Below are 72,089 nucleotides of genomic sequence, written 5' to 3' on the forward strand. Positions count from 1 at the left end.
CTGCTGTGAGTATTTTCTCCATGTGTGCTTTAATTGAATTGTTTTTTGAATTTGTGTATGATGATTTGATTGTAAAAAATCAACAGGTTGGAAAAACTGATGGAGAAAAATGGAAAGTAATGTATGGTATTGTAAGTCAAAACATCTTTAAAGTGAGTTTTATAAATAAAGCCTTGAGATATGTATATTTTCATTAGAATTTTATAAATGATTTATGTATAGTTTTATGGGATGGATTCTTTACAACCTTACATCAAGTTAATTTATTGTAGATTTCAATGTTTTCTCTGTACTTAACACAGTAAGCTCATTTATTGATTCATTTCAATCTTTGTTACTTGATTCATTTATGGATAGAGTTCAGATTTTTTTGGAGGATATTGTACGATTAAGTTAAGGATGCTAACTTATGTAAAACGTAAATGTTGATAAGGTGATTGATGAGTATCAAAAATGTTTTGGTGATTCATGGAGGACTATACGTGCAGATAGTACTCAACCATGGCCTTATCTTAATGTCACTTTAACTAAGTTTTAGGTGATTATTAATTTTTAGTTTTATTTTAATGATACGGGTATGGGTAGTAAAGGTACTCGGTACCCATAAATTTGAGGGGAGACACTTTAGGAGAGATTTATGGGCCATAAATTAACTCATAACTCTCCCACTACACATAGTCTTAGGGCTTCAATTATGTGTTTTCATCAAATCGTGAAATAATTAAGTGGGATTGGTTATCTATATTGTGTTTGTGTTCACACTTTCGACTTAATTCAAAGTTTTCGTTAGGTACCCATAAACAAAAGGTGTTGCTAAATGTTGCACACAATTGAAATGCAAAGTATAAGAACCAAGTACCTGAGTTCATCTAGTAATAAGCTTTAAATAATGGTATAAAATAATAAATTTTAAGGTCTAAAATGTATGATTGTAACTAAAAAATCCATAATTTTCTAGATGGAACACTTTTGTAAAAAAAGCCAAATATACGTGCTTTTTGTTGAATGCAAACATTTTTACAGAGATAAGTAAAAACCTTAAAAGTAACAAATATTATATTCTTGACATCCAACAAACTAATAAGCAATGAGAACATAGGTGTCTAGTAAATTATTGGCTAAAGCTTCAATTAAACTGGTCTTATAATTGATGTGTGTTTGATGGCTATTGTGTAGTGTATGATGTTGTGTTAATGATCATTTGACTATAGTCAAGTGCATTCTTTTCGTCCTATCGGAAACATGGTGTATGTGTATTTCTTTGGCTAGGTGGGTTAACTGTAGAGTCTTATGAATCTTGAGCTCACAATGCCACATAGCAACAATCAGTTCTAGAGGATGTCAAGCACAAAAGGAATGGGAACACCGCTGATGGGATTGTTGTGGAAGTGGAACATCATCTGTAAAAGCGTATTAGGTTTCTTGAGAGTTAAGACTACACAAAAGATGGAAAAGAATGGAGGAAGTATGTGAATATGAAGAAAAAAGGGAATGTCCAATAATATTGCAAATTTCTTAAAATTAAACAAAGGGAAAGAGTAAGGGGCTTGATGGCTATTGCTCACAAGATCGGTGTGGGAGCTAATCCAATCACGAGGGTGATGAGTCTGGAATCTAACATAAAACATATTGCCATAATGAGTGGCATCTTTTTTGTATAACCTCTGATGTGTTTGGTTACTCGGCTTAGGTTGTAAAAACCTTTTCGGTTGTGTATGAAAGTTCGTTCATGGCATAGAATGGGAAAACTATTAGTTTCTTTTGTACACAAACTATTAATTTCTATTTGGATTTTAGAATGTTTCCACGGATTTTAAAGGAATAATGTGTAATATGGATTTTCTATGATGTTTGGTATTATCTTTCTTATAAATATCTATCATTCAGAGTTCTAACTAAACAAATACATTTCATTCAACACAAAATAGTTTAGAGGGGTAAGATAGTCATTTCGCATAGTTATTCTGAGGTCAAACCAAACAGACTTAATTGGCTCAACACTTACTGGTTCAGAGCCTCTTAACTATTCAAACCTCTTACTGGTTCAGCGCTTAACGGTTTATCACTTGGGAAACAGCCCCTAAGACAAGAAAACATAAACTTGATATCTACCTTGTGATCTTGAGATGAACAAACACACGAAAATTTAAACTAAAAACTCCAATGGAAGATTATTATTAGAGAGTAAAGAATAAGAATGAGCAAAGAAAATAAGATGAAATGATGGGGTATTTATAGTTGTGATTAGAAGTGGGTTAAATAGGTAAGTTGGAGAGAAAGTTGTGTTTGAAAAATGCTATAAAAATGTTTTTCTTTTAATAAAAGATGACAGATAAAATACTTAAGATAAAAATAAATTTAAGATGCCCATAATTATCTATGTAACATGTTAAAATATTAATCTAGACATACTCGGTTCAACGTGTCAAATTAACGATTACCCATATAAACAATCAAATAAACACAGAGTCAAGTATATGCACATTTGAAAATAATGTTAATAACTTGAAATGATTTATTTATGATTCAATAATAATAGACAAATTGGATTATAATAATCCTAACTAATTATTAGTGACCGATAATAATCCCAAAGTAGTTTATCGCCTGTGACGAACCAAAAACTTCATTGTGGCATGGCCGGCTACATGTGATCGAGGGGATAACACGTATTGCTTGGTTTGTCGATTGTGACAACAACAAAACTCGTTGTTGCTTGATTCAGTCGTGTAAGTACTCAATTAGGGGTTTTTGATCGAGGACTGTGATGGCGGGTTTTTGATTTCGACCGTGTAGGGGAAGGAAAATGCCTGAATTTTTTGACGGAGATTTGATAGGTAACATCTTCAACATGAGAATCAAGAGATAAATAATCGGATTTGATCATTCACTCGGAGTTGACAGAGATTCAAAATACATTGACTAATTTGGAAGTTGTAAAGTAAAAATAACATAGATGCATGTGGATGGCCATTGCTCATAATAACTTGCAGAAAGAGAATTGAGGTGCTTACCGTCAACAATTAGAAAAGAAAAGAGCCACCGCTTAGTAACCACCATTCATCATCCCACGCATGGCTTCTGGCGTACAATCCGGAGAGCACAACGTAGTGGACAGAAAACCATAAACCTAAAACCAGCCCCTGGTTTTCTATATTTCTTTTCTAATAACAACAACCAACCAAAAGCTGCAAATACAGTTTTCAAACTTATCTTTAAAACTTCTCCCACAAATCCAATAACCTTTATTCCTTCTTCTGTTCAATCTCCGGTTGTTGTTTACATATACATTCTCGGATTGTGTTTACTGGAATTTGGCTGTTTGAAAGCGATGTGTTAGTGTGTAAGTCATATAATAATCTTATTATTAAACTGTACAACATAAGCAAGTTGGAGGGTTTGGTTTAAGGTTAATCTTAAAGTACTCCAGATGTTTTATGTTGGTTTTTGAACTGTCATTTTAAATCAAGATCTGTGATAGCATGAATTATGAATACGAACAACGAAAAGGTTAATGATCAACGAGGGGTGTGGGAGATTGATGTTAAAGGTCTAAGAATAAATATATGGATATATCTATATCTATCTATAATATATATAAACGAAAACCCAAAAATCTTATGTGCTTCCCTTTTTTTTGGAGTCACCAAATTTGCTTGATTTTTAAATGGAGGTTTCTCATGCATTTGACCCAAATTCACGGGTATGGGTCTTATCAAACCCAAATATTTCTTAAACGGGTTATAACATCTCATTAAATTAAAAACTAATCTCACCAAATATTTGATTTAAAAATTCTATAAAGTAGGGATATACCCAAAATTAATATATGATTTATTTAAAAAAAAGTTATATATTATTTATAATTAAAAAAACAATTTTATAGTAAAAAAATAAATGAGTCTTGGGTCTCATCAAACCCATATCGCTTTTAGACCAGGTTATAACATCTCATTTATTTATAAAACAATTTATCATCAAACCATAAGTATATTATTAACTTTCATACAATAAAAAAATAAAAATTCAAAAAATAAATAAAAATTATAAACAAATAAGATAAAACAACCCCCGTAATACGGGGGGATAAAAACTAGTATATTTATATAGGGCCATAATTATCATTTATATAATAATTAGATCAAAATATTAAATTATACCTTATAATTATATTAGCTAGGTAATTGTTGATGAACCAAATTACTCTTTCTTGCGAATCAAGGGTTTCCCCTTGGGTGTATATAAATATATGGAGAGGCTAATTAACATCATACAACATAACCATAAACCTCACATAATAATTCGTGACCCTCTCTCTCCATATATTATTTGGTTTCTCAAGAACCCTAATCCCCATCGCTAATATACATCCTAAAGGGGAACCCGACCAAGCTGACTATCATGTTGTCTGGATCGTTTTCATCAACCATGGCTTCTCTCTCTGCCGTGACATGTATGTTTTAGTTGTAGGTTTATCAAAATATTCATGTTTTCTATTACATAATAAAAAACTGATTAACATGTGGTATCAGAGCGATGTTGATTAATCAGTTCTTCATGTCTTCCATTAACTCAAGATCTAAACTGGAAGACATGGACTAAAATATGATAAACCCTAACAATTTTTGATTTTTTATTAATTCGTTTTATTTTTATTATCATTATTAAAATCCGAATATAAGAAACCCTAAAAAATTTTCGGTTTTAAAACTCGTATCTGATATAAACTGACGGTTTTCAAAATCTGATAAATTAATGATCTTCATGTTCATGGCAGTTTTAAAAAAATCCAATATAGTATGGTTCAAGATCTGGATTGTTTGTTTTTACTAAAATTTTTATTAAGATTTAGACCAAGATATTTTGAATTTTGTAAACTTAATAAAGAAATTACTTTGAAAATAATCAAATCTTGGATAAACAAACAATCCCTAAGAATTCAGATGAAACATTATTAACTGATCATCAATTTATGGGTGCATGTGTTTACGGTTAAAACAGTTTTCGAAAAACACTGAGTTTTTGAAAACACTAAAACCCGAAAACACATCAAACCAGAAAACTAAATTTCCCGAGACTAAAATTTTTTCGTGAACAGTCCTTAAGTTTCTTATGACACATAAATGAAATCAAATTAAGTCTAACGTATGTATGACAAATTACCACATCACGTACATCATTGAAACTTCTCATGTAGTTTTCCAAGAGATATCGAATATTAGTGGGAGCCTTAAGTGTCTCAATCATAACTTACAAGATTTTCAAGAGGTGGGGTAGTGAAAACTTGATATTATCTTAATTACACATCTTGTACAAGACAATGCTCCATCACAACACTATTCCATCAAAACTTATCTTTGTAGAATTTACTACTACTCTTACAAAAGTTTCGGTGTTTCTTAAATGTGGGCATACTCCGATTTCTTACTGAAATAATCCTCACAAGAGAAACTACGACGACTTACATCATTCGCTCGTTTTTCTATTAGAATATGTTGGTCTTTAAATATTGACCCTAAGAATGCAAATTTTCCTAAATTTTCCTAAGGTCAGTAGGAGCAGTAAAAGTCCTTATAATGACTTGTAAGAAGTACAAGAGGCGGGGGGAAGAGAGCCATTAAATTTTACTCTATATTTAAACTCCAATTTCACCTCTTGTACACCATACTGCACCAACTCTTACATACTTAGAATCTTAAAAATGATAGCAACCTAACCAAGATCTAATCCATAAAACCGAGACTTTTAAATTACCCAATAATCAACTCAGGAGGCCATCTAGGTTTTAAAACTTACTAACACTGATGATTATGTAACCTCCCTAACTAAAGTTGAAATGGATGTTGGAAAGTATGATCCTACCCCTTATAGTTAAACCATTAGCATCAATCATAATTGACTCCATAAGTCAGGCTAACGTTTTGAGATTTGGTTGAATCACCTAAGAGTGTTCATAACTAAACTAAATCCCAATACGAAACGTTAAGAAAATAAGAAGCACGATTGATTGTTAAAGGTTATATTCAAGGATAAACCAATTATCAAAGAATCTTCTTACCTATATTACAAAAGATTTCTTTAAGGATCATTATTGTTCTAGTAGCTCATAATAGTTAAGAGCTACATTAGATGAACATTAAAACAACTTTCCCTAACAATCGGCTTACATATTTATATGTTCATAAAACAACCTAAAAGTTATAAACTAAAGGTCAAAGAACATTTAGTCTATAAGTCAATAAAATATAACTATGTAATTTTCGGGATATATTCTTATGTTAGAAGATAAATCTATCTCATGGAGGAGTCATAATTAACTGATAACAAAAATCTAAATTTTAATAACATAATATGTTGGTTAAATCACAATGCAACTGTCAATAAATTTTGTTGAAAATTTTTTATTGGACTCACAAGTCATTAACTCCATATAATTTATATATTAAAGACTTATTGTGATAAAGTCAGCTACCCTGTTTTCTCAAACAGTAACAGTTCGAGAGGTGCTGCATTAAATTTTGATTTGAAATACATTAATCATTTATGAACGAATTGAGGGAACTACATTTTCATATCGAATACATTCATGATATGCTTAAGGATCCTATAACCAAAGGTCTGTCACCCATAAGTCTTATGAAAGTGCTTATAATAAAGACATAATTATTAATGACCATGTAACTGTATATCGTTAAATGAATGACTAATTATTAACTTTCCTCATCAATTCTGAGTTTGTATGTCTCTTAATATGTTCTGCATGCGTAATGACATATAGACAAATTAGTATACAAATCAAATGTTTGAAGGGCTTACTTATAAAATTTTGATCATAACTACTTAGGTTTTAAATAAGGATTGCAATATGATTAATGGGGGTCTTAAGCTGATGTTCAATTCAATGACTGTATTCTCTGCTCAAGTTTATGCTTAAAACTAAAATGAGTGTTAAAATCTGCAGACTAATCTAATGCTCATAATAAATGATTACTCGGCCAAGTGGGAGAATGTAAGAATAAATATATGGATATATATTTATATATTTATATATGGCCATAATTATCATTTATATAATAATTAGATCAAAATATTAAATTATACCTTATAATTATATTAGCTAGGTAATTGTTAATGGACCAAATTACCCTTTCTTGCTAATCAAGGGTTTCCCCTTAGGTGTATATAAATATATGAAGAGGCTAATTAACATCATACAACATAACCATAAACCTCACATAATAATTCGTGACCCTCTCTCTCCATATATTATTCGCTTTCTAAAGAACCCTTATCCCCATCACTAATATACATCCTAAAGGGGAACCCGACCAAGCTGACTATCATGTCGTCTGGATCGTTCTCATCAGCCATGGCCTCTCTATCTACTGTGACATGTATGTTTTAGTTGTAGGTTTATCATAATATTCATGTTTTCTATTACATACTGTAAGTCCTGAATCTGGATCACTACAATTATGATATCAACAAACAAGTATTGGTGCGGAATACCAACACTTGGTGACTCAAGAACACTAATAAACACAAGAACGTAACACGGGGATTGCTTCAAAAAACACGTATTATTGGTATTCGTCGGGTGCTTAAGCACTATTACAACCTCGTCTCGTAAATACGTAGACGGCAAACATACAAGTGAACGAACAACCAAACCCTATACAATACATGCACTATATATAGGGAACCAAACACCTAAGCCCAAACTGACCAAAAGCCCACCGAGATCTTAAGAGATCTCGGCTTACATATTAAACCCGTAGCCCAAGCCCACATGATATAGACTAAGTACAAACCATACAAAACTAGGCCCAACAATCTCCCCCTTGGTTTGTAGCTTTATCTTCAGTCATGCTCTATGTAGTCAACATCCGCATCCTTTAACGGACCTGCCTAAAACTTGCACCTGATAATGGATGCAACCATGCTTGTGTATTCTTTGGCGGCCGTTTCAAAGATCGGTTTAACAATAATCTGTAATGTGCTTAGAGTGTGAATGTCATTCTCTCCAAACTTGAGTAGATCCCTTGGATCAACAAATCTATACTGCCCTTTGCTCTTTTGTAGTTTGACAACAGCGGTAGCAGTTGCACTGTCATAGATCAAGAATCTCATATTGTTAAGTGTACCATCTGAAATTGCGTCGGGTACAGGAATATGAGTAGCCTTCTTTGTGGCAGGCCACATAACGTTTACTATTGTTTTTCCTGTCTTTGGATCTATGACCCCCTTGGCTTTCTTCAGGAATGATTCGACAGTTGGCATAGTTGGAAAACCTCGATCAACCTGATTTCTCGTGAAGTTCCAGAAATTCGTAGCCCGTTTATCATTCGACGGGTTGTGGAACGGGGAGTTTATCAAGTCACTGAGATCAACTCTAGTCCAAGAACCAAAGTCTTTCATCTTTTTGTAATACTCTGTGGTTCCCGACTTCCTTTTTACCCACCACATATTTTTCTCAGCGTCAAAACCCCACGATACAACTCCCATCCTATCACCATATTTATCCGAGAAACCCTTTGGGAAAGTTACGACGAACCTGTCTGGATGGTCTGATGATTCCACATTCTGATTTGAGTTCTTCATCACCATTAGCTTTTTCTGAACTCTGTCTGACTTTTCTTTGAAAATTGGTGGTGCAGACATATACTGTTTCAAGGTCTCAGACTCATAAATGTTGTCAGCTGGACGAATATGGGAGCTCTTACCTTGATCAACATTGGGGGTTTGAGTGGCTACATCATCATTTCCTTTAAATTCATCTCCAAACTTTTGAAATAGTTTTTGTTAGAGGTCAAGATACAAGGCCGTTAATCCTCCCATGCCAAACTGTAACTCTTTAATCTTGGAATCCTTTTCAGAGTTTCTCGCTTCCAGTTCTTGAATGCGGACATCCTTGACTACCGAATCTTGCTCGAGTTCAAAGACTCGACGTTTTAACGAGTGAATGTCAACCGGAGCATCTTCAAGAACAACTCCCTTACCCTTGTTCTGAAAGTAAGTTTCTTGCATGGCAAGAATTTGGGCAATCTTGTCTGACGTACCTGAGCTTGACTGACCCTGAACAGCTGGGCCAGATGAACCTGAGGGAATATCTGTAGTATCGGTGTGTGAAATATCTGTCTCGAAGTCAAAATCACTAGCAAAGTCATCAAACATCTGATCTTGAAATGACGGCCTTGCAGTAGATGCATCTTGTTCAGCTTGTGTTTCTGGAGCATGTGACTCAGGTTGATGAGTTTGTTGTTGTAGGCTGGTGGTTGTTGTTTATGTTGGTGTTGTGGTTGTTGCTTCAGTTTCACTGTCCAACTCGCTAGATCTCGGATCAATCCTTTTACGTTTACGAGGGATGAGATCAGCGGTTGGTTCTTCACTCAAATCTTCTTCAATGTTTTCACCAACTGTCTGAGGAGGTTTCAACGTAGTTGATTGTAATAAAGCTTTGGTAGCTTCAAGAACACTTAACTTCTCAGCACTTGTGTTCTGTCTCATCTTCTTCACCATCAGAAATCTCAAAAGCTGCAGCACGTGGTTGAACTGGTGCCACATTCTTATCAGTAACCTGAGCTATAACTGGCTCAGCTTCTGTTTCATCAAATCGTCCAAATTTCACCAGAGCATTTAGGCCCTGATATACAATCTTGGATCCTTTTATGAACTGTTTCATTAACCCAAAGGTATTGGGTCCCATCGACTTCATATCCAAGGTGTCAATGGTTTTGACGAGATCGGTGTGGTGAAAATCGAAGATCATCTGCAAGAGTCTTGGATACATGAGGAACATCTCTTTCTTCTTCCCTTTAGTATTGCTCATCATTTCATTGAAAACAAACTTGGAATAGTTGTAATTTCAATCCATGATCAGAGCAACTATAGCAGACATCTGAGTATGGCTAATCTCGTTTGATCCTCTCTTTCTCCCAGACACACAGGTAAATAACGTGTGTATTAAGAATCTCCAGTATGGGTGAAATAATTTCTTGATCGCTGGAGGATAAGTACCCTCGTAGCCCATCCTGGTGAGGATCTCAGGAACATCTGCATAAAAATATTGAGTTGGGTAATCTGGTTGATCACCAAACAGCAGCACTTCTCTGATAATAGCTTCCATGATGGTCACTGGCTTCTCTTGTACTTTGGAGTCTATTGACATGGCTCCACCTAGTCCATGTTGATTGATCTTTGCATTCTTCCAGAAATCGGTGATCATCGTCTTGCATATAACATGATTTTCTCGTAGTGCGTGAGAAATCCTTCAGGTGTTGAGGCCGACAATCATAGATTTGAATTCTTTGTGATCCATGGGTGGATCAAATAAATGTCCAGCAATATTGTGAGTATCCACAAATTTTAACGAAGCCTGATCAGCCATTTCTGCACCAAACGTATCAAGTTAGTGGATATATAAACTCATTTGTTAATGTTCAAAAGCAGTCCAAGATTTATAAGTGGATTTGGGCCATAAAGTTGAAAGAAGGCCCAAAAATTCATTTGATGGTCTAAGAGAACATAACAACAGTACTAGTTAGACCCAAGAATCTGTTTTAAGCCCAGATGGGAGGATCTTGGTCAACGAAGTGCGTTCTCAGTCAACAGTCAACGAAGGTCAACCAAGAACAGGAGTTCTCGGTTAATATTTAATCGAGAACAATGGTTCTCGGTCATTTCTAGGTGATCTCGGTCAACGAAAGTCAATTGAGAACACCTTGACAGCCGTTGACAGAAAACCCTTTGGTTTCCTTCTTGGAAAGAGTGTTATCTTCTTCAAGTGGCCGAGATCTCCATTAAACCTGCAAAAATCCATTTAACTTGTAACCGAGAACCTCCATTAACCCTAAGAAATCAACCGACAAACTAATCACTGATCCTAATGACCCCAAATTCCGATTAATCTATCAATCCATAGATTAGTCCATAGCATTCGACAGTTCATGTGTCAAACCCTAGAAGAACACAAGCCTCATAGAGGTTAGACCAAGTCCTTTTTGCTCATTTACCCGTGAGATAAACATTGAGTACCAACAAGTTAATAGGGTTAATCAAACTTATGCAGGAAAGCTTTCGGTTGCCAGAGAGAGTTGAGAGAGATGAAGGAGTAGAGTAGTAAAAGTGAAAAAGTAGAAGATAAAAGGTTTTGGGGTTTTACTTATACCCCACCCAACATGGGCCGAGAACCCACAATGGGCTCAAAAACATTCAGTAAACCCTGATTCAAGATGACCAAAAAAATGGGCAGCCCAACACCCTTCTAAAAACCCATATTAAAAGCAAACTCAGTTAATTCAAACGTTCCGAGGAGAGTAGATTCGAGATAAAAAAAATATAATAAATAAAAATTAGACAAATAAAAAATAAAAAACAACATTAACATTAACATACAAAGGAACTCCTTTAAGTTTTATAAGATTGGGACCAAATTTTAGCTTCTGTAAAAACGCCGTCCCCTTGTTTGAAAAGATCCAAACATGGAATCATATCGTTTAAGAGGCTGTCACTAGGATTGATATTCAGCGTTATTATGACATAAAGAGACAGGTTGATAGCAGGTATAACATACTTAGCATGATTTTCATTGTATCAGTGATATGATTAGGGTTCAATTCGGCATAAAGCTTAGATGGACAAGACTCATGGACCTGTGATGCCTCCTATCTCTTCTCAAAGCGTATTTGGCTTTCCCCAGATCACCCCAATTTGACTCCAACCCCCTAGTTCTTGATCAAAAGATTTTTGTAGATAAACAAACATAGTTTAAGCTTTAAAGTTGAACGTTGGACTTACAAGCCATCCGGACTTACAGGCCTTTCATTCGAGACATGACAGGACTTACTTTTATGCCCCCATCCTTGTAGTTCTAGTTTGACCCTCTAAGCTTTCAAATATAGATTTTGATAGGATAAAGTGAACTCTTTTGAATATATATATATATATATATATATATATATATATATTTACAAACAAATAATATAATATAATATTTTGGTGATCAAGACACTAACGGGCTCGTGTATGACTGGGTAATTGCTTTTCTGCCTATCATTCGGAGAGATGTATCTGGAGACATGCACATTTCTTCAAAATGACTCTCCACATTAAGTTTAGCATATTTAGTTTATATCACCTCAACTTTTACGCATCATGGAAAGCTACCATACAAATCAATGACTGTTCTAGAGCCTTTTAAGCTTAATAACTTTACCCGTTAGGCACACAAAAACAATTTATCTATCACTTTCCAAAGGTTGGATCAATCTTCATTTGAAAATATTTTGAAGCTTCTAAAAAGCTGTAAACTGAATATTAATATCATTTCCCACGGAGTTGCATAAAATACACGTGTTAAGAGTTCAGTCATCCCCGGTTACTTTAAGAGTTCAGTCCTTCCAGCTCAGGGTTACCGACATAATTTTAAGTGAAAGAATACACAAAACACATCATAATCACCCTGGTTGCTTTCAGTCGTTAGGTAAATGGCTATCCTGTGAAACTACAAGTAGAACACCGGACCAACCATATACAAGTATATGTCCTTCAAACTTGAGAAACTGACATAATTTTAAGTGAGAATGAATCTTGAAAAGCAATTTTTAATTTTTAATAATAAAGACAACGCACACACACTATTTTTGACATTTTGATTTTTCTTAAATAATAAAAACAATGCACACACACTATTTTTTTTTCTTTTTAAATTTTCTCCCCCTAAATTTGTGCAAAAATAAACAAATATGTACAAATTTTTACCCAAAAAGACTAAATCCTCGAAACGAAGCATTTTAAGAAAACCCACAAGCACATTAAATTTTGCTGTTCTGACCAGTTTTGTAAATAAGACTGCCACATTGTTGTCAGTGTGGACTTGTTCAAGATGTATCAATTTTCGATCGAAACAGTCACGAATAAAATGAATTTTAATATCGATGTGCTTGGTTTTAGAGTGTTGAACTGGATTTTTCACAATTGCAATGGCCGCATCATTATCACAAAAAATAGGAGTGTCAAGAAATTCCAAACCGTAATCCAGCAATTGGTTTTGCATCCAGATAATCTGAGAGCAGCAAGCAGATGCGGCAACATACTCTGCTTCGACGGTCGAGGTAGACACTGTCTGTTGTTTCTTACACTGCCATGAAAAGAGACGGTCTCCTAAGAACTTGCAACCAGCTGACGTGGATTTCCTGTCAATGTCATCTCCACCATAATTGCTATTAGCAAAAGCATAAAGATCAAATTCTGATTGTTTGGGATACCAAAGACCTAACTTTGGTTGTCCCTTCAGATATCTAAAAATACGTTAACAACAATTAAATGAGAGAGTTTAGGATTAGCCTGGAAACGAGCGCATTGGTAGACTGCAAACATGATGTCAGGACGACTGGCTGTGAGATACATTAGAGACCCGATCATCGATCGATCGTACGTTTGATCTACAGGACTCCCTTCAGGATCAGATGACAATAGTGGTCTTTATGCCACGGGAGTGTTGGCACTCTTAGAATCTTAAAGTTCAAACTTTGCCAGCATATCTTCAGCATACTTCCCTTGATGCAGTAAAATTCTTGTCGATCTTTGGCGAACCTGTAGCCCCAAAAACATTGTCATTTCACCCAACAAACTCATCTCAAATCTCTTCTTCATTACACCTTCAAATTCTGTGCACAACTCAGCGCTGGTGGATCCAAAAATGATATCATCGACATAGATCTGGACGAGAATCAAATCTTTTCCGACAGATTTCCGGAACAAGGTTTGGTCGATGGTTCCACGCTTGTAGGCATGATCAAGAAGATGCGCGGCCAATGTAGCATACCATGCTCGAGGAGCCTGATGTAACCCGTATAATGCCTTGTCTAGCTTGTAGACGTGATTTGGTTTCTTAGAATCAACAAAACCCGGTGGTTGATCAACATAAATCTCTTCCTTGACTTCACCATACATAAATGCGGTCTTAACATCCATCTGATACACTGTGAACCCCAGTATGATGCATAGGCCAGAAAAATTCTAATGGCCTCAAGTCTAGCCACTGGGGCATAGACTTCAGTGTAATCTAATCCCTCAACCTGACGAAAACCACGAACTACCAACCGTGCCTTATTTCGAACAATAACCCCTGTGTCATCTTGCTTGTTTCGGAAAACCCATCTTGTATCAAGAGCTTTCTTTCCATCTGGTAACTTAACCAATCTCCAAACTTTCAACTTATCAAACTGATTCAATTTTTCGTGCATAGCATCAACCCAACTAGGTTCTTGAAGAGCCATTTCTACTATCTTTGGTTCAATTTGAGAAATGAAGCAAGAAAACATACAGCTGTTTATGTGTCCTGTCTGACTTCTGGTGGACACTTCCGCTTTAATGGGACCTATGACATTCTCAATCGGATGATTCTTCTGGATTCTTAATGGAATTAAATGATCGGAAACATCATTGTTAGGTTGCAGATTTGACAAGTTCTCACTAAAATCAGCAAGGGGATTCTTCCAGCCAGATGTCGCCGTACTGTGAGAGTACCATCGGGAAACAGTGTGCTCCCGAAGATCTGACGGATGGAACTCTCCCCCTCAATAGTAGCAGCATCTTCAGACGTGTTTGACGAACAATCGGTTTCTGAAGATTCCTTGGGCTGAGTGTCAGTTGCAGGTGAATCATTACTTAACTTAGTGACATCATCATCATTCAGTAATGGAGAAATGTGAGACACTGCTTGTGAATTATCTTTTGCAGCTTCCACTGTGGGACCACCTAAAGGTTCTGTATTGATGACTTGAAACACGTTGAATGGTTTGAAGAGTTCGTTGTAGTCAAATAACCAATCGGGACCAACACGAGCGTCAGTCTCATTTTCTTCTAACCAACGAACTTCACAGGACTCTAGAATCTGTTTGGTTGATTTATTGTATACCATGTAAGCTGTATTACCCGCGTAACCAACAAAATAACACTCATCAGCTGTGGCCCCGAACTTTGGAGTAGACTCAAGATTTAGCAGTGTGCAGGGACAACCAAACGCTCTGAAGTGTGCAACAGTAGGTTTGTGACCATAAACAATCTCATATGGAGTCTTCATCTTGGACTTGTTAATTATCACCCAATTCTGAACATAGCAGGTCGTACTGATGGCTTCTGCCTAGAAGAAAAGTGGCAATATGGAGTCACACAACATAGTTCTTGCCGCCTCTATAAGACTTCTGTTTCTTCTTTCAGCTACACCATTTTGCTGTGGTGTTCTTACGGCGCTGTACTGACATAGGACCCTCTTTTCTGAACAGAAATGATTCAATGATGCATTCTTGAATTCCGTTGCATTGTCACAACGAATTCCCTTCAGCTTCATGTTCAGTTGGTTCTCCATGAGTATTACGAACTTCTTGATTAGATCTACAGTTTCACTATTATTTGACAAGAAAAATACTCATGTAAAACGTGAGTAATCATCAGTAATAACAAGACAATAAGAGCTACGAGAAAGACTCAAAACATGAACTGGTCCAAAAAGGTCAATATGGAGTAATTGAAAAACTGACGATATGGTATTAATCAACTTTGGCTTGTGAGATTTTCGTTGATGTTTACCCAATGCACAAGCCACACATTTTTCAATAGTCACAAAATCCTTGATTGGTAAACCATGTACCAAATTATTTTTAGCAAGGCGATTCATATTTTTAGTATTAGAATGACCAAGCCGACGATGCCATAGCATGGCGTTATGCTCTCACACTTTTGAAAACAAACAAGATATTTCACCAGGAATATTTTTGTTCATGTCGATCACATAAGCATTATCTTTTCGTTGTGATCGAACAAGAATCCAGTCTTCTAGTATAATGATACCATGTTTCAAAATCAGACACTCTTTCTTAGTAAAATGAGTTGAAAAATCTTTGTCACAGATTTGTGACATGCTCAATAAACTATGCTTCAATTCTGGAACAAAATTGACATTTTCAAATTTTAGAACACCGTTACTTACAGTACCCTTTTGAGTGATCTTTCCCTTTTCTCCTCTCGCAAAAGAGACATACCCACCATTAAATGTCTGAATGTCGTGTAGTTGGGTAATGTCTCCTGTTATGTGCCTGGAACAACCACTATCAACATACCAAGGTCTGATTATATTCCTCCATAGCTGTCCCTGCACAAGGCGCGAGATTAGTTAGTTTTCGGTACCCAATCCATACTTACACTGGGTGACCCTGATTCATCTACAGTCGTTGCGGATTTCCATGACATGTCCTTTTGATCATCAAAAATAGATTTTGTAGAAACTTTCGCCGGAGATTTAGGCAACCATCTATGTCTGTATGATTTGGAATTATAGGTACGAATGGTTGTCGTAACCTCTGGTGTTTTAGATGTGGAAGGAGACGAATCAGCCTTTTTCTCCTGTTTTGGTCTAGACTTTGTGCTCATATTTGAATTTGAACTTGAAACACCTTTTCTGACCTTTCTTTTAGACATGTTAGGTTTGGTCTAATGAGGACGAAACCTGCCAGATTTGTTTTGATTCCAATCATCGTCAAAGGAACTAGCCTGATAATGCCTGATACCTTGCCTATACGCGTTATGAGGCATGTTGGGCGTATTCCTCTGATAAAATCCATAATAAGGAATATATGGATGATGTGGACAATTTCTGGCAATATGACCAGGAGTGCTACAATTAAAGCAAGTTTGACGTTTTATGAAAAAATTATTTTGGGCAACTCCTTGTCTGGACTGGTTGTGTGGACCAGTCTGCTTAAATCTGCGAGAACCTCTGCTATCATCTTTGAACTTATCACCTTGTTTGTCATTAGAGCTTCCCTCTTTGACAAATTTAGGTGATACGTATTTTTTGGATGTTTTTGAGTTTTTAATTTTATTAGAAACCACATTATTAGAATTCAAAGCTTCAACCGAATCAACCACACAAAAATCCTTGCTCTTTAAAGCAGAGCCCACACAAACAGTCGAAATAACAGAATTCAAAACAAGAAGTTTTAAAGAAACATCAGTAACAATATAATTATTAAATTCAAAACAAGGGTCGTCATCCTCATCAGTCCACTCCTTCACAATTACTTTTTCTGCACATGAAGTAGATACATTAGAATCGTTCATATTTGAAGTGGACGGACCAGCATTCACAGAACTGGTTCCATCACCTTTGTCTTGTTTACCATACTTCATGTCCTTTATCTCTTCTTCATGTTCTTTGGTGACACGGGTAGGGACATAATTCTAGTTGTAAGGTGGGGGAACTTGACTGTATCCTATTCCCTCACCTTCATTTTCCTTCCACCACAATTGGTTTACAATCATTGAGTTAATTACTTTACTGGAACCATCGATTTTTTTTAAAATCAAGTTCAGCCTTTTCAAACTTACTAGTTAGATTCAAGATTTCTAACTTGGAGGCTTCCAGTTTAGCAGTTAACTCAGCAATTTATTGTTTGGCATCTAGGTGGTGGCAAATTTTTATACTAAAATCAGACTTAAGCTTAGAAATGCCATTCTTCTGTGCTTTTATTTTGTCTAGAAAGCCCTTTTCATTTTTCTTAAGTTTGAAATTTTCTGATTTTATTCTCTCCATATCTCTAGTTATGTTATCGTTATGAAGCTTATACAATTCTATTTTTTCAACACAATTTAAAGAACATGGTTGAAAACTTACCTCAGATGAATTTGGAGAAGTGAACGCCATATACGCAAATTGAAGCTCCTTGACCTTCTCTCAGTAGCATTTTTTTCTACAGTGTCTTCAACATTGGCAAAGTTTGCAGTTTCCAATGTTGAGTGCAGCCATCTGACCTTCCCATGAGAACTGTTGAGCAACCATACCTATTTCACCATTACATGAACTACCTCCAGCCTCACCTCTAGCATTCCCAACTGAAACCAATGCACTTTCTGTATTTCCATCCTTCGCTGGGTTAGTACATTCACGAGCAAAATGACCCGGCTCGTGATAGTTGTAGCATCTAAGAGTGTCTTTGTTAAAACCCACCTTTTGATTATTAGGCATGTTCCAATTATTTCTACCCGTCCTCTCAGTGAACTTCTTCGCACGAAATACTGCCATGGCGATTTGCCACGAGATGTCCATTTCTTCAACATCATCAGGATGGATCTGATCTAGTTCAGCAGCAACCACATGTTGAACCAAGTCTACAGCCAAAAATGCATTATAACAATTCATGAATCCCGCCATTAGAGCTATAATCTCTCGAGTCTTTTTTGGTATGGTAGGGATATGACTGAAGTTCTGACTGGGAGTGTGAATAGTTTTTCCAGTATCATTTGAAGACTGTCCAGACTTGGTGAAGAATACTGGTGCTGGTTGGGGTGGGATGGATGATGATAGTTGACCTCGGGTGGATGAGAACATCTAGAAGTTACCCTGAGGTGGTTGTTGAGTAGCCTTGAACAGTGAGAAACTGTCTTGAGAAATAAGAGCACTGTTGGAGGCAACGTTGTATCCAGCCACACTATAAGAACTTGCATGATTTATTGCACGTTGCTTATCATCCATATCACATGCTTTAATAGTGGCTATCATTTCACTCATACCCATTCTGTTGAGATCCTTAGTCTTTTTGATAACCGCAACATTCATGTCCCAACTCTTCGGCAATGAGTTCACCAGCTTGTTGTTTATTTATGAAGTTTGTAGATAAATACCTGCTGATCTCATTTCAGTCACAAGTGATATGAATCTTTGAAGTTGGGATTCCAACGTTTCTCCCAAAACATGATTAAACATATTGAACTTTTGTCGCAGCAGATCTTGGCGACTTCTCTTCATATCTTCATTCCCCTCATATACTTCGATCAGTGCCTCCTATAACTCTTTAGCAGACTGAAGTTCTCTAAATTGAAAAGCAATCTCGTGTGAGAGTGCCATGGTTAGAGTGGATAGAGCTTTCTCATCTTCCTAAACTTTAGCAAAATCATCATCGTCATACTGTGCAACTGGTTTCACAAGGATTTCATCAGAGTTATCCTTTTGATAGGTGATTCTTTGAGGTCCCCAAACAATAATTTTCCAAATTCTGGAATCTTTCATCTTGGCGTAATGTTCAAAATGAAATTTCCACTCACTGAACCCCTCATGAGACAAGAGACGAGGTATACGAGTGGCAGTCCCCATAATGGAGTCAAGTTTTTGATGGAGTGAAGTGTTGCTGTTTGATTCATTACTAACTGTTAATTGATCCATATTAATAGTTAACAAAAGTCCAAAAGTCTAGTTGTCCAAGTAATAAGCCCAACAGTAAGTCCAAGTTCAGATCAGACGAGCCCAACAGTTTACTGGGCTGGTAACAAGTTTGACCGAGAACTCAATGTCAGACCGAGTTTGACCGAAAACGACTGATTTGACCAAACTTTGACCGAGAACTCAAAGTCTGACCAGGTTTGACCGAAAACGACTAGTTTGACCAAACTTTGACCGAGAACTCAATGTTTGACCAAGTCTGACCGAAAACCACCAATGTTAACCGAACTTTGATCGAGAACTGCTTGGCCGAGAACACGTCTTGGCCGAGAACCCCGAGAATTCTTGATTAATGGCCGAGAACCACTGATTTAAGCCGAGATCTTAATTGATTATATTGAGATTTGTAACCAACTGAATCCTGTAAATCAAGGGATTCAAATTTTGTTTCTAAAATGTTCAAATCTTTACCAAAAGTGCTTCAATCTTCTTCTCCGACCAGTGATTCGCCGGAAATCACAAACACCACCAAACCTTGATATCTTGAATCCGTTGATATCACAATAACGAGCCTGAATAGGTCTAAGGCTCTGATACCAATTGTACGTCCCGAATCTGGATCACTAGAATTATGATATCAACAAACAAGTATTGGTGCGGAATACCAACACTTGGTGACTCAAGAACACTAATAAACACAAGAACGTAACACGGGGATTGCTTCAAAACACACGTATTATTGATATACGTAGGGTGCTAAAGCACTATTACAACGTCGTCTCGTAAATACGTAGACGACAAACATACAAGTGAACGAACAACCAAACCCTATACAATACATGCACTATATATAGGGAACCAAACACCTAAGCCCAAACTGACCAAAAGTCCACCGAGATCTTAAGAGATCTCGGCTTACATATTAAACCCGTAGCTCAAGCCCACATAATATAGACTAAGTACAAACCATACAAAACTAGGCCCAACACATACATGAAAGACTGATCAACATACAGCAGCAGAATCTGCTCCACGAAATGAATGATCCGTCAATGTTTTACAACGACCAGTTTCCACAGATTCCTGATTTTCCTTGCATGTCCTCTTCGTCTTCGAATCCTGCACCGGTTTCATCAGCCACCATTGCGTCCTCGGTTTGTTTGGTTTCCTCGTATACGTTGTCATGGGCGGTGTTGAATGTGAAGGAGGAGGAAGGTGACGGTAATGATAATGGCGGTGATCAGAAAATAAGTGGTGGAGGGTGGCAGTGATATCGTTAGGGGCGATGGGTGGTAGTGCTCCGACGTTGGAGACTGTGGGTCGTAGTGGGACAATTGATTGCATGGATGTTATGGAGAATTTTGGTTACATGGATCTGATTGATGGGAATGAAATTTGGGATCCGTCTTCGATTTTCGAGCAAAACCCGCTGGATTTGCAGCACCTTGGCGTTGGTGGGCAGTTGGATAAGCTCGGGGTGATGTTCTTTGAGTGGTTGAAATCAAACAAAGAATCTATATCGGCGGAAGATATGAGGAACATTAAGATCTAGATATCCACAGTTCAATGTGTTTCAAAAAGATTAGGATCTTCAAAAGAAGGAAAAAAGCAACTCCTCAAGTTAATTATTGAATGGGTGCAACAACATCAACTTCAAAGAAAGAATAATCCTACCCGCAATTACCCTTTATAGAAGTCGCTAAGAGCCCAACTGCCAGCGACTGCAACTCCAACACCTTTTAACTCTAACTTTTGGGTTCCTCCTGGAGAAAGTGTATTCCCTCCACCGTATCCTCGGTACACGATGGATCAAGTGGTTAATGGAATATCTATGCTGGCGCCACCATCGATCTTTTCTTATGTGGGTGGTGATTACAATTCTTGTTTGAATTATCATATCAACCGCCCATCTAATAATACGGGTTCTGGTGCCTACAAAGTTCTTGAATCCGCACCCTCATGTAGCACGTCACAGATTACCATGGATGCTTATCCATACAACGATCGATTTCCTGATGTCGTTAAGTATCATGTTTCACAATTAATGCCTCTAGCTTCTTGTTACCCCGACCAATACCCTTATAATCCGACGGTTTATGCGGCTGATGTTGATGGGGGCGGTGGTGGTGATGACTAGTGGGTAATGAGATTAGGTTCGTCGGCTACTAAAGAAGCTCAGAAGAAATGAATGGCGAGACAGAGGCGCACTTACTTCCACCATGATCACCACTCTAGACAAAATCAAAATAGTCATCAGAATCATGAGGCAAACTCCGATCAACAATCACATCCAACGCTCGTTGATGATAATTACTTCGGGAAATCACATGGAGGGAATTGGTTGTACTGGCCCTTGCTGCCGTCTGATCCCACCACCATCCCGCCACCGCCTATGGAAGCACCTCACCGGTCATCCTCCAAACAGCTTCAGTCCAAACAGACTTCCTCGGACAAGCATCCGGTATGTAATATTGAAGTAATTTAGTTATTTAAATTGTTGATTTTATGGTGAAAATTGATTATTGATTTGTTTAATTTGATATTTAGGAGCTAAAGACCGGGAAGAATTTGAAGTTTTTGATCCAGAAAGTATTGAAGTAAAGTGATGTGGGAAGTCTTGGGAGGATTGTGCTTCCTAAGGCATGACTTATGAGTTATGATATCATTATTAATTAATTTACTAAACAAAATTTTATTAGCTTTTGGGTAATTTAACTTTGATTGAATTCAATTTACCAGAAAGAAGCCGAGAGTCACCTCCCGGAGCTTGACTCAAGGGATGGAATTCAATTGCTATGGAGGATATAGGGACTTCTCAAGTATGGAACATGCGTTATAGGTATGTATATTGTTATTAATTGTAGCTTTTATTTGTGTTTTATCAATCTTGATCGCAAATTATTTCCCTATGCATCAAATGGAAAAGAAAATGCTCCTCAATTTTAGTAGACAAAAAATGAAATATTGAAAACATTGAGCTTGATCAATAGTTTCTTTGTGTATCTTTTTGAATTGTGGAGTCTATTTTTGTTCAAGCTATTTTGAATATGGAAAATCTTGAACCAATTAATGTGGAACATAGACAAGACACTTATGTATACTATTTTTGGATTTTCTTCTAAATCATCTTTATTATTAATTCGGTGATTTCGTAAAGGCGAACGGGCTCCAAGAGGGCTATTCATAGTGATATACTCCGATGTCAAATGCGGAAAATATGTAAGAATCTCTCTTATCTTATGTTTCTTCCTGAAATGTTAAACAACATGCTTGATATTCAAACTGAAGTCCTTTTAGTTATTCTAGAAAATAGTAAGAGTAGACAAACTTTTTGTCAAAAATTATATTCTATGCATTTTCTCAATTGCTTGTAATCATGAATCTTTATACAGTTAATTAGGGGAGTGAAGGTACGACAACCCGTCCCGCCATAGGGAAATTAGAGAGCAAAAAACCCATTAAACGAAGCTATCGAAGCATCTCTCAGTCTGCTAGAAGCTCTCCTTCGCCCGTGAAGATAGCCGCGATTTAAATACTGTCTAACATTGTAATTATCACATGGACCATAAAGTAGCTACAACCTTTGCATTAAATATGATCCGCTAACCCCTAGATCAGCTCATGAAGATGATGAGTGATGATGTTTTGCGTATCTAGATTGAAGGTTTGTGATCTTGATGTGTTGGTCTAATGTTTGTTTGCTAGAGGTCGCTTTCTGCGATATCTAGTTAAGCGTCGCTGTGTTACTTCATGATAACTACAGGTTTTTTATGTGGATGCGCGTGTATAGTTGATCATAAGATGCGTGGTTTGTAATGTTAATGGGTGGAGCAACTTGGTTGGTTTACGAAGCACATGGAAGTTTACTGAGCCTTAATGTTTTATTTTAACAATGTTATGACGTGGATATAAATTTTCTGACACACAATGTGCTGTTCAAATAAATTAAAATAGAATTGCGCTTTTATTTTAAAGTGATGTTCGATACGAAGAAGCATCTTTCCTTTAATTTGGGTTATTAGTTATAAAAGCTAATCATAAGCTGTCTGATAAGGCCTGTGAGTAGGCTACACTCCAAGAATATTAAAAGAATGAGAAGATATCACTTGGGACAATTTTCTGTATATTCCAAAATGCAAAACAAGAACAAGTATTTAAACATGCATGGGACTACATGTCACAAGTATTTAAACATGCATGGGACTACATGTCCACCATGCCATGAAAGCATGTTCACCATGTTACCTCACTTATTTTATTCCGTGATCTACCACTACTTCTAAATGCACATGTGACTTAAAGAACAATTCAAACTTGCAAAACAATTAAAAACATGCACTAAATAAATTATGGAATTAGTCCAGGAACCTTGCGGATTTCTTGGCATCTCTTTGGGGCCTTGTGATTGGGCCTGTGGCTACTTGACTTGGACCGGGAGTGTTTTGGGCCGTAACAATTGCCTTCCCCTTCAGTTTTAGCTCGTCCTCGAGATCAGCATGGAATTCCGGATAACACTCACAAAAAATCTTCATATAACTCCCAAGTCGCCTCTACTATGTCTCAACCTTTCCATGCGACTAACACTTCAACTTTCCCCAGCTTGTAACGATGATCCAATACTTGACTTGGCTTTAACATAGGTTCCCCTATCCCGGTGAAATCTGGTAAAGGAACTGGACTTGGGTTGCCCTTCGCTTCACGCAGCAACGAGACGTGAAAAACATTGTGTATCTCAGTCCCTACAGGTAGTTGTAGTTGATATGCCACTGACCTGATACGCTCGATTATCTTGAATGGCCCAAAAAACCTTTTTGAAAACTTCCTCGTATTGCGACACGCCACCGATCCTTGGCGATAATCTTGTAACTTGAGAAAAAACCATATCACCAACCTTGAATTCTTTCTCCATTCGATGCTCATTTGCGAAACTAGCCATGCGTTGTTGTGCCCTCTTTAAGTTTTGCTTGACAACTGATCCAAGGCGCTGCAGCTCGTTAAGTGTTTCGTCAATTGAAGGAATGTTCGAAGCTCCTGGCTTGTACCGCATCACGTCCGGAATGGGTTGCCCATAGAGTGCTTGAAAATGACTCATATTAATAGAGGAGTGGTGGGATGTGTTATACCTGTATTCCGCCAAGTACAAATATTTGCTCCAACTTTTAGGTTCGTCACCTGCAAAAGAACGTAAAAAGTTTTGCAAACATCGATTAACAACTTCAGTTTGGCCATCGATCGAGGGTGATAAGCCATGGAGTAATTGAGCTTTGTTCCAATTTGTTTGAAAAGTTCCTTCCAGAACTTGCTAAGAAATATCGGGTTGCGATCGGTAACAATGCTGTTAGGTAAACCATGTAGGCGATAGATGTTTTGTAGAAACAAAGTTGCCAATATCACTGCTCCATAATGTGGTGGTAAAGGAATAAAATGAGCAAATTTAGAAAATCGGTCGACTATTACCCAAATTGCGGTTTTCCCGTGAGACGCGGGCAGTTGGGTAATAAATTCCATCGACACATCTTGCCACACACTTGAAGGAATGGGTAACGGCTGCAAAAGACCATAAGGGTTGTGGGTTGGGTATTTCACTTGTTGGCAAACTTGACATTGTCGTATAAACGAAATGACATCGGTTTTCAGTTTCGGCCAAGAGAAAGCTGCCGCGAGGCGTTTCATCGTGACCCGAATTCCCGAATGTCCTCCCTCTTGTGATGCATGAAAATCATGAAGTAAAAGTGATCGAAGTTGTTGGTGAGAGGGAATAAATATCTTGTTGTTGTGAAAAAGCAATCCCTCCTTAACAAAAAATTTGAACCCGATGACTTTGTCACGCACTTTTCTACCAGCCCCTTGCCCTCATTTGACTCATAAAACTTCTTTAATTCACTGACCCACATAGGACTTGAAAGAGAGATAGCCATCACCTGAATAGAATGTATGCGACTTAGAGCATCGACTACTCGATTCTCTTTTCCAGGTTTATAGTGTATTTCAAAATCGTACCCAATCAACTTGGTGGCCCATTTATACTGCTCAGGTGTTTGAACAACCTGCGACAATAGATGTTTGAGACTTTTTTGGTCGGTAAATATGTTGAATTTTCTCCCGAGCAGGTATTGCCTCCACTTCTTAATGGCTTCTGTAATGGCATACAATTCTCGAACATATGCCGACGCAACCTGCATTCTTGGGCACATTGTTTTGCTAAAAAAAGCGATAGGACGGTCCGCTTGAGATAACATGGCACCAATAGCGACAGTAGAAGCATCTGTTGTAACATCAAATGGTTGTGAAAAGTTGGGAAGGGTAAGTGTTACCAACGAAACCATAGCAGATTTCAAATCCGTGAAAGCCGCATCACTTTTTGTCGTCCAATTAAATGCCGATTGTTTTAGAAGATCCGTTAACGGTGATGCAATCTGGGCATGATTACGAACGAACCGACGGTAGTAACCCGTTAAACCCAAAAAACCCCGTAAGTTTGTGATGTTTGTTGGAGTTGGCTAAGATTGAATGGTGTTGAGTTTTTCGGGATCGGCTTCAACACATTTTGCTGATATTATGTGACCTAAATAGTCAATGGAGGACACTGCAAAGGTACACTTGGAAGCCTTTGTGAAAAATTTGTGTTGAGATAGTGTGTCAAACACCTGTTGTAAGTGGTAATAGTGTTCCTCATTGGACTGACTATAAATTAGAATGTCATCAAAAACACAAGTACATACCACCGTAAGACGTCTCGAAAAAGATCGTTCATTGTAGCTTGAAAGGTCGATGGTGCGTTCGTTAACCCGAACGACATAACAAGAAATTCATAATGCCCATCAACGGTTCAAAAAGAGGTCTTGTGTGTATCCTCTGTCGCTACTCGGATTTGATGATAACCCGCTGTGAGATCAATTTTTGAAAAGACGACTGCGCCATGAAGTTCATCAAGTAACTAATATACTGTTGGAATCAGAAAACGGTCTTTTATGGTGATGGCGTTTAGTGCACCATAGTCAACACAAAAACGCCAAGAACCGTCCTTTTTTGAACCAAGAGTACCGGTGACGAAAAAGGACTTTGGCTCGGTTTGATTATGCCATCACGAAGCATCTCAGCGATTAGATTAGACATGATTTGTTTTTGATAATGTGGGTATCGGTATGGGCGAAAATTTATTGGTTTAGATAATGGTGTGGTGGGAATATGGTGGTCTTGGGAACGATTTGGTGGTAATTGGGTAGGTTGTTGAAAGAGATGATCATATGTTTGTAGTAATTGTTGTATGGTGGGGTCATGGTGGGGTTCAATCATTGGTGGAGGGTTTTGAGTGGGTATAGTAACATGGAAGTATAAAGCGTGTAAAGATGCAACACTATTCTTGGAAATTAGGTTTTGAAGTGAGGTGGTTGATACTTGGGCTGCACGAGTCTCTCCACGTAAAGTGATGGCTCTTGGGCCCACATTAAACGTGAGTTGTGGAACCGAAAAATCAGCCAAAACAGGGCCAAAGTACGAAGCCATGCTAACCCTATAATAATATCAGCGCCTTCCACTGGTAATACAAACACAGGGATCTTAAACGAGGCTTCTTGAATCGTTAGATTAACGGCTAGGCAAACATCATTACACTTCAAATTATCGCTATTGCCAACCATCACCGTGAATTTCGGGACATCTTGTTTGGGCAGTTTCAAAAAGGAGACTATGCGGGGTTTCACGATATTATGTGTGCTGCCAGAATCTATCAACACCTGGACTGGCTGGTTGTTGATATATCCGGTGATTCGTAATGCTTGGGGAGACGACATGTGACACCCGGTAATTTTTCACACTCTAATGTATATATTTGATTTAAATTACGTATTATTTATATAATTTATATGAGGTATAAACCATAGTATACTTGAAAAGTGAACGAGAACAGTCGTTATGCCTATAGGATCGTATAAAGAGCCGATGAGAACGGTTATATGATAAAGACAGCCCAGTAATAGTCAGAGGTGACAAACATATCAAGCTAAATATATACCTATGATCCAATATAATGGGTAATGGTAAGACTTTGCCCAATAATGTCCTAATTCCCTAATTAGGACCGAAACGTCAAAAACGTTTAAATAATGGAATATAGTCGCCGAACCGGCCAAATTAATGACACATTATACAGTGAGACGATCAAGATATGAAACTATGAAGTGTTTAAAGGTATACTAGTCGGAATAATATGAAGATAATAATTTAAACAATCCATGAAAGATTACAATATGGAGCACTATTTAACCGAATATAACTCCGGGCTAAATTTAAATATACATCATACCGGGAACCGAAATAAATACCGGGTTCCATACCATCTATAATACTTTATAGGTGACCAAATAAATTAAGAGAAGCTCATAATACCCAAGTCCAATATAATTCCCATAACTCGTTCATTCGATAAACTACTCGTCCTAACGACTATCCATTTAAGACCCGGACCAAGATTGAACTTAGCACTACATTTGGACAACCAATATATTTATTAAATGACCATAATACCCTCCCTTTGCAGCCCAAAGCCGAACCCCAACTTTTCCCATTCAGTTATAACACAAGACAAAACACCATTACATACATCCATGTATTAACATATTCATCATCATCCATAGCATCATCCATCTAACTATCATCATCACCAACATTATCATGACCTTGGAAATTTGCAAGCCACCAAAAAGTCTCCAAAAAGCCTTCCAAGAGCCGGCCTCCCATTCCCCTCCCAAATAAACAACAATTTACACCATGCCTTGACTACTATTGCACTTGAATGAGTGATTTGCCACCCTTAATTCATGGGATTGTGATTCCCCAATTTAAGGGATTATGTTTCCATCCTCCACTCTATATATACTCTAGCTTTCTTGATCAAAAATCACCACCCAAACTCAAGAAACTTAACTCCAAAAACAACCCCTTCCTCTCTCGGCCGAAGGCAGCAGCAGTGCACCACCACAGCCGCCTCTTTGCAACCTGTTTTCTCTATAATTCTACTATTAACATCTTGAACCCTATATATCGTTGGAAAGCTAGAAGAAATCCTTAAACCGTGGTAGAAAGCCTTGAACGGATCTCTGCCCGGAAAACTCGGTAAGAAGCTTTGAACCTTCGAAGGTCACTACTGGAAACTGCATTTTCCAGCAGTACCCCCCTCTCTTCTTTTGTTCATATCTCACAAACTACTTGGTATTTTTGGGTGATTCTTGTTTAGGAATCCAAGGAAACTCGCAAGGATCACGAACCACCTTTTGAACATCCATTTCCGGCTTCATTTCAGCATTAGGTAAGCCGAAAACTCGAGTTGTAACAGTTTATGGTGGCTGGAAAAACACAGATTCTGTCCAGCCACGGTTTCATCATTTTACTTGACCCTAGTTCACCTATTTCATGTTATTTAAACATAATGTAGACCCTCAACATCGTGATTAACGTCAAGGAACTTGGATCTCGCCTTAAACCCGCTCAAGAACGCCTCAAAAACCGACATTCCCAAGGTACTAATGCCATGTAATGTTTAGTAGAAAAACATGGACTAAGCCTAAGATACATATACATAATGAGGTGATGAATCATGAACATAAACTTGAAGTGTGTTAAAATGACATATAATGAGGAGTAAATCATGTTGGGTAAAAATTACAAGTGTTAAAAGGGTGTTTAAGGAAGGTTAAGGTTAATAGAACACTTAGTTAAGATCTTGAGTAATAAAACCCACTTATAAATAAACAAGATAATATAAATGTAAAGACGGAATCTTGGTTATGTTAAACTTTAAAAAGGGTATATAACTAACGTATTAAAAACCGTATCGGGTGTAGTATGAGAATAAATATTTTTACTATCATAAAAGTAAAAATAATAATAGTAATAATAATAGTAATAATAATAATAATAAAAGTAACAAAAATAATAAGAGAAACGACTACGGGAAATCGGATACTAAAATATATATAAAAGTGCAATCCTTTGCACGGAGGATACATGGATATAATGGCTTTAAAACAAAGAGATATATATATAAATACACTCGTATAATCCTATGAATACACGGGGAATACGTGTAAGATATATATAAGTAAATGTAAATATACAATATTGTATGGGTCAAGGATAATGGTAAAAGCATGTAATATAATTATAAGATTTAAAAAGAATATTAATAATACTTATAATATATACATAACAAAATAAGTATACAAGTCATACACATATATTCCTATATATGTGCAACAAATATAAAAATACGGGTTTTTGTGATGGACATTGCGAGTAACTGGAAGGGTGGAGGTGCCGGTAGTCGGGACGTCCTGTCTAGGCTGGTAAACGAATATATCATAGATGGGCCCGTTACCTACCTGGGGACTAACGATGAGAGCACCAAAACCTATTAGGCTAAAGCATGTCACGAACGTCATGATTACCGACGAATAATTTGTATCGAGCATTCCCTAATGCTCGGAGGATATATATATAAAGAGGATATAACGGATATACATAACAAGTATAAGACGTTGTCTAACGTCCGTATCGCTAATGTATAAAAAGTATACATATATACCGTCACCTCATAAGTATGTATCGGGCTAAGTATTAATAGTTATATATTATGTACTGAAGTGCATACGTATACGATATAATACAGGAAACTCGCCAAGTATAACGGAACATTATTCCTCATTTAAGGTGAGTCTCACAGCCCCTATTTTCACTATTTTCACTATGTTTTAAACTGTTTTCGGGGCGAGGGACACGTGTTTAAATATGTTTTATCATGGTGTATATTTTGATTTACAATGTGCGTGTACATGAGATATTTGGCGCGCTCATGGTACATAAAGTCCCCGGTATATATTGTAACCATAAACTATAGGCAACTATAGCCGAGGAACTCTACGGGTAGTACTACTGGTCTGACCAACCCACTCGTAAGTGGTCGCGCCACTTTATAAGACGGGTGCTTAGTTTTCCGATTTATTTATTCCCTCGTGGACTCGTGGGATGTTATGTGGGGCTTTATGGTGTATATATATAGTCAAGGAATGGTTACGAACTCATGTATTCACGTTACACTGCAAGTCATGGATACTGCATTCATGACGTTATGAGAATTATATTATAAAGCATTTTATCGAGTCACAAAACTTGTGAACTCACTCAGTTTATACTGATTAAATTATTTTACATGTCTTTCAGGTATTTAGCTACGTGGAGAGGTCACGGTGTCTCACTACGGTTTTATGTTTAACTATGGAAATTTCATGTATGAGGATTTTATATTTTGGAGTTTTCACGGTTATATCTCCCTTCGGCAGGACATAACTGTGAAATCTCAATATGTTATATGTAAACTTTTTTTATGGATATTTTTGTAAAACTTATATTATGAATGAAATCCTCATGTATTTTATCATATAGTTGTTGCTTAACCGCGCTCTCGAAAAACCTTTCATGAGTCGCACACCGGTTGTTTCCGCCTATGGACCGGGTGTGACACGACAAACCAAAAAAGGCTTCCGATGATAGTGAGAAAAACTGGTTAGGGTTTTACAGATTGATGAGTTCTGGGGTAAGAGATAATGCCACAATATCGGGCAGCGGTTCGGTATGATCCTCCGGTTCATTATCCGCAATAAAAAGAAATTGCGGTGGATTATATTTATGGCCCATAAAATACCGCACAGGACATCTGAAATATAAACCTTTAGAACGTCTATTCTGTAAGGCTTCGGGCGAAAGGTTAGTGAAGGAAAGATGCGGTTTGGGGTTGGGTAGAAGCTGTGAGTTGCCAGTTTTAGAGGGAGGCGCTGGGGTGGTATTGGAGGGGGCGATTAAGGTGTTAGAGGTTATGGAAGCTGGTGTGAAAGGTGATGAGGTGTAGGTTCGAGGTTGGAATGACTTGGGTTTATTGAGGTTTAGTTTATCTTCAACACGTTTAGATAAACCATACACTTGGTAAAGAGTAGTCGGCTTAATGATGGTTAGTTCGGCTTGAATGTCGGTTTTGAGACCGGACAAGTAACAATTCAGCAGCGCTCCACTCGAAAGCCCAACAATACAGTTACAAAGCTTCTCAAATTCTGATTGATAAGCCGTAACCGTGGTTGTCTGTTTAAGCTTAAAAAGCGTCGCTTGATGGTTCACATAATCCGAGGGACCAAAACGAAGCTCAAGAGCACGGGAAAAATCCTGCCAAGTACCTAACAACGAATTGTTATGAAGGTACTTGTACCAACTTAAAGCTTCTCCGGTGAAATAGAAAACGGACAACGAGAGTCGACGATTTTCGGGAATGTTGTAGTAAGTAAAGAAATTTTTGGCTTGAAAAATCCAGTCTAACGGATTGGATCCGTCAAACATTGGGAGGTTGATTTTTGGTGGTCGAGGATTGGGTGGATAAGGTGGGTCGTCTTGGGTGTTCGGTTTAAGGTTAATTTTAGGATGGTTAGGGTCGTTTGTGAGGGAGGCAAGGAGACGGTTGGTGGTATCGTTTTGCTGCTGGATTGAAGTTTGAATAGCTTCAAACTGAGCTAACAAGCGAGATTCGGCTTGTGCGGAGGTGTTGGTGTAGTGGGTAAATAATTGTATGAATTGATCACACAAGTTTTGGATAGGATCGTCGGAATGGGTTTGGTCTTTGCGAGGAGGCATGGTAAGTGGATGAAGCACCAATGATAAGGCCTATGAGTAGGCTACACTCCAAGAATATTTAAAGAATGAGAAGAGATCATTTGGGACAATTTTCTAGTATATTCCAAAATGCAAAACAAGAACAAGTATTTAAACATGCATGGGAATACATGTCCACCATGCCATGAAAGCATGTTCACCATGTCACCTCCCTTATTTCATGCCATGATCTACCACTACTTCTAAATGAACATGTGACTTAAAGAATAATTCAAACTTGAAAAACAATTAAAAACATGTAGTAAATAAATTATGGAATTAGTACAGGAGCCTTGCGGTTTCTTGGCATCTCTTTTGGGCCTTGTGATTGAGCCTGTGGCTACTTGACTTGAACCGGGGGTGTTTTGGGCCGTAGCACTGTTTGTCGAACTGTTACGGTTCAAGGATGTTTTCCGACAATAAGATCTTGTGAAGTTAAATTGCAATCGAATAAGTGAAGTCTTTTAACCTAAAAAAATCGTAGTTAAAACAAAACAAAAAATTTGAACAACATAAATAGCATATATTAAGTAGGGTTGTTCAAACTGCTTGTTGCTAGCTCGAAAATTGTTTGAAATGAGTTGTTCGGCTCGGTCTGGTTTGAAAACAAACCAAGAACAAGCAAAGCCGCGCTCGGTTCGGCTTGTTTTTCTTGAATTATTTTTTATTTTTCTTTATATATATATATATAAAGTATTTTTTAAAGTTGTTGAAATTTACCTTTTTGTATTGACTTTAAAGTTTAATTTTAAACTATAGTTACTCATTTTATATATGTTTTATTGTTAACTTTGAGTTGACAATTCAGAGTTTGAAGTCTATACATTATGAAGTTAAAAATCTTGAATTATTGATATATCTTTACTTTTATAAATTTAAAATTAAACACTTTGTATGAAACTAGCCAAAACCAATCCAAATTAAGCCGCTCAGTTTCAAATCAAACCAACTTCAAAAATAAAAATATTTCCAATTTCTTAAAATTCAATTCGCTCAGTTCGGCTCGCTATCAAATATCAAATGTAACATCCTACTTTTAATAATAATAAATAAAGAAATTTTGTTTGTTTAATGGTGTTAATATTTAACTAAATTAAAATATTATAAAAAAGTATGGACTTGGCTAATGGAAGATGGAATAAGAGATGGTTATGGGTCTTAGGTCCATGGGCTTAAAAGAGTATAAATACTCCTTAAAACTCGATAAAACCCTAAAACCATCATTCTTATCTCCTAGCCTCCCTACACACTCTAAAAAACACACAAACACCCTCTAAAGTTCGACCATGACCAAGACCAAGATCCAAGGCCAAACCGAGCTTGGATTCTTGTAGAGCTTGATTGTACAAGCAAGATACAACCCTAAAGATTCATATCAAAGTTAACCTTAACCTAACAAGCGCCAAAAAGGTACGTTTCACGTATAAAGGTTATGTTTTTATGAACGGTTTGCCCTAAAACTTAACCCTAGAGAAAATCGGGTTTAGATGTATCATAAAAATGTAAACTTGATGATTAATATGGGCTTAATGAACTCGTTGATATGTACGGTCCATTTAGAAACCCTAGATCTAGCTTAAATGCTTTTAAAACCAATAAAGGTTGGGACTTTATTGATAAACAATCTAGATCTTAGTCAAAATGGTAATGGCAATGTTCAAGGAGCGATATGGTGCCATAATAAGGAGATGAATGTTAAATATATATAATGATAAGGATAATAAAGGACTGCACAGTAGCCCAATGTAAGTATTCGAATGGGTACCATTCGAATACAAGAGCACAAGTGGGAACATACTGATCTTTGCTCTTTCTATCCGAATACAAGGTGGACCAGTTGAGTACATCCGAATACAAGTGTATTCTCTACAATTCAAATACAAAGCAAGAAAGACATAAAGTTTTTACAAGTATATTCTATTCGAATATATGTTGTATTCTAACATGAATGCCTATTCGAACATAAGAGGTATTCTAAATAAGTCCTATTCGAATACATGTCCCTTAGAGTACAAATGTATCCTAACACATGCCTATTCGAATACAAGAGTATTCTAATGAAATCCCAATTCGAATACTTGCCTTAGAATACAATGCCACTTGGATAATAGGCCATTCTAATATAATTGGTACACTAGAATACAAGGTATTCGAATACAAGTCCCTTAGAATACAAATGTATCCTAACTCATGCCTATTTGAATACAAGGCATTCGAACACAAGAGTATACAAATGAGGGGGACAATTCTATTCCAATATAAAGGTATTCAAATACAAGGTATTCAAATATAGAGCCATGCATATGGATACAATGCCTTACAAGGCCTTAGAATAGACCAAACTTAACCATTTTTGTTAAAACTTAAATATTAAGTTTAGGGTTGTTTAATTAACGCATATACTTGATACACAGTTAGCAGAGCTCAGTTAAAGAAAGGAATAACCGTTAACGGCGAACGCAACCGGATTCAGGTGAGTTTCTAGCCCCATTCCTTGTTATGTTTTCGAGGCTGTGTGCATACTCGATGTGAATGTTAATACACTTACCTTAAATGGTAAGTGCATGCTATGATGATTGATGTAATAGTATGTATGAATGAATGCTTGTTGGTGCGTGAACGATCTTCGGAAATTGCACGTATCGTCAGGGAAAGTAATGTGTAGCATGTTTAGTATGAAATATGCATGTATGAAGGTAAGTAATGAAGGAGTATGTATGAAAGTATGTTATATAAGAAAAAGTATGTATGATTAAAGGATGGATTGAACGTATGGTTAAAGGGTTGCAGACCCTAATAATATCTGCGATGGTTAAAGGGTTGTAGACCCCAATAATATATGCGAAGGTTAAAGGGTTGCAGACCCCAATAAAATCTGCGAAGGTTAAAGGGTTGCAGCCCCTAATAATAACTGCGAAGCTTATAGGGCGAAATGCTCTTTGAAACGAATAGTTAGTTACGTATGAAATGCATAGACTAGAAGAATGAAAGTATGAAAGAAAGTATGTATGTACTAATGAAAGAAAGGTAACATGCTAAGTATGTAATATGTGTCTTAGGATACGTATATATGTAAGTATGTGAATGTATTGTATGTTGCCTGATTAACTAGAACTCACTCAACGTAGCTGACTTTTAGTATGCACGCAGGTGAATAGACTGAGACAACTAGCTTGAGGGGAACACATGGCATGATCTGAACAGGCTGGCATACGAATATTTGTCACGATGTTTTGATACTATCTTTATGTTATGTTTTTAAAAGACAAGTTATGAACGTTTGTAATGAATGGTTGACTATTATTGTTATTCAGCGAAAGTTTTAATTAACTATGATATTGAGAACTGTGTTTATGAGTAAATCCAACGTCCAAAGTGAGGCTCGAGCATGGGGCTTTACAAGTTGATATCAAAGCAAAAGTTCGAGAGAATTAAGCATCCTACATGCTTAGACTCGAACAGAGGATACGACTTAAGTAAGAAAAGAAAGAAGATGCCAGTTCAAGATAGCCATGTGTCGCTCAAGCAAGCTGAATAAAGGTAAAGTATATGATTAATATGTGATGATGTTAGCTTAATTGCTAAAGTAAGAATATGTGTATGTTAGGGATATGATTAATTGATTGTTTGATTGATTAACTATTTGAAAGTAGAACCTAGCACAGGTGAATTCACAAAGGGAAGTGAATAGGAAACAGAAAGTAATGTGATCAGTTAATCATAGCTGGCCGATGTTATTACTTGTTAGCCTTACTATCCTTGTACTAAATAGTTCATTGAGTGATGACGTTTGTGTTTCCTTACAGAATGGATGGAGCAAGGAAAAATGCTGGACAAGGAGGCCGTACTGGATGTCGTGGTAGGCCACGTATTATCCGAGACCCCTCTGAAGAACTGATTGTTAACTCAAGAGAATAAAGAAGTGAAACTCTGCGCGGGCCAAGCCAAAATGAAGGGTATCAACTTTACCCTGCTGTTCAAGCTGCCATTGCTCAAGCTGTAGCTGCGACAGTAAGAGAATTACAACCCGAATGGTCTGCTGGAAGCCATGCAAGAAAGCTGAGAGGTCAGGAGAGAACGGTAAGAAGGATGATGAAAGAGAGAAAGGCGATTCGAGTGAAGTTCGATCTGTAAAGGTTGATGAGAGGAAGATGGGTCGTGGTGGGTGTAACTACAAGTCATTTAAAGGTTGCGACCCACCGAAGCTGACCAGTTTGGGGGACGCACTCGCTACTCTTCAATGGATTACCGCTATGGACAAGGTTATAAGAATTAGCGAGTGTCATCTTGATCAAGATGAGGGTTATGCTGCCTAATCGTTCGGCGACGAGACCATGTACTGGTGGTAGTCTGTAGAGGAGAGGAAGAGTCGAATGAGATCAAAGCGTTGAGATGTGATGACCTGAAGGAGATGGTCATGAAACGTTTTTGTGCTGATTCTGAAGTTGAAAGAGCTGAGATGAAGTTTTTGAATCTGAAGGCGGGTAAGATGACGCACCGCGAGTACACTACTGAATTCAATCGCATGTCGAGGTTGGTGCCTGACATGGTGAACACTGAGGCCAAGCGAATCAAGTGCTACATTAGTAGGCTTCCACATAACGTCCGCACCTTAGTCTGGGCAAGTAAACCGGCTACTTTTGACTTTGCTGTCGAACTCGCAGAGATGGTTTATGATGACCTGGCAGTGGACGATGTGGTAGTGGAAGAGAAGAAAGATAAGAAATGGGTCGCTCCTATCAAATGACCCGGTACTCAGTTGTGTAACCTTAAGGATAAGAGGCAGAAGGTGTGGGAGAAGAGATCGTGTAAGACATGTGGTAAGATGCACGGTAGTGAGTGCATGTGGGGTGTTGGGACTGATATTTGTCGCAAATATGTGTAAAGGCGCATGGAGGAGAGTGCAGAGTTGGATCAAACGCCTGTTATAAGTGCGGGAAGGTGGGACACTATGCACATAAGGGCAGTGAGAAACCGACATGTTTCCGGTGTGGTAAGACGGGCCACATGGCCAGGGAATGTACTAAAGCTAGAGGAAGCGGAAAGAAAGATGCTAAACAATCAATACTGAAGACCAGAGCCTACATACTAACTCAAGAACAGGCCAAGCAGATCCCAGATGTCGTGACGGGTATGTTTTTAGTAAATGGTATTACCGCTTCAGTATTGTTCGATTCAGGTGCAAATAAAAGTTTTGTGGCTACAACATTTAGTAAGTTAGCGAAAATGAAATGTTGTCATGTGCCTGAAACCTTTATAGTGGAAACTGCTAGTGAGACCTCTGTTAGGATAATGAGAATGGTTAAGGACTATCGTGTGCCTGAAACCTTTATAGTGGAAACTGCTAGTGAGACCTCGGTTAGGATATTGAGAATGGTTAAGGACTGTAAGATAGAATTAGAGGGACGTGAATTCCCTGCTACCTTGTATGTTATGACCTTAGGAGGATTCGATGTGGTTTTGGGAATGGATTGGTTATCTGAGTTTGAAGCTCAAATAGTGTGTAAAAGTAGGTTAATAAGGTTAAAGTCCTTAGATGGTGGTACGGTGACGGTTTATGGTGGTAAGACAAGTTCTGGGCTTAATGTCATTTCGATGAAAAAAGCCGAGGGTTTGTTAAGGCGAAGGTGCGGTGTCTACCTGGTGTATGCTATCAAAGCTACGGGCGAGACGAAAGAAATGAAAGATGATCCTGTTGTGCATGACTACCCAGAAGTGTTCCCTGAGGACCTTCCGGGGTTGCCACCGGAGCTGGAGATAGAATTTCAGATAGACTTAGTACCAGGAGCACAGCCCATCGCGAAGGCACCTTACCGTCTGGCGCCATCTGAGATGAAATAATTGATGTCCCAACTGCAAGAACTCCTTGATAAATATTTTTTATGAACAAGTGTTTCCCCATGGGACGCACCGGTGTTGTTTGTTAAGAAGAAGGACGGAAGCATGAGGATGTGCAGAGACTATCGTGAGTTGAATAAACTTACGGTGAATAATAGATATCCGTTGCCACGGATTGATGATTTGTTTGACCAACTGCAAGGTTCAAGTTGGTTCTCACGAATAGATCTTAGATTAGGCTATCATCAGCTGAAGGTGAAAGAGGCAGACTTCCCTAAAACAGCAATTCGGACGAAGTACGGACACTTCGAGTTCCTCGTAATGTAATTCGGTCTAACGAATGGTCCCGCGGCATTTATGGACCTGATAAATAGGGTATGTCAGCCGATGTTAGATAAGTCAGTTATCATTTTCATTGACATTATATTGATTTATTCTAAGAGCGAGTCTGATCATGCTAAACATCTAGGATAAGTATTAGAGAAGCTAAAAGAGGAGAAGCTGTATGCTAAGTTCTCGAAGTGCGCATTTTGGTTGCGTGAAGTGCAGTTTCTAGATCGCGTAATCAATCCTGAATGGATTACTGTGGACCCAACTAAGATTGAAGCGATAACAAATTGGAAGACTCCGCAGAACCCGACTGATATACGCAGTTTCTTAGGGTTGGCCGGCTATTATAGGAGATTCATCGAAGGCTTCTCCAAGATAGCTGCACCGTTTACCGGTATGACCCAAAAGTCTGTATTGTTCAGTTGGGGTAAGTTTCAAGAAGAAGCTTTCGAGGAATTAAAGAAAAGACTCACGCAAGCTTCAATCATTGCTTTACCCGATGGTGACGAGGATTTGGTTGTTTGTATTGATGCCTCGCATCGAGGGTTAGGTTGCCTGTTAATGAAACGAGGAAAGGTGATAGCTTATGCGTCCAGACAGTTGAAGGTTCACGAGAGTACTTATCTGACGCATGATTTAGAGCTAGCAGCAGTAGTGCATACTCTTAAGATAAGGAGACATTATCTGTATGGTACTAAGTGTACCATTTATACGGATCATAAGAGTTTGAAGTACTTCTTCGAGCATAAAGAGTTGAATATGTGACAGAGAAGCTGGTTAGAGTTGATAAAGGACTACGACTGTGACATCAAATACTACCCTGGTAAAGCTAAGTGGTCGCCGACGCACTGAGCCATAAGAATGAAGAAGTTATTGCAACAGTGAAGTCATATAAGTTAATCATTAACTCAGATTTGTTTGAAGGGATCATCAAAGTACAGTCTGAGGTACTTGCAGATGAAGGGCTAATGAAGAAAGAGAGAATTTTCGGACAGCAAGACGAGCTGATAGATAACACTCATGGTGTGAAGACTAGGTTTGACCGCATGTGGATTCCATGCCATGGAAATCTTAGAGGTAGAATCCTAGATGAAGCTCATAAGTCAAGATACTCGATTCATCCGGGATCCACCAAGATGTATCAAGACCTGAAGAGAGATTATTGGTGGCCGAGTATGAAGAATGATGTTGTAGATTATTTTAGTAGGTGCTTAACTTGTTTGCAAGTCAAAGCTGAGCACCAGAATTCTTATGGGAAGATACAACCACTAGAGATACTTGAATGGAAATGGGAACATATCACCATGGACTTCATAACCAAGCTACCCCGTACAACTAAACATCATGATACCATTTGGGTGATTGTGGACCGTTTAACAAAAAGTGCTCACTTTCTGCCTATACGAGAGGCCATCTTGTCAGAAACGTTAGCAAATGTGTTCATAAAAGAGGTTGTGGCTAAACATGGGGTGCCGTTATCGATTGTGTCAGATAGAGATACTCGCTTTACTTCAAGATTTTGGAAGAAGTTCCATGAAGCTATGGGAACACGATTGAACATCAGTACGGCGTATCATCTTCAAACGGACGGGCAGTTTGAAAGGACTATTCAAACCCTTGAGGATATGCTACGTGCTTGTGTTTTAGACTTTTGAGGAAGTTGGGACGATCATCCGCATCTGGCAGAGTTCTCCTATAACAACAGCTACCATTCAAGTATTGGTATGCCACCGTTTGAGATGTTGTATGGAAGACGATGTAGAACTCTTGTATGTTGGGGGGAGATTGGTCAGAAAGAGATTGGAAGTCTAGAAGTTGTGAAAGAAACCTCTTCAAAATTTGATCAGATCAAGGCAAGGATGAAAGCTGCTCAAGACCGTCAGAAGTCGTATGCTGATAAGCAGCGACGACCAATTGAGTTTAACATTGGTGATAATGTGATGCTCAAGGTCTCGCCTTGGAAAGGAATTATTCATTTTAGAAAGAGAGGAAAGCTGAGTCCGAGGTACATTGGACCTTATAAGATTGTGGATCGTGTGGGCGAAGTGGCCTACAAGTTAGATTTTCCCAAAGAGTTAGAAGGAATTCATTCAACCTTTCACGTTTCTCACCTAAGGAAATGTCTAGCTGATGACACATATCTTGTGCCATTAGTAGACATCGAGGTTGATGAACAGCTGAACTTCATTGAGCAACCTATAGAGATAGTTGACCGCAAGGAAAAGAACTTCGTCAAAAAGTTATCCCGTTGGTGAAAGTGATATGGAAGCATAGTAAGGGATCAAACGCCACTTGGGAAGTTGAAGAAGAGATGCACAAGTTCTATGCAGATTTGTTTAAGAAATAGTAAGGTTTCGGGGACGAAACCTCTTTAAGGAGGGAAGACTTGTAACATCCTACTTTGGATAATAATCAATAAAGAAATTTTGTTTGTTTAACGGTGTTAATACTTAACTAAATTAAAATATTATAAAAGAGTACGGACTTGCCTAATGGAAGACAGAATAAGGGATGGTTATGGAGCTTAGGTCCATGGGCTTAAGGGAGTATAAATACTCCTTAAATCTCCCTAAAACCCTAAAACCCTCATTCTTATCTCCTAGCCTCCCTTCACACTCTAAAACACACACAAACACCCTCTAGAGTTCGGCCATGACCAAGACCAAGATCCAAGGCCAAATCGAGCTTGGATTCTTGTAGAGCTTGATTGTAAAGCAAGATACAACCCTAAAGATTCATATCAAAGCTAACCGTAAGTTAACAAGCGCCAAAAGGTACGTTTCACGTATAAATGTTTTGTTTTTATGAACGGTTTGCCCTAAAACTTAACCCTATAGCAAATCGGGTTTAGATGTATCATAAAAATGTAAACTTGATGATTAATATGGGCTTAATGAACTCGTTGATATGTACGGTTCATTTAGAAACCCTAGATCTAGCTTAAATGCATCTAAAACCAATAAAGGTTGGAACTTTATTGATAAACGATCTAGATCCTAGTCAAAATGGTAATGGAAATGTTCAAGGAGCGATATGGTGCCATAATAGGGAGATAAATGTTTAAATATATAATGATAAGGATAATAAAGGACTGTAAAGTAGCCCAATGAAAGTATTCAAATGGGTTAGCATTCGAATACAAGAGCACACGTGGGAACATACTGATCTTTGCTCTTTCTATCCGAATACAAGGTGGACAAGTTGAGTACATCAGAATAAAAGTTTATTCTAAACAATTCAAATACAAAGAAAGAAAGACAAAAAGTTTATACAAGCATATTCTATTCGAATATATGTTGTATTCTAACATGAATGCCTATTCGAACATAAGAGGTATTCTAAATAAGTCCTAGTCAAATACATGTCCCTTAGAGTACAAATGTATCCTAACACATGACTACTCGAATACAAGAGTATTCTAATGAAATCCCAATTCAAATACTTGCCTTAGAATACAATGCCACATGGATAATAGGCAATTCGAATATAATTGGTACACTAGAATACAAGGTATTTGAATACAAGTCCCTTAGAATACAAATCAATCCTAACTCATGCCTATTCGAATACAAGGCATTAGAACACAAGAGTATACAAGGCATTAGAACCCTAATAATATCTGCGATGGTTAAAGGGTTGCAGACCCCAATAATATATGCGAAGGTTAAAGGGTTGCAGACCCCAATAATATATGCGAAGGTTAAAGGGTTGCAGACCCTAATAATATCTGCGAATGTTATAGGGCGAAATGCTCTTTAAAACGAATAGTTAGTTATGTATGAAATACACAGACTAAAAGAATGAAAGTATGAAAGAAAGAAAGTATGTATGTACTAATGAAAGAAAGGTAACATGCTAAGTATGTAATATGTGTCTTCAGATACGCATATATGTAAGTATGTGAATATATTGTATGTTGTCTGATTAACTAGAACTCACTCAGTGTAGCTGACTTTTAGTATGCACGCAGGTAAATAGACTGAGACAGCTGGCTTAAGGGGAACACATAGCATGATCTGAAGAGGCTGGCATCTAAAAATTTGTCACGATGTTTTGATACTGTCTTTATGCTATGTTTTTAAAAGACAAGTTATGAACGTTTGCAATGAATGGTTGGCTATTAATATTATTCCGCGAAAGTTTATTTAACTCTGATATTGAGAACCGTCTTCATGAGTAAATTCATCGTCCAAAGTGAGGCACCGAGAACGGGGCTTTACATCAAAACAAACCAAAAAATAAGCAAGTTTGCGTTTGGTTCGTATCAATTTGTAAACAACCCTCTTTTTAAGAGAGAAAGATAAAAAACAAACCTTCAGCTAGACACTAAAGAGGCTCAAACAAATAAAGTTGTAACTGATTGTTTATTGTTCTCAAAATTATATATAACATAATAGAACTTATAGAACTACTCCACGCATTATCATTTAGTTTTATTATATTAAATACAACTAGCTTTAAACTAGATACTTAAAAAAATACAACAAAGCTGTAAAAACTAAATGATTAATGTTTTAAAAAAACCCATATTCTATCAAATTATAAATGGTTTTATAAGCTCAATTTATATTTTCTAATGGAATATTCTTACAAATATATGGTGTATTCTCATTCAATTTCTTTATAATCACAAAAAAGATACACTTAATGATTTTCTAAGTTATAATTATATGTTTTTGATATAATAGTGAATTATAACAAAAGATCATAAATTATTCTATTAATGACATAAAAAAGAATATTATATATAAAATTAGCATGAATAAAACACGATTTTTTATTACAGTTTTGAAAGAGATAAATGAAATTGAATTAATCCGTGAAATAAAATTGTTATTCATTCATAATTTGTTAATGTTTTTATCATCTTAACCTTATAAATAACATTCATTAAATTTTAACACATTTATCTCCTACACTAAATGTGATATTCGTCAATTTTCAAACCCGGAACCCTACCCATTATAAAGTTCTCATATAATTCGGATCCGCATTTATTAATAAAAATATTAATTTAATGTCATTTTGATTCATTTTTTATTATAATTTAATAATAATAATAATAATAACATTATTATTATTATTATTATTATTATTGTTATTATTATTATCTACATAATCATACGATATTTGACTAAGTTTTCATCATTAATTTATTTACTTCTAATGTATGTATATTAATTATTTTCATATTAACTTTAATTCTTATATGTTTGTAAATTAACTAATAGTTTTCCACTCAAATTAATGAAACAACATTCACATCGTGTCAATTTGTGAACTCAGATAAAGAATATAGAGCTTATCAAATGAAATGTCTACTACTAATATGTATAAGTTTATATATTCACTTTTATTTATTTATTTATTTTTCAAAATATTTCATTCAAGTATTATATTATCTTCGTTTTCATTAATTGAGTCAAAACCATTTAATTCTTTATTATTATTGCTTAAGTCTAGCATTTTAACTAGTTCTTGAAATTAATCGTTTTTGCATTGTTATTAACGATTTTGACTAAATAAACCACACCTCCAACTATTATTTTCCCTTGCCCAATTCATTTCTCACTCAAAGTGGATCTCACAATTGTGTTCTTTTCCAAATTTGTGTTAAAGTCCATGTTTGACAAAGAAACGTAAACCGTTCAAGTTCTTCTTTCTCTTATGTTATTTCATCCTCGAGTAACTTATAATTTTCTGCACAACACATCATGTGATCATCACCATGTTTTCACCTTATTTTGACAACCATGGTTATGTTTCACGACTGCTTGTCGACGCTTCTAATTTTCGGTTATAAAAATTTATGTTAAAAACCGACTTTTGCAAAACTAATGTAAGGCCCCGGTCCCAGTGCCCTACTTTAACGTTGGATTTACTCATAAACATGGTTCTAAATATCACAGTGAATTAAAACTTTTCATGGTATAATAAAAGTCAACCATTACTTACAAACCATAAAATACTTGTCTTAAAACATAACCAGTTGTCTCAACATAAATCATAAAAATAAAATCATGTTGTACTTTTTTTAGATGTCAGCCGCTCAGTCCATACCATGTGCCATCATCAAGCCAACTCCTTTAACCTATTTAACCGTGTGCACGCTAAAAGTTAGCTGGGCTGAGTGAGTACTAGTTAAATAGACAACATACATTGGAATCTTCTCAACCTCCTCAAGAAATACGCTAAGTATGGAATACGAGCAAACTAACCACTTCGAGTAAGCCTAACACTTATTCAAGCAAGGTATCTTACATCGAGCAAGGTTATCTTCTAGAATTTTCTAAGTGTTTAGTTCGAGCAAACTACACTTCATCAAGCAAGGTTGTCCTTCTGTCGAACTAGGTTTGTTTCACAGAAAACCCTTGACTTAGCCAAGCTTAAACCAAGTAATTTGGTGGGTCGAGCAAGGTTTCAATAAATATGATCTTAAGCAAACTTGTAGAAAGTTGAAGGATTTATACTAAGGACTTCTACGAGCAAGGTTCAGTCTCGAGCAAGCTACAGTACCCCCAAGCACACTTAGTTTATTTATTAACAAGTCTTTGACAAAAGGTTGAAGAGATTAAGAGTAACAAGTTTGCTCGTAGGATATTCTCGAGAAAAGTTTGATTATATCATGAAGATTGAAGTCTGCTTGAAGAATATTTTCTAAAGAAAATATTCATAAGTAAAAGCTTTCTCGAAGAACTGTTACAGCACACTAGTGGATTACAAGGTCTGCTCGATAAAGACAAAGTTTACTCGAACACCTATATGCACATTTATGACAACGGTGATTTACGACCGAATAGACTTTCTTAGCCGACATAATATCTTTGTACTAAAAGTAGCTGCACCTGACATTCTACCTAGAAACCCTAAAAGTGATTTCTTTGTATTATTGTTTAATATCAATGGAAATCTTTTGAGTTTCTTTCGTGTTTGTCATATTTATGCTATTTTAGAAACATCTTGATTAATCTTGATTCCACCTTTAGAAATCATTGGGTCTTTACATTAGCCTATTCGTAACTGTCTTTTTAACGTTAAGTTGTTGGTTACGAGGTTGGTAGTAAGATAAATTAATTTTGACAAGTGGTATTAGATCTTTGTTTGCTCAAGACTGACGGGTTGCTGTGAAGATTGATTGTGAAGATTTTACTGAATATCGTTTGATTTTGAAGAAGATGATGATGTCAGCTGAGTACTGTTCCATTGAGTTGTGACGTCAGTTGTTATGTACTTTGTCTTTCAGATCTAGCATCATTTAAGGTTTAAAAGTATTCTAATCTCATATTCACATTGATTATTGTTGGTTTTGAGTCCAGATCTTAGTTTAATCCATCTGTTTTCAACATATTCAATGTTTTTATCCTTAGATCTGAATAATTTTTCATTGTTTGTTTACAGTTTTATGTAACTTTCATTTCAAAAGCTTACTAAAAATACCAAAAATATTTTTTAACAAATGGATGACCAAGAAGTGTCTACTAACAAGATTCCAAATTTGTTAGGTCAATAAAATTATATCAAGTGTAAAGTTTTGTTTGAGACTGTTGTTTGCTATAATGACACTGAAATGTGGATCTTAATAAAAAATGGTCCCTGTGTTCCCACTGAAGGTGCAAACAACAACCAAGCTGTTGAAAGACAAATGAAGAAGAGGGATGAAAAGGCCCTTTCTATGGTGAAACTTGAACTTTCATGGGAAATATTGACAAGTGTGAATCATCACACAACTGTAAAATCCATGTATGATGTGGTAGAAATGTTTGAAGAAAACACTGAGTTAAAAAATATCAAGATAGGCTGAAGAAGCAACTTGACAGATTCAAGTTTAAAGAGGGAGAAAGGTTGAAATCAGTTTTGCAAAGATTTGTGGCAATTGTCAATGAAATTAGAACATCTGATCTTGCTATTACTAATTTTGATCTAAATAAGAAACTGCTTTCCCCTTATCTGGTGAATGGTATACAGCAAACAAGTGTATCAAAGAAAAGGCAAATTTTCCCGATTTCAAGCTTGATGATGCTATATGTTTTCTACAAGCAGCTGAACATAAAATGATTGAAAATCACATGATTAAAGAAGAGAATCCAAGTTTACAAGTTGAAAATGCTCTGATAGCTCCAATGGGAAATTTGTCAACCAAGAATCAACAACAGATTCCTATCATTGAAGAGCCTAATGACTTTAATGCTGAAAATCCAATGGTTTATGTGGCAAGTCAATCTAGGAGCCAATCTGGACATCAACGATTTAATGTCCAAATGATAGATGATGGTGATGCATATTCTATAGCAAGTGGACATGCTCCATATGTTTCTGGAAATCAAAGTCAAGGAAATGAATATCAAGCATTGTTTTCAATGTTTAGTGAATCCTATAATACATTTGTGGCCAAGAAATTGATTCATACCAGTGTTGTACAAGAAGGTTTGGAACATATTGATGCAGATGATCTTGAAGATATGGATTTAAAGCAGCAAGCTGCCATGTTAGCTTTGAGAAGTAAACGTTTGTACAACAGCACTAGAAAGTCTACAATCTCTAGTCCAAATGACAGAATTGGATTTGACAAATCCAAGGCAATTTGCTACACTTGTCAACAACCTGGTCACTTTGCTAGAGAATGCAATCAACCACGACAATTCTAAAACAACAACAACAATCATCAAAGAAATAAGTTCCAATATCATAATCAGGGTCAAGGTCAACAACAGAGACAGTTTTCCAACAACAACTTTCAACCACAAGAAAACCAATAGCAAAGCATTCCCCCAACAACAACCTATTCAAAGAAACCGACAAATCCCTCCTCAATGTCCTGTAAATCAGAATAGAAACAATGCAAATCAACCAAGAAATCAAGGAAATGTTGCTGTAGCTCAACAACCACAAGATGGTTTGTTTAACTGGAGTAATCATGCCGATGAAATTGAGAAGGCCAATGTTGCATTTATGACAAAGATAAATGATCAAGCTGAATCCTCAAAATCACAGGTACATTCCAACTACTCAACCTCTGATTTACTTGATTAGAATGATTCATTAAAAAGGGAGGTCGGTCAATTACAAGCTTAGTGTTTCAAGAAAGAAAGCATAATCAATGCTTATGAAATGAGTGAAATAACTTATGAAAACCATATCAAAGGTCTAGAACAAGACTGTCTGGATAGTTATGAAACTCAATCAAGATATACCACAGAAATAGAAGGTTTGAAAAGAATGTACTTGGAGGAAAAAATCAAGAAATACTCAACTTCAAGTTGAAGTTGAATTTCTGAAGAACCTTGTTTCAAATGGTAACATTTGTGGAAAATTGATGAAGATTAAGGAAGAAGATAAGTATAAAGTTGTTCCACCACCTTTTAACGACAATTATTCATTGAAAATGGACAAGGAGAAAAGAGAATCATATTTCGAACTATTCAAGAAGGTATTTAAGGAAAAGGAAGAATTTATTGCAAACTACAAGTTGGTTGGTGTTAACGAAGAAGGAGAATTTGTGTTGAAGAGTGTGGAAACAAAAGAAAGTACGACAGAAGAATCTAGTAAAGATAATATGTGTGTATCAAGTAAGTTATTTGAAGATAACTCAAGTATTTAAAGTGATACATGTTCAAGTTGTGGAAGCATCAAAGGTTTCGAAAAGGGAATAATGAATTCAAAGGAAAAGATTCCAAGATTACCCAAAATTTCACCAAGAATGAAGAAAGTTCATGAACAGATGAGAAGAGACCACAAACCATTTGACATATGTGGGGATCTCAAGGGAAGAAGCACAACATTGCTACACAAGTTTTTACAAGTTCTTAGATGAAAGAAATCATCTCAATGAAAAGAAAAGAAGAAGAAGTAAGAAGAGAAACTGAGTATCCACCCATACCCAATATTTTCAAATCATGAAATATTTGACATTGGTGATGTTGATTACTTTCAAGAAAGTATGTGAGCCCAATAAAATAAAAAGAATTGAATGAAAGAAGAGAAAATTTGGAAAGATTTAAGTTTGTCGAAGGTTCAAACGAAAAGAGCATTGAAGAGATAAATGTTTTTCTACCAATTTCCATAGATTTTGGAAAACCAATCATTCATCAAAAGACCATTGGTGTAGATCCTCTTAGATCAAGTGAAAGATTCAAGAAAGGAAATTCTATAAATGAATACAAGGGGAAGGTTTGGTGCAAAATATATGATGTTTATGGTAATTACGCAAACTCATGTCAAGAAAGAATCATACCGGAACCTTTATTTGTTCCAGACACCATACTTTCTGGTCAAGACTTTGGTTTTTATAAGAAAAGGTACGAAGAGTACTTACAAAAAGGAATTCAAGTCAGAGATGAAACTAGTGAATAAGTGAAAAGGCTTAATGATGTGTTTGAGAAAAAAACAAAGTTGTCCATAAAAAGATTTGAAAAGAATTGTAACAACCCCATAAATAGCGCTAGATGTTTTTTATTATGAGGACTTATCGTTAGATACCAAGAATGATGTTTGTAGAATAGTTGAAGTAGATCGTATGTTAGCGGGTTGGCGCAAAGTTGTGAAACTAATAACTAACGGGATCGACCCAATGATTATGTATAACCGGATAGAAATAGAGATGAGCAACAATAATACCATGTTTTATAAATTATACCGAGATTTGTTCAACCCAAACGAACCCGAATCATAACTCCAAATATTATATGAATCTTTTTATAGATACATAAATGTACTGGGTATCTGTTAGTGCACGGTTTTGATCGTCTCAAGTCTTTATAATCGTTTGTAATTTGTTATTAGTATAATGTAAGGGCATTTTAGTAATTACCAAGCCATTTGTTAGAGCATTTTTGTCTATCTCTAGGTCTTGGATTAGTTAAACGAGCTGATTTTGTTAGATTTAGTATATTGTTTAAGAGGCGTATAAGTGTTATGGGCGTATAAGCTTATACGGAGCGTATAAGCTTATACGCTTGACAAAACTTATATGGTCCATACCTTTTATAGTATAAATAGGCTTTAGAATTTCATATCTTTAGAATGTTAACAGTTTTGGTAACAGTTCTGATTTGTACTCAAGTTGTTATATCAATATATCAGAGCTTTTAAGTGAATGTGTTGTTAATCATTTACTGTATTATGCCGCGATATTGTTTGGTATAGCAAATAACTATTTAATCGGTCCGAATCATAACATTTTTCATGTAAATGATGTCATGCATGATTTGGATCATGCGCTTTCAGCATTCGTTATGTTACGAATGCTCATTCATTAAGCATGTTTAACGAATGAGAGTTTAAGTTATTATACGTGTCCATTCGTTAAGGATGTTAAACGAGTGGACCATAATCATTATTGTTATGTACCCATTCGTCATGGAATATTAACGAATGGGGTATAGCGAATGAGTCATTCGCTATACCATTATGTTACTTATTGTAATGAAGATGAATGAGGGCCATTCGTTACGGTATGTGTAACGATGGCATTCGTCTTCTATATATAGGATGTTCATGCCTTCATAATTTAATAAGTGTGTTTAATGTATTGCTTCCAAGCCGTTACTCTGCCAATTTGTTCACTCACATACTTCGTTCTGTAATCTATTACATACATACACATATCATATAAATAGATCTGATTGGTTAATTACTATGAATTGATCAACATCGATTGAAGCTCGATATTGTGTTTCTACAAGTGGTATGAGAGTTCCAGAGGTTAGATTGTGTGTTAAGGTAATTCGTAAGGATTGTTTGAATAATTTTACTGATTGAGTGTTAACTTTTGATCCGAGGTTGATTTTATTAAGTTTAGATGAATTTGTATGTTGAGATGTTAATTAGAGGCTAAATTGATTGGAATTGGTTTTGTGTTGTTCGTGGTTAATGAATTGAGTTATTGTTATAGTTGGATATGGATTTGGATTGAGTTTGTGTGATTTGGAAACAAACGTTTCTGTTTTAATGTTAACTTGATTTCAGACTGATTTCTAGTGGGAATTGAGGGTTCGGACTTGTTTGGGTTTGTTCGCGGGATTCAGACGAATAAATTGAGCATTGGTTTGTTTAATTTGGTTAGGATTTGAGTGTATAATCCATCGGTTTGTGATTGTTTGAATATGAGTTTGGATCTAAAAATTTCATATATGGAAATCAAGACTTGAAGATTTGAAGATTCATACGTTCATTCGTTATGATGATTTCATTCATTATTTATGTGTCTAATAGTCATTCTTTATCTCAGTGTAACTGATTCGTGCCACGTGTCATAGTTGTACAACAGAATAACAACTTCATTCGTTACTGTAGCTAATTCGTTATCAGTTATTCGTGATAAATAACTGCATTTGTTATTCTCATTCGTCAACTGATTCGCCACTGAAACTCATTCGTGTCAAGATTATTCATTACATAAACACCATACCATCAGTTATCTCATTCGTCTTCCATTCGTTAAGCTATTCGGGTGTTGATTCGTCATATTTGGATCTTCATTCATTATAGTTATTCGTTATCATCATCGTAAAGACCGAGTGTCATTCGTCACTTCATAAATCACGTGTTTTGTACTATCATTCATTACCATTTTCACCATTTGTTACCATTTTCACAATTCGTTATCTTTTTCACCATTCGTTACCATTTTCATCCATTTGGTACATATATTTACATTTTTAACCTTTAAGTATACATTTGGATATTTTTCAACTTAAATCTTATAACCTACACTGTGAGATGGCTGGTAATTACGCACTTGCTTCACAAAACATGTTGATGCAACATATGCTTCACCTCGATGCTAAGATCGGGTCACATTCAAAATGTTCCCATTTAATGAAGTATAGTGACTTTGCAAAATAGGAACCAAGATTTCGAGCACATCTAGGGTCCGTACACCCTGATTGTTCGAGATGTCTTGACGATGTTTACACTGTACCCATGGATGGAAATGAAACTACTGGTTTTACACCAAAAGCTTTTACTTCTTACTCTGTAGAAGAAAAAAAAATTTTGGAAATCGAAACAAAGGCATATTTTTCTTTGACCATGTCATTACCTAATTATATTTTCCATCAAGTGGGAAGTATCATAATATGTGCTTCACTGTTTCAGCATATTAAAATGAGAAGTTTGGAAAATATTGAAGAAAGTAAGAAAGTTACGCAAAAGTTTCAATTCAGAAACTTTAACTTGTTGAAAGGTGAGACTGTCGAGGAAATGCTGACTCAGTTTAATCACTTGATTTTTGAGATGATTAAATTAAAGATGGAACCAAGTGAATCTGATAAGATTGATATGGTGAAAAATGTTTTATTGTCTTATTCAACCTTTTTGATGGTATTACAAGAAAATAACTATTTCAGGATAGAGAATATGACATGAAGTGCAGAAGCTAGAAGATAGAGAATATGACATGAAGTGTCAAAAATCTTCCAAAGAAACTCAAGATCCGACCTTATATGGGGTTTTTTTACCATTGAGTAGTTATTCAGCACCAATCAATGCATTACTCGCTCAATCATCTCAAGACGTGCCATCGTCTTTCACTGAACCTATGCCAAATGTGTGTTTCATGGCATCTGGTTCAAACACTAATTATGGTGGATCAACTGCTGCTAATAGCGTCTTTGCTCAACCGCCAAATGTTAACATGAAATAGGTTGAACAAAATTTTGCCTTTCTATGTGCTTTATTGAGTTCATATGATAATTTGGTGGGTAGTAAGATTGCTACGAGTGAAATGACAGATGGAGATTATGATCATATTGATCCGGATGATTTAGAGTTAGTGGATTTAAAATGGAACATGGCGATGATAGTTCGTAAGGTTAAGAAGTTCACGTTAAGAACCGGCAAAGATCTACCAATATTAAACAAGAGAGTTACTTTGGACAAACTTAAGGTAAAGTGTTATAATTGCCAACAGTTTGGTCACTTTGGTAAAGAGTGTGACAAAGCTAAGAAAGAATACAACAGTCCCCATAATCAAGATAGAAATTCATAAAAGTACATTGATTCTACTAAAATGACTTATGGGGGTGATTCTTTAAAGGCTGCGGGTAGTCAAGCTTTACTGATAGTTGAAGGCATTGATTGGAATCAATGACTGTTGGGCAATGGAACTCAAGCTAATATTTCACTGTTTGAACAAGCTGAGGAGTTTCAATCTAATCTTGCATTGTTTGACCAAGTTAAAAATTTTCAAGATGCTAGTGGGGAGGGTTTAACTTCTGAGAGCGATTTAGAGACGGAATCAGATTCTAATAACTCTTGCTACATGCAACCGACTTCGTTTACATGTATGGCAAAGATTGACGAGGTTAGTCCTAATCTTGATTCTTCTTTGTCTAACTGTGATAATTTATTAGATGAAACTGTAAAACTGACTGAAATCGCTAAATGTGGTACTTGTGAGGAATTAAAGTCAAAATGTGACTTGATTCAAGCTCAAAATGATTTACTAATGAAAGATCTTGAATTAGTGAAAGATAACTACAGACAATCATTAAAATTACAAAAGCAATATAGGGATAAAATTGATGGTTTTTCGGTTAGTAATCAAGATCTGAAGGCAGAACTTTCAATAAAAATGATAATGAATGAGAAACAATTTCAAGAAATTCAGAAGCAAAGAACTAAAATAACTGATCCTTTTTTATGAAGGAAATAATTGAAGTATCTGGTAAAACAAAGGGTTCTAAAAATGGTTTAGGTTTTGTTGAAGTTCATCCACCGTTTCATGATGATTATTCCCAAAATCCGTTTGCGGGAAATTAAGATGTTGTTACTGAACCAGTCATTCATGAAGAGAAACCTAAACTTAGTAAAAAGGACAAAATCACTGCTCAATGTTTGACTCTAGGACCTCATATTCAAAACAACAAAGTCTTTGTTGAGAATGTAATCATTGAGGATGTAATTGAAACACAAGTTATACACAAGGAATCGAACATTCCATGTTCGAATCACATTCCGTGTGAACCTCAAGAATTTAAGAAAGCTGTGTACGGTTCAAGTACATCTAAAGTGAAAAAGTCAAAACCATCTAAGGTTAAAACTAAGATATCAGTAAAACCTAAGATTTCTCATGAGGAATTAATGCGCTTCATTAATCCTTTTTTAATGTAAACACTGGTAGAGTGTTTAAATTAATAGGATTTAGCAAAGTTTTCACCGAGAAAGACATTCCACTTAATCTGATCAAACCTAAATTGATTGAAAGTGTCTTTCAAAATGAAACTTTTAAATTGCAGATTTTTGAGCAAGTATTTGCTACATCTAAGTTGTCAAACACAACGTATCCATTAATTAAGGTAAGACAATTGTAAACTCTACTGTTAAGAAAGTTCAATTCGTTAACTTGACTAGAACTGACACTCTGCAAAGTTGTTCTGATTGTTCAAATTTGGATTTTTATATGAACAAGAAATCTTTCACGTTTGATGATTTAGATAGAGCACACGCTTTAGTAATTTCTCATCAAACAGTTCCACAAGCTCCTGTCAAACCACAATATTCGTTTGCGGATACACGAGCATGTTACTTGTGTGGTGAACAAGGACATGTGATCAGGAACTGTGGACTGCAAAAATTTAAGAATGTCCAATCGGTTTACAAGGAACAACCACAAAAGGTTCCTGTTTATGAAGAGACCAATGTCTCAGGACAATGATACTCATATTTTGTTTGACAATGTGAATCCACATAAGGTGGTTCATGTTAAAGAGGATAATTCTAAGTTAAAGGCTAAATTGTTTGTTCCCACACAACGGATCTGCAAAAGTGAGAATACAAATGTAGTTCAAGCCGCGTATCTAATATGAAAGTCTAAAAGGACATACTCAAAAGCGCTAAACTACAGTTGGATTCTAAAAATGTTAAAACTTCTGTTGAAACTCAAGAGGTGCCCAAGACTGAGGCATGTGCTGCCTTTTTTGTCTAATAGTTTTCTTTTGATGTGCAGAATTTATCCAAGACTATATCTGGTGAAAACTAGAAATATGGATAGTGATACTCTCGTCATATTACTAGCAATATTGATCTACTAACCAATGTCAAGAATATTCCAGGGGGTTATGTAGCATTCGTAGGTAATTATAGGGGAATGATTACGAAGGAAAAGAGACGTCTTGAATGGTGGTATTACATTCGAGAATGTAAATTATTGTGATAAGGTGGATCACAATTTGTTGAGCGTGTCTCAAATTTGTGATAAGAAGTTTACCACTATATTTGCTAACAAAGAGTGCATAATACTCAAACCGGGATATGCCATTCCAGAAGATATGGTTGTTATGCGGTCTCCAAGGTCAAATGATATTTATGTGCTTAATATGAGTACTAAACTTTCAACTTCTAAATCTTTTGAAACTTGTTTCATCTTTAAGGCAACTGAGAAAGACTCGATTCTGTGGCATAGGCGTATAGGTCATATTCATGTTAGAAAGATGAACTGTCTGATGGCAAATGATTTGGTGGATGGGGCTTCCCTGAAGCACTTCAAGCTGACCGATCACTGTGTTGCATGCAAAAATGGCAAGTAGAAGAAGAAGTCGCAGCTGTCTAAGTTAATTAATTCCATTGAAATGACTTCATATGGATTTGTTTGGTCTTGTGAATAGAGGGAGTATTGCTGGAGTCTAGTACTGTCTAGTTGTCAATGATGACTATTCAAGGTACTCTTGGGTGTTATTTATGAGTTCTAGAGATCAGACACCTGTTCTTGTTCAGAATTTAATCACGAAGATCGAATCACTATACAAACAAAAGGTGAGATGTATTAGGAGTGGTAATGGTACGGAGTTCAAAATCACTATATTTAATTCTTTTTGTATACAGAGTGGAATCCATCAAGAATATAGTGCTCCATATGTACCACAACATAATGGTGTTGCTGAACAGAAGAACCGAACACTGATAGAAGCAGCAAGAACAATGCTTGCAGATTCAAAGCCTCCTATCCAGTTTTGGAATGAGGCGGTGAACACTGCTTGCTACATGCTTAATCGTGTTCTGAATGTGAAGAAGTTGCAAAGGACTAGTTATGAGCTTCTGAACAATCGAAAATATAATTAAAACTTTTTGGAACTTTTCGGGTGTCCTTGAACGATGCTGAAAAGAGATGCAGGAAAATTCAAAGAAAAGGCTATTGAAGGTTACTTCTTAGGCTATGCATCGCCTAAGAAACATGTTTTCAACTTCACTTCGGGTTGTGTTGAAGAGTGGTATCATGTGGTTTATCAACGATACACGACACTTCCTGCCGCCAAGGGTCCTGATTGGATGTTTGACTATGAGAGTTTATATAACTCGTTCACTTCCATAGTTGATCAAACTAATGAAGACTTGGTGCGTGCTTATTTAGAAGATAAATTGTGATTCACACCAAGGTCTTCAACTTCTAATTATGATGATGCATCAAAAGATGATCTTCCTGATATGTCTGATGTCATTCCTATTTTATCGGATGATGGTCATTTTGTTGATTCTTCTTTAGTTTCGTTTCCAGAAACTTATGAAGTTGGTGAATCATCTCATGATGCTGAAGAATATATCACTAATTTTAATTGATAATTTGTTGTGCCTGAGAATCAGATCCTTCGGATTCACACGTATCATCCTCAAGACAACGTCATTAGTGATCTTGATGCTGGTGTTCAGACACTTCATCAGATTGCTATTTCCAACAATTATAATATTTTACGTGCGTATGCCGATATGCATTCATCTGGAATCATGAATCTCTCAAAATACACTTGCTTTCTTTCTCAAATGGAACTGAATTGTGTTCGTATGGCACTTGAAGATTCGTCTTGGGTGGAAGCAATGCAAGAAGAGTTGCAACAATTCAGTCGACTAGGTATTTGGGATCTCATTGATAAGTCTGAAAGAGTTAAGATGCCTATTCCGACCAAATGAGTCTTGAAATGTAAGAAAATTGATCGCGGGGTCATCGTTTGGAATAAAGCACGTTTGGTTGTGCAACGTTTTCACTAGCAAGAATGCGTAGACTACACGAAAGTATATGCTCATGTTGCAAGACTAGAGGCTATACGAAACTTTTTGGCCCATGTGGATTTCAATAATATTAAAGTTTATCAAACGGACGTCAATAGTGCGTTTCTCAGTGGGGAACTTCAATAAGAGGTGTTCGTGAATCAGCCTCCTGGTTTTGAAGATCCAAACTATCCTAACGGTGTTTATCATTTGAACAAGGACCTTTATGGTCTCCACCAAGCCCCAAGAGCTTGGTACGGCACGCTTGGTAACCATATGACGGATAGTGGTTTCAAAGGAGGAACTGTGGATTGTACTCTTTGTAGGTCTCGTGAGCAAACTAAGTACTATTCGTTCTTGGATCAACCTCACAACTAGTTGGCGGAAACAACTAGCTAGACCGAGATCTCGGATCTTGTGGTGTGTGGATGTGGGCCGAAACTAGAGGGTAGGAGGAAGAGAGAGTTTTAATAGTTAGATATTAATAATGGAAAGGGTTTATTCACAAAGGTTCTTGGAGAAATGGGTTAAGTGACCCTTTATATAGGGTCCCCCATTTCTCCAAGTTTACATAACATGTTACAAAATAAACGTACTGAGGTACGCATTACACCGACTCTAAGAAAATATAAAGACATACACAATCCTAAAACTAATATAGAATATTGGCCCTACAATCTCCCTCTAGGATTGAGTATGTCCAGGAAACTTCATCAAGTTCCTTGCTTCGTATTGGCCCTATTTACAATATTATTCATCAGACGAAATACGTGAATGATGTCTTGAGCCGATTCAATATAATTGCCGAAAAAACCCATTCGACGCCTCTTTCTGTTTGTAACAATTTGTCATCGGATGAATTGGAGGATATCGTTGATCCAACCCTATACCGAGCTATGATAGGTTCTTTAATGTATCTAACTGCTTCTCGTCCTGATATCAGGTTTGCTGTTTGTTTTTGTGCCAGGTACCTATCGAGTCCCCGGGTGACTCATCTGGCATCGGTTAAACGTATACTTCACTATTTTAGGGGTAATTCTGACACCGAGTTAAGGATTATAGCTTTGATCTCACTGCGTTTTACGATTCGGACTACGGCGGGTTGTCAATTTCTAGGAAGCCGACTTGTTTCCTAGCAGTGTAGGAAGCAGACAACAGTCTCCATTTCAACCGCAGAAGAAGATTGTGTGGCAGCCTCGAGTTGTTGTTCACAGGTTCTTTGGATCCAGCAACACTTGCGGGATTATGGTTTGAAGTTTCGTACTACTCCCATATTTATTAATAACTCTGCTGCTATTTGTATTATGAAGAACCCTGTGCACCACTCAAAGAAAAAGCATATCAAATTCGATATCATTTTATCCTTGATTATTTTGAAAAGAAATTAATAAATCTTGAGAAGGTGCACACGGATTTTTAGAGAGCGGATCTGTTTACCAAAGCCTTTGATAAAACTCGCTTTAAATTTTTGCTTGGTTTAACGGATTGAAAAATCATATTGATATCCTTAAGCTCGGATAATCAAATTTTGGTTTTTACAACTTTTATTTTATTTTGGTTATTTTAATAATTTCTTTTTTGTGAGAAAAAAGGGAAAAATACAAATATATTATGATTTTTGTTTGTATAGAGAAAACAAAAAACATTCAAATATTTCAAAAAATACAAAAACATCAAAAAAATGCTCCTCAAAAATGAGTTTTGAAGCAAAAAGAGAAGATGATAGTACATTGATTATCTAGTCCCATATCCAGAAAGAAATAAGCTTAAAAGACAATGTGCTTAGCTGCATTGGTGCATTGGTAGGCCTTAAATAAACCGTTAGAGTAATGTATGCGATATAAATATATAAATTGCCAATTTGAAAGAGGTGTTAGTCTCTTCCAAAAGTCTCGATAATGAAGGCAGAAATGTAATAGCCTATCATACTCAAGCCTTATGTCTATTTGATCACCAAAAATAATAATTCTAAATAAAATGCATCCAATTTATGGTTAACGCTTCAACGGTGTATATATCGGGTCCCGATTGGCTCACTCAGGCACACAAAAATCATTATCGTAACCAACACAAATGTGTTGACAAGACGGTTACGAAACACTGCTTTTGTGAAGAATCAGTGAATATCAAAGGCGGAATCAATAATACTCAAATGATTGCTGATATAAACATATAAGTAACAAACATACAAAGTAACTAAAAGTTTTTCCATTAATATTGTGAAGGATACAACAAAAATCGGTTAGGGTTTCTAGGTGCAAATGCTTGCATTTGTAGCAGCTTTTTCGTACAAAGATATTCTTTTCTGGAAAGAGACATGTTGGTACATGATGTCAGTAGTTCAGTGTCTAGTGTCTGTAATCGAGTCGTTTGGATTTGAGTTTGTATGTAAGCGAAGTTGCTAACAAGTTCGCTGATATAGGCGAACTTGTTAGACAAGCGAAGTTAGTGACAACTTCGCCTGAACATGCCAGGTGAAGTTGTCGTGAATATATAGTCTAGGTTACGGCTTAGATTAAACATTAATATCGAACGAGTTCATTATTCAGAGAACGAGTCAGAGAGAGTCTGTATTTGGTGATCTTTGTATCACGGGTTTACGGTTGCAATATAACGTGTTTGTGTTTATTGTAACGTGTTTAATCGTTTTGTTTTCTACGCTCGTAACGTCTTACGTAGGGATTCCGCACCTACGTAGAACGCGATATCTCGTGTAGATCCGGCTGGGAACCTACAATTGGTATCAGAGCTTTTGCTCGATTGTGTGGTTCGGGATTATCACGCGGGTGTAGAAATCGTTCCGTTCGACTATTCGCGGGACGAGTTTTCTGAGTTTTTGTGTCCTACTCACCTCCTACAATCATAAACAACCCATAACACCTTCACAAACCTCGTAAAATCCAGAAATCTAACCTGCATATTCATCGTGTTCATCAGGCGAAGTTACCGTCACTGTTCGTAGGGTTTCAGCGAAGATATAAGGTTAAGCGAAGTTATCCACAACTTCGCCTACCTTCTCAAGTTCGCTTATCTCAAGCGAAGATAAAAGGAAGCGAAGTTACCCACAACTTCGCCTACTTCACAAGTTCGCTTACCTTAAGCGAAGTTATACACAACTTCGCCGAATCAGGCGAATTTAAAAAGGAAGCAAAGTTCAGAATCAGCGAAGTTCAGACTTAAGCGAAGTTATCCTCAACTTCATCTACAGTACTGTTTAAAATAAAATTTTTATTTTTCGAGTTTCTTTGGGTTTCGTGAAAGATGTCGTCAATCAACATTACGGAACTAGTTAAGATGGAAGTGGAAGCAGGTTCGGCTACAAAGGCACCGAAGATGCTTAAGAAAACCGATTATGTAGTGTGGAAAGATCGTTTTGAACAATATGTCAAGTACCAAGATGCTAAGATGTGGGTATGCATACAAGATGGTTACATTCCACCTACTACTGAGTATGAGGGTCGTGATCAGATCAAGAAATACAAAGAGATGGAAGAAGAAGAGAAGAAAATGTATGAGGCCGAAAGCAAAGCTCATGCAGCAATTACAATGGCTCTTCCACAAGAGATTCTGCACACTTTCAGAAAGTATAAAACTGCCAGAGAGCTTTGGGAAGCGCTTGAAAACCGGTTTGAGGGCAATGTGGGAATTCGTGCATCGAAGATTAAACTTCTAAAAACCCAATTCTCGGTCTTCAAGTATCTGAAGAATGAATCACTTGATGATATCATCACTAGATATTATCATCTGATGACTGAACTCAGCAACTATTCAATTGTTTACAAAGAAGATGAGATTGTTGAAAAGCTTCTTGATGCTCTCCCACCGAAATGGGAGATGTATACTGTGTTGATGAGAGAAGACAAAGACTTTGCTGACTATGACCTAGAGACAGCAGTTAACAAGCTAAGAACGTTTGAACTGAACATGGTACGAAAGGAGACACCTACCGATCAGGTTCAAGATCCGGGTATGTATGGTGCAAAGGTTAACTCAGGATCAAGTTCGAAAACTGAATCATCTGCTTATTACTCTAAGGGAGAGTCAGGCGCTAGCTCAACACATGAAGGACATGTATCTCTCAACATGAATGGTGATGTATGCTTTGTAGCTGGAGGATCAAATGCTTCTAACCCTCAAGCAACCAAGAGTAGTTTTTCCCCAAGTGTTTCAAACAACAACTACTCGAAGATGCCCATGAGTGTTAAATCTGCTGAACAGCAGTTTGCTCTCTATGCATCTTTTATTGCTTCGTATGAGAATTACATTCAGGGTAAGATCGTTGATCCTGCAATTTTGGATGAAGACTATGATTAGATCGATGCTGATGATCTGGAGGAGATGGATCTGCAGTGGCAGATGGCTATGATTATGAGAAGGGTTAAGAGGTTCATGAAAAAGACTGGCAGGAAGTTTGTCAGTGAGAGACCAGGGTTTGATAAGTCGAAGGTTCGCTGTTACAACTGTCAGCAGAATGGCCACTTTGCAAAAGAGTGCAAAAATGAACGTGTAGAACGCAGTCAAAACAGATTTACACAGCAGAGTGGTAGTGGTAATGACTATTGAGCCATGATTTCCAGACAGAACGAGGAGTACAACTGGAATCTGCATGTTGAAGAAGTATTTGAACAGGCCAATTTGGCAAACATCGAAACTGCAGATAGTGAGAAGGGAACTGGCGAAAATGAAGCTTACATGGCAGATGTGGCAGACCAGCTCTCCGAGGTAAGTACCGAACTCCCTTGTACTAAGTGTGGACATCTGTCTGAACAACTGACAACTATAACTGATCAGTTTGTTAGTTTGGATGCGCAATTTAAAACATTAAAAGAAGATCATCATTTCACTAAAGCTAGAGAAGATAGTTACAAAGTAAAAATTAAAGCTAGTGAGATAGATATTAAAAGTCTTAAAGCCAAGCTTGCTGAAAAAATTCAAGTGATTGATCTTAGCTATGAAGTACTAGAAGAGAAAACCAAACTAATAGCTGAAAGGGATAAACAGATAGCTGATCACCAGGTGAAAGTGGTGGAACTTAACAGGAAACTTGAGAAATTCAGAAATTCCACCGCTATACTTGATTACCTCGTTAGTGATCAAGGTTCCCCAGTTAAAAGGGGAGGAATTGGTTATCATGAAGTTCCACCACCTTTCAATCATAATTACACTTATGACCCTAGTAATCAGAAATCTGTCGATGTTGACTATGGTCAGACAGTTCCGGTTAAGGTAACGATTAAAGAACCAGAAGTTAGTAAAGGCGAAACGAGTAAGCCTGTGTCTAATGTGAAAATTTCTGTGCCTAGTCCTGTCTCATCTAACTCGGACAAGTCTTCCGAGTCGAGTGAGACAAAACAAGAGGCAGTGTTACCAAAAAGTGGGAGAAGCATAAAACAACTGAAAAGAAATCTCCACTAAACCCGTATGTCCCACCATATGTGAGACAAACGGGCAGTAATACAGCCTCAACATCTAAAACAACTATGGAAAAGAAAGTTGAACACAGGAGTTGTTTCAGATGTAATCAATTAGGACACCTAGTTGCTGATTGCCCTCTAAAGCAGAGATTCAGAGGTGTGAGGCCTTCGAGAACTGAGAATAGAACTAACGGAAATGTTAAAACTGAAAACCCATCAAAATTCAGAAATTGGTCTAATTCAGGTTTTCAAAGAAATAGATCTCAGTTTTTCACTGCTAACAACCAAACCATAGGTAATAATTCTTTTAATTCACGAAGGTTTGGATGGCCTTATAGACAATCCACAACAAGGTATCCTGTTAGGACTCACAGAAATTATTATGATACTAACTTTGGACAGCCAAGGTACGAGATGTATCGACCCAAGACCAATCGGTCTTGGGTCCCCAGATTTTAATCATCTGCTTTAATCGTGCAGGAACAGTTGAACAGGGCTGCCAACAATCAATGGGTTGTGGATAGCGGCTGTTCCCGGCACATGACGGGTAACAAGAAATTGTTACACGACTGGAAACCTGTTCAAGGGGGAAGAGTGAGTTTCGCAGGAGAGAGCGGTGGAAGGATTACCGGAATAGGGACGGTGTCGAATGGAAAGATGACTTTGGAGAAAGTAAATTTTGTTGAAGAACTGAAGCACAATCTGCTGAGTATTTCGCAGATCTGTGACAAAGAGTACACCGTACATTTTACAAAGAATGAGGCGATCGTGCTATATCCTGGTTTCAAGATACCAGAGAATTGGATTGTTATGAAGGCTCCAAGAGTGAAGAATACGTATATCATGGATATGAGGTCGACTGAGATGGCCACAGAAGAATCGTGTCTTCTGTCAAAAGCAACTGAATCGGAGTCCGAGTTGTGGCATAGGAGAATGGGGCATATTCATCTTCGGAAAATGAACTACCTTGTCAAAAATGGGCTTGTGCTGGGTGTTCCCTTGAAGAATTTCAACTTTGAAGACAAATGCTTATCTTGCAAAAAGGGAAAGCAACACAAGAAATCCCATCTCACCAAGAAGGTCAATTCAATTGTCAGTACCCTAGAATTACTTCACATGGATCTCTTCGGTCCCGTGAATGTAAAAAGTCTAGGAGGAACATCTTACTGCTTGGTGATCACTGATGATTTCTCTCGATATTCCTGGGTATATTTCCTGAAGTCAAAGGATGAAACAGTGCAGTTGGTAAAGAATTTGATTACCAAGGTTGAGAATATCATGGGGAAACAGGATAAATTCATCAGGAGTGACAATGGAACTGAGTTCAAGAACTATGAGATGGAGATCTTCTGCTTACAGAGGGGGATAGAACACCAATACAGCGCACCGTACACCGCAACAAAATGGAGTGGCTGAGAGAAAGAACAGAACCTTAATTGAAGGAGCCAGAACCATACTGGCTGATTCAAAACTTCCCGTGGTGTTCTGGGCTGAAGCTGTTGCAACAGCCTGTTATATCCTTAATAGAGTGTTAACTGTTAAAAGATTAAATAAAACCTGTTATGAACTTATGCATGGGAGAAAGCCCAACTTGAGTGGTCTTGAACCATTCGGGTCCCCGTGTTCGATATTAAAGACCAATTCTAAATTTGGTGAAGTAGCCGACGAAGGAATCTTAGTCGGATACGTTGTTGGGACTCCCAACAGACGGGTCTTTAATACATCGACCAGCAAGGTTGAGGTGGTGTGTAACACTGATATCACAAGTTACAAATCACCAAAACCAAGCACGGGACCCGCTGGGGTTTTCGACTATGATAGACTTTTTAAATCTTTTAACATACCTTATCTGGATTTTGCAGAAGTTGAGGAAAGAATTGCTACGAAGATGATATGCTATGAGGAAGACACTTTGATGCAATGACCACAGTATGATGAATGTCAGCCTTCCTCGTCAAATGCTGTCAATACCCCTGCTGCCTCTACTGAAGAGGAATTCATCAATCCGTTTCACTCTCAACATCAATCACCCATTGATGAGCTATCTTCGAACTTGGAAGATAATCTGAAAGTCAGTTCGGTTCTGACTACGAGAATTCACAAAGATCATCCTTTGGAGAACGTGATAGGTGATCTGTCCGCCGGTGTACAAACAAGAAAAAGCTTGAATGAGCACACCTGTGTTTACACAAGCATTAAAGACACGGGCATTATCAACGAATGCTTGTACACCTGCTTCATCAGCCAGATTGAACCAAAGAACTATCAAATGGCTCTTAAGGACAGCTCATGGGTCGAAGCCATGCAAGAAGAGTTAGCTCAGTTTAAGAAAATGGAAGTATGGAATTTGGTTGAAAAACCGAAGAATGTGCATGCGATAGGCACGAAATGGGTCTTCAAATGTAAGAGAGATGAGAAAGGGATTGTTATCAGGAACAAGGCGAGGCTGGTTGTTAAAGGCTTTAATCAGCAAGAGGGGATTGATTACAATGAGGTGTTTGCTCCTGTGGCAAGATTGGAAGCCATTCGGCTGTTTTTGGCATTTGCTGCTCATAAGGAGATGAAGGTCTTTCAGTTGGATGTGAAGAGTGCGTTCCTAAATGGTAAAGTCGATGAGGTTGTGTACGTTGAGCAACCTCCGGGTTTTCCTGACCCTGACTTTCCCGATCACGTGTACAAGCTAAGTAAAGCACTGTATGGACTACATCAGGCACCTCGTGCCTGGTACTCAACGTTATCCGACTACTTGCTTGAGAATGAGTTTGAAAGAGGTAAGATTGATAGCACATTGTTCTTCAAGAGAAAAGGGAGCGACTTACTACTGGTGCAAGTCTACGTGGACGACATTATCTTTGCTGCATCAAAGGTCGCCATGTGTCAGGAGTTTGAGGCCGTCATGAAGAAGAGATTTGAAATGAGTGCTATGGGTGAACTAACTTTCTTTTTAGGACTGCAGTTTGATCAGAAGAAAGATGGTATGTTCATTCATCTGACGAAGTATGTCCATGATGTTCTCAAACGTTTCAAGATGGAGGACAGCACTCCATACGATACTCCAGTCTGCGTCAACCACAAATTGGGTGCTGAGTCAGACAACGATGCAGATGTGGACCCAACCCAATATCGGGCTATAATAGGTTCTTTAATGTACTTAACTGCTTCTAGGCCTGATATAATGTTTGCTGTTTGTCTTTGTGCTCGCTTTCAGGCAAACCCAAAGGAATCTCACTTGAAGGGTCCGAGGAGGATATTGCGCTATCTCAAAGGCAAACCTAAGCTGGGGTTGTGGTACACAAAAGGAGGAGACTTGGAGTTGGTCGCCTAAACAGATTCTGATTATGGAGGGTCCAATCAGAGTCGGAAGTCTACAACTGGTGGATGTCAGTTTCTTGGTGGCAGATTAATGTCATGGCAATGTAAGAAGCAGACCTCAGTCGCCATTTCAACCTGTGAAGCAGAATACATGGCAGTATCCAACTGCTGCTCCCAGGTTCTTTGGATTCAACAACAGTTGCGCGATTATGGTCTGAATTTCTCACTTACTCCTATTTGCATTGATAACACTGCTGCTATCTCAGTAACTAACAATCCCGTAAAGCACAGTAAAACTAAACATATTGACATTCGTCATCATTTTATACGGGATTGTGCTGAGAAGAAACTGATTGTGCTCGAAAAGGTTGACACGTTAGATAATTTCGCTGACTTGTACACGAAAGTGTTTGACAAAACTAGATTTCAAAACCTTGTTGAGCTTAATGGGATGATCAATCCCGAGTAACCATGTAGTGTGTTTTTGTGTTAAAAAAAAAAAAAAAAAAAAAAAAAAAAAAAAAAAAAAAAACGTCACTATCGCTTAGAATTATGTCGGTTACTTCAGTTTGAAGGACATATCTTCGGATATGTTTGATCCTTCTTTCTACTTGTAGAATATAAGGATAGCCATTAACCAGATGACTGAAACTGATCGGGGCGGTTTATGATGTGTTTTTATTCTTTCGCTGAAAATTAATCGATCATACTTAGTTAGAAGGACACATACTTGTATGTGGTCGGTCCAGCTGATCCATTGGATCTTCGGGATAGCCGTTTACCTGAAGACTTTGATTTGGTCGGGGCGATTGAAGTTAAATTTTTTTTTTCTTTCTGGGAGATGAAATTATTTTTCAAGTCTACTACTTCGTAAGAAGTTACTTTACTATGTTTAACAGAAAATTGATCCAACCTTGGAAGGTGATAGATATACTGATTCAGTGTGCTTAACTAGTGAAGTTATTAGGCCTAAAAGACTTTATAACAGTCATTGTATGTCATGGTAGCTTTTTATGGTGCGTAAAAGTATAAGTGATACTAACTAAATCTACTCGATTTTACGTGGAAACTCCTTATGAGTTGTGTATGTCTCCATAAATATCTTTCCGAATGATAGGCAGAAAAGCGTAACCCAGTCATACACGAGCCCGTGAGTGTTCTGATTCCCGTAAAGATAGCGTGTCAAGATACTGCAGTGATCCAGATTCTGGACTTGCAGTAGTTTATCTGAAGTTGTGTAAATACTTAAAAAAAAAATGTTTGAGTTATTGAGACATTATAGAGTTCATAATGATAAGACGTCTCAATCAAGATGCAAGATAGACAACGGGAAGATGAGTCTGAAAATCGAAGAGTAATTTCTATTTAATCAGACACTACGGGTCGAGGTCAATTCGGTGTGACTTGGGGAAAGCCAAATACGCTTTGAGAATAGATAGGAGACATCATAATCTCTGAGTTGTTGCCCACTTAAGTTTTGAGCTTAATTGAACCTAACTCGTATCACAGAAACGATGAAAACCATTTTAAGTATATTACCTGCTTACAACCTGTTTCTTTATGTCATAATACAGCTGAACACGTATCTGTGTGACAGTCACGTAATTAGTATGATTCTTGTTCGGATCTTTTCTAAAACATGGTAGTCCCTGTCAAGACTGAAATTTGATCCCGTGTACTTTAGTTTAAAAAAAAAGTTTTTCTACTTATGTAGTTGTATTATTTTATACGTGGTTACTTGGTCTTGTTCGTTTCATTTAACGCTTTAAAGGATGTTTTAAAACTTAATTGCAAATTGTTCAAATTATGGGGTTTGTTTTTGAAAAATTTTAATATCAGCGAAGTTCTGCATAACTTCGCCTGATAGGCGAAGTTATCCACAACTTCGCCGGTACATCTGTGACCCTATATAAAGAAGTTGTAAAGGTCAGACTTCTTTATTTCTCAAACACAGCGAACTTATCCTCTCCGAAACCTAGGCGAACTTATCGAGCATATATCATCGATCATCTGTGTTAACTTTCTTTTGATTCTAATCCGATTTCCAGGTGTGTAGGGTTCTTTCATCGTATAATCAATGTCTTTTGAGGTTAATCATCGGTTTTTTCGACTCGATTCTCGACCTCGTTCTTTCGAACCTTAAACACCCGATTTCCAAACTTGTTATTACGTGATAGTAATTTACTTGAACGTCTAAAACTTCATAAAAACATGTGTTACGGAGTCCTCGATCTCCAATTTCATCATCTACACGTCGTTCGATAAACCTAACTGTTGCCGATTCGAATTCGGCGAAGTTACAGTTTAGGCGAAGTTTTCCGTAACTTCGCCTAAGGTCTAACTTCGCCTGATAATTAATTTTGAAACAGTTTAGGTGGCGATGTTGTGGTTAGGCGATGTTCTCTTTAACTTCGCCTGGACAATTTTACTTAACAGTTATCAGACGAAGTTCAAGTTGAAGCGAAGTTGTTTCCCAACTTCGCCCCACCTTTAACTTCGCCTTTACATAATAGATCACAACTTCGCTCATGGTAACAGGCGAACTTGTGATTTGCTTTGACGTTTATCTAACTTAGCCTGTTTGTTGCAGATATGGCTGCTGTTGCTGGAGCAGGTGGTGCAGGTGGCGATGACGGAGGTGATAACCAGAGACAATTCTTCCCGGGTCACAACATGTATATAACATTAGACCCGGAGGCAAGCGGAGTTGATGATTTCCGCGAAATCATCACGTTTCTGTTACGCTCACGTATATTCCACGCGATCACTACAACACTGCCAATATCCTTGGCCAACATTGAGGATTTTTGGCAGACCGTGGAATATGACTGTAGAGTCGAAACCCTGGTGGTGCGCGCAACAGTAAACAATCAGATTGTTCAGTTCTCTTCTGAACAAATCCGGGCGGCTTTACGGTTTGGAAATGAGACAAGGGATGACCCGACAGAGTTTGTAGCTCCTTTCCGTGATGGAGCGTTTTTGAGAATGGGATACTCTGGTCCCTTGGGATATACGCAGAGAAGAAAAGGGTTTCTGCTTGACCAGTGGCGCTTTCTCATGCATGTCATGATTGTATGCATGTCAGGAAGAAAGGCGGGAACTTATGGCATGGGCGCGACCATGCAGTCGGCGATGACTGCTCTGACTTACAACAAGCGATACAGCTTTAGTCAGATGGTCTTCTATGAAATTGATCGTCAGAGAAGGGCGATGGCGCGTGAGAGATTCATAATGTATCCAAGATTCCTACAAATGATCTTGAATCATGTTGCTCCTACGCTACCTCAGCGTCGTCCAATCAGATATGTAGAGAGTGTGAACAAAAGAATCTTCGCCCAATGCAGATCTTCTAGTGCGAGGAGCAAACCTGAGCTCCGTCCTCGCCATACTCCACTTTTTGGGTACTTGATCAACCCAGGGTATGTGCCTGCTCGTGGGGACGAGTTTAGGGACCCGGCACCACAACAGGCAGGAGCACCTCAAGCTATACCTGCTGCTTCTGTTGTGTCACCGGAGGAGAACATTGACCTTGACGCAGCGTTTGGTGGTCAAGGATTTTTTGACATGGAAAGGGTTGATCCAGAGGAAAATGTACATGTCCCAGTTGAACGTGCTTCGGGTGTGAATGTTACTAGGGCAGCTACAACGGTGGCTGGCTCAGATTCTGATGATGAAGTGGCCGAAGCGAGACAGATTTTGGTAACACATGAACGGACTCATGGGAAAAGAAAGAGAGCTGATGATGACAGCGAGTCAGATTATGAAGAAGAGGTATAACAGTTAATACGGAGGTCAAGAAGGGAACGGATAGGTGCAGGATCGGGAGTCGGTGAGAGCTCTAGGGTGGTACGTTTCACTCCACCAGCACTATCCGGTATGACAATGGTTCCCTCATCATTACAGGTTACAAGGCCAAGCGCTACGGTTGTTCCCGTGGTGGCTACCTCATCTACATTTGGCCTCCCACCCACTACTTTCCAACTTTCGGCTCCTGAGATCGTTTCGTTGCCGCCTCCGACTGTTACTCTAACGAAGGTCGTGGCACAATTTATCGAGTCGACTGTTGTGGCCACTGCAGGGTTATCGGTGACGATACCACCTGCGGTTACGTCTATTTCTACTTCTGAGGTCCCGGTGACATCGGAAATCCCTCCTCAGCACACTCAAGATATATCACATATGAGGTTCGATTTCGATGCAACCTTATCAGACTCAGAACGAATAGCAGCACTTGAACGGGTCGTGGCAGAACAATCCAGGGTAAATCTTATCCAGACCCAGGCTATTCAACGCCTAGTTGCAGAGAATCAGATGCAGTCGTCCCTGCTGGTAGAACATGGAAAAATCATAGATGCTCCGAAGGAGTTCTTGGCATCTCAGGGGGAGACGAGCTGTAAAGGCAATGAGTTGAGGACCAAGAGACGAAATGATAGAGACGATGATCCCAATGCATCGAAAGGTGCAGGTGGTGAGTTGCCAAGAACTGATCAAGCTCTTGGAACTTCCACAACTCAGGGGGAGTCGACAACTGCAGCTGGTGGTGATGATGTGGTGGTAGTGGAAGTTGAGGAGATGGATGATGAGTTGGTTGGTGATGATGATGTATTACCAGTGGAAGAGATAGAGAAGATTGGTGAAGAGATTGTGATTGATACAGAGATAGAAGAGGGAGAGATAGTTGAGGAAAATATTGAGCATGAAATTCCAGATGTTGAGAAAGCAGATATGAGTAAAGAGATGGCAAGTGATGAATCTGAATGGGAAGAGCAGCCTAGATGGAAAGAAGGCTATGCTCAGTGGTTCGTCAAAACGAAGAAACTAGCGGTACCTACAATGTTTAAGAAGAGTTACAACATTAAAGGTTATGCTGAAGCGAAGAAAGGGATTATTTGCAGGATATATGATGAGCAGTTGAGGCTCTTCGTGATTAAGAGATATGACGGTGTTCAGTATTTCAAAAGACTTTTAAGATCATTGAATACACTGCCAGAATGTGAAGTGAAAGACTTAGCCAGATTGGGGTTGATTAACCGAAGTGATGATAATATGGCTAGAGTTATTGGGAAAATTGTGTGGAAAGAGAGTATAAAAGAGAAGAAATTTGAGCTGTTGAAACCACAAAAGGGAAAACTTGTTGAAGACAAGGATAGAGGTTTGAGAGCAGATGGAAAACCTTGGATGATTATGAAGTATAAGCCGATCCGGTGCCTTAAAGAAGTGCCGATGAAACAGATGCCCAAGGATGTGCTCAAAGATCTAAAGTGGTGGTATGTTGATTGTGAAACAGCTGAAGCAGTGATGGAAGACGAAGATGAACAAGAGGTGCTAAGAGTGTACGATCCGATGCATCTAGTGAACTTGTCACAAGCTGATTTGCAGGTGTTGCATGAGAAGAAAATATTTTATATTCATGCTTGGAAAGACGAAGCGAAGAAATATCAAAGAGTTGTATCAGTTTGTGTACGCGAAGGAGTTCATGCTTGAAGATGAAGATGCAAGATTGTTGAAGATTACAAGACACGTGTTTGAAGCTAAAGAGATGAAGCTACTGCCAAGGGGGAGTCTGTTGGTACATGATGTCAGTAGTTCAGTGTCTAGTGTCTGTAATCGATTCGTTTGGATTTGAGTTTGTATGTAAGCGAAGTTGCTAACAAGTTCGCTGATATAGGCGAACTTGTTAGACAAGCGAAGTTAGTGACAACTTCGCCTGAACATGCCAGGAGAAGTTGTCGTGAATATATAGTCTAGGTTACGGCTTAGATTAAACATTAATATCGAACGAGTTCATTATTCAGAGAACGAGTCAGAGAGAGTCTGTATTTGGTGATCTTTGTATCACGTGTTTACGGTTGCAATATAACGTGTTTGTGTTTATTGTAACGTGTTTAATCATTTTGTTTTCTATGCTCGTAACGTCTTACGTAGGGATTCCGCACCTACGTAGAACGCGATATCTCGTGTAGATCCGGCTGGGAACCTACAAGACAGCCATCAAATCATAATATTCGCTATGTGTCATTTTTCATAGGCGTGCCCTAAATTTCCCTTAAATAGGCATACCTGACATCCTTCTAGAAACCCTAATGATTGATTCATAACATATTACAAAAACTACTAAGTTTAAACAGGTCTTCGAGTAAGCTTGGAAGCTTTTGTCATTGTAGAGCAGACCTGGTAACCATTAAGTGTGCTTGGAACAATTCTCCGAGTAAGCTTTACTTAGAATATTTTCCTAAGAAAATATTCTTCAAGCAGACTTTTAATCTTCTGATTATATCAAACTTTGCTCGATATAAATCCTACGAGCAAACTTGTTCTTCTTGAATCCCTTCAACCTTTTGTTACTTAACTTATTTGAACAAGTTAAGTGTGCTGGTGACACTGTAGCTTGCTCGAGGTTGAACCTTTCTCTTTGGAAGTCCTTAGTCATTTATTCAATAAACTTCCTTCAAGTATGTTGGGACCACTACTTATTGAACCTTGGTCGATCCACCAATATACTTGGTTTTAGCTTGGTTAAGTCAAGAGTTTGCTCTGAAACTAATCGTGCACGACTTGAAGAACAACCTTGCTTGATGAAGTGTAGTTTGCTCCAACTATCACTTAGAAGACTTCTAAAAGATAACTTTGCTTGGAAAGCAAAATAACTTGCTTGAATGAGTTTAGGCTTGCTCGAAGTCTTAAGTTTCCTTGGTTTCTATACTTAGCCATTTTCTGAGGAGGTTGAGAAGATTCCAATCTTCCTTTGTCATAATCTCTTCCCAACATACTCCCCTAGATTGGAACAAACTCAGCTGCACCAAAACACTTGTTGGTTACATACACTTTATCATAAATACACATCAAATTTCTAAAAGAAAAATTACATTACTTAAAGAAAAATTTACAAAAGAGAATTTTGTCTCATGGAAATTACAAATCAAATTTAAACATAAAATAAAGGTCTTCATCTCCTTAAGCTTCCAGCCTCTTTTCTCCTTTCAACTTTCACAGAAGCAACTTTTTCTTTAAATAAAGAGATCTCCCTATGGTGTGGATGTTGAGAAGGCAGATTCCATCTGATTATCTGATCAAGATCCTCCACATGAAGAAACTCTAAGTCAGTGTCATGCACAATAATGCCAAAGGCCAGTCCTTTAGAGTTTCATAAGATAAATGATTGGTCATTTGGCTCAAAGACTATCTTAGAAATCCTGCCATTTTTGTGGACTTCATAGTTGGGCCTTGTCATTTGCTGCCTCATACTGATACACTCTCTCATGTTGGCCAGAGGGTTTGACTATGTTCTTGATTTCTTGTAAGGTGATTAA

The 72,089-nt window shown here is 37.4% G+C and overlaps 1 pseudogene; it reads left to right on the forward strand.

Moving 5' to 3' along the window:
- The first annotated feature begins 14,700 nt into the window (after positions 1-14,700).
- On the forward strand, positions 14,701-22,748 carry LOC143623843 (B3 domain-containing transcription factor ABI3-like; annotated as a pseudogene).
- The last annotated feature ends 49,341 nt before the right edge of the window (positions 22,749-72,089 follow it).

This window comes from Bidens hawaiensis, unplaced genomic scaffold (assembly GCF_021521415.1).
Source record: "Bidens hawaiensis isolate Kalapana, Puna unplaced genomic scaffold, B.hawaiensis_p1.1 tig00003570_1, whole genome shotgun sequence".
NCBI lineage: Eukaryota > Viridiplantae > Streptophyta > Magnoliopsida > Asterales > Asteraceae > Bidens > Bidens hawaiensis.